Below are 72,089 nucleotides of genomic sequence, written 5' to 3'. Positions count from 1 at the left end.
CTTCCTTCTGCATTTGTGCTCTCAGTTTCTTGAATGTAAGAAGCTCGTACGATATTGATATTCCTCTCTTCGAAATATTCCGTCGCCCTGGGAACTCATACTAATAGAAACGAAAAAAGTAGGCATCAGACGAAAGTTTCCTACTCCACTAGCCCCGAAGCTGAGATGGTTCTCTGTAAGACCGACCAAATGCGCAACACGAGAGAATGCGAACCGAACACCACCGAATGCCGTTTGTTCACTCGCGCCTAGCGTTTACACCGGGGAGAATTCCTCTTCGCTTAGCACATCCGCGGTGTTTGGTGCACAACACAAATTCGTCGACATCCTCGGAAACCTTTGTTAGCGAACGTGATTATTTCTGTGCAAAGCCATACGTATACAGGGCGTTTCGATAAGAAGGCGCAAAACTTTAACAGGAGGTAAAGGACGCTCCACTGAACAATTTGACGTAGGGAACCTGGGGTGGGAGAAGCCAGCTTACGTAGATAATAGGAATAAAACCGCAGTACCGTGTGCTTTTTTTATTTACATTAGTTACAGTTAACTGCAAATACCATCACTGACACTATGAACGTACAATTTGTACTGTGTTCTACAAAAAGTGCTGAAACTGATGGCCATCAACCTCAATGCAAGGATGACATCGGCGAACAAGGTTCTGACACTCACTGACAAATACCCCTGGCGTGTTTCGAATCAGATCACAGTCAGCTACAATTCTGGCAACTACTTCCATCACCGTATCCACTCGGGTCTCATGCGCGAGTGACTTTAGATATCCCCATAGGAAATGATGAAGGTGTGGGGCGACGGGTGGAATTATATGTTGTGAAGATGTAGAATGTAAAGTAGAAAAGATGCATTTCCCGGCCGATTAACCATATGTGGGGCGGCGGGTGGAATTAATTGTTATAAAAATGTTCCTATTATTTATGCAGTCTTTTGCCGTTCTCAACACTGGCTCTTTAACTACAATATTGGCCACCAGAAAGTGATTAGCAAAACGTGAAGTAATTAGAATTCCTCTAGTGCCCACTTCATCTGAGAAATACACTTATAGCTACAGCTTATAGCTCTGAGGAATTAGGAGATTGCCCGCATCTCGTGGTCGTGCAGTAGCGTTCTCGCTTCCCACGCCCGGGTTCCCGGGTTCGATTCCCGGCGGGGTCAGGGATTTTCTCTGCCTCGTGATGGCTGGGTGTTGTGTGCTGTCCTTAGGTTAGTTAGGTTTAAGTAGTTCTAAGTTCTAGGGGACTTATGACCAAAGCAGTTGAGTCCCATAGTGCTCAGAGCCATTTGAACCAATTAGGAGACTGTCTGGGATTCATAATCAAAAACGGTTCTCTAAAAATGTTCACTATATTCTGAAAGTCACAGACCAAAAAGAATCCACACAATCCAACTAACAGAGCAGTTCAGAGTCTAATGCCCTGATGCAACTATAACTGTTCAAATTAAATGTTTAAGTGAATGCTCGCCATAATTTGATGATAATGTTCATCAAACGCCACGCTAAATAATGGTAGAATGTCTGTCCCGCGACGTCACGTGAAAATACGACATACGCAAACTGAAGATAGATCATTAAAGTCATCCCAGAATTAACACTTCACTCAAAAACGATTTCATGGTTACGCGTATCCCGAGTAACTTATTACGGCATCCGAGGCTGTTTATAGCAATGATACCGACGCGACGCGACTCCCGGCACAGGTGGTGTGCTATTCAGCGTCTGGAGAGAACTGGGGCCTTCCTTCTCTCGCGCAGCGTTCTTATGTATGAAGCCGCGGTGCGGACGGCTAAGGGAACGCCTGATCAGTTCCGCTCTCCCGACTAGCCGCTGGGCTAGTAATGCACCACTTTAAGTTATCGAATAAATCATCGCTTCCTTTGCTGATGGCCGATGAAGCTCACAATTTAAATGTGCAATCAGCACACTGGTAAGTAATCATAATAAAAGTTTGACGTGGCTAAGTCAAATATTTTGGGCGAGAGAATTAATTTAATTACCCTACACGCAGTAGACGAGCTCTGAACTTGCCCTTTGGAAATACGCTATCGCTATTGTTTTATAGTTATTCAGTTGAAACTTTTCACATCTTTATGATTATAGCGGATCTCCCTTCTACTTAAATTTAAACATCCTAGCCTTATTTATTCGCCTGCTTAATCTATCTTGCTTCCTTAATTGCTAAGACAAAAACCAGAAAATCATGAATTTCAACTAAAATTTTAATTTGTGAGATCCAGAATACTGTTTCTACTAAATTATTATGCAAAAGGAATCTAAATACAAATTTTTAAGTTTCTAGCTCTTTTGTGTTGCACCAACGATTTTTACAGAAAAACGTCCAAATTTCGAAAATGGTTAAAGTTATTGAACTGACATTCAACACATATTGATTTAGTATTACTCCTGACATGCTAGAAACGTTTCAGGTTAATTTCTTGATTTTTAGAGTATTGCGCAACATCTATGACGTCAGAGCTAGTTACAGCGGACTAGGCTGGCACACAATGGAAAGACTGATGAGAATGTTATAAGGCGTGAGTAGGCTGCTTCCCTACAAAGAGGTTTCAGGTTAGCTGACCTCGCAGACCATGGAATTCTGAAGTTTGATCAACTTAGCCAATTTTTTTATTATGCCAATTTTTTATTATGCCTCTCTGTAATTTTCTCGACTATTTATCAATGATTTAGAATGTAAATTTTTTGCCAAATATTCACAAGTAAAAGATAAAACGATTAATTACAAACGGTATGTCGATGACATTTTATTACTGATAGAAGGTGACACCAGTGAGGTCAACACATTCGCCCACGCTATAGGTAGCATGCATCCCCAAAATAACTTTTATCACTGAAATAGAAGAAGGTGGCGCCATTAACTACCTTGATCTCACTATTAAGAAAGTTAATAACAAACATAAGTTTTCGATTTTTAGGAAACCAACTTGTACAGACAGTATCATCAATGCCAGTTCATGCCATTCTCCCCGATACAAAAAAGCTTTCTTCACTTCCATGGTTCACCGGCTCCTCCGTCTACCTTTGGACGAAAACGAAATACGAAAGGAACTTAGCATTTTAAAGCACATCGCGGTAGCTAAAGGCTTTTCTATATATTACGTCAGGCGCCCCTACAGTAGGCTAAAGAAACCTTTGACAAACAGCAGGCACACACACACCCACACACAAAAGACAACCGGCAAAGATAGAATGAAAACCATTCCTATGATATTTAACGGCAAAATGCCCCTGCAATTAGAAAAATGTTTTATAAAGTCTGACATCAGCTGTGGATTTCAGGTGAATGATGTCCTAAAACTATGAATAAAACAAACTGAAGGGGAACTACGATAAATTTGATGGCTCTGGAGTATACAGGATTGACTGCAGTAACTGTGACAAATATTATATCCGTCAAACAGGCCGCTCTTTTAAATTAAAGTTTAAACAACACTCACAGCCACGAAACAAAACGGCTTTGGGACAGCATTGATCTGATACTGGCTATTCCATAGGGAGCATTGAGAGTTGCATGCATATTCTTCAGAGTGGAAGAAGGCCGTGCTCTTAATTTGTTAGAGGAGCTCGAAATTTATAAAGCAAATAATAGAGAACCAACTAAACTGCTTAACTGGCAAAATGACTCTGTGCCCAATGCCTACTTGGCGTTTTTTGACAATGTTTAACACTAACCACTGCACGCCTCTTTTATATATAGTGTGTTAAGTTCATCTAGTACTGAGTGCCTCACATATTTACTTCGTTTTCGTACGTTTCACGCATGGCTCTATTATTTTCTTGTCCCTTCTCTGTTCATTTCACAGACTGCATTAACTAGATAATGTGGGTCATGCACTGTTACGGTATTTTATCATTCTTTTCTTGCAACGGAGTGTCGCAGGGTACGGGGGGTCCTGTGCCGGTCACATTCCTCCAACCACCTGTGCGGATTTCTGGCGTCAGCGCCAACAGAGGGCGCTGGTTATGTGCAGCACTATGTTTTCTCTCATTTGTGGCTCCTTCAGCGATTTGTTTTATGGTTGTTTAATATTACCCGGTGCACTATCAACGGGGTTTAATATTTATGTCATTACTTATAATACTGGCACTAAAGCACATGTCAACCACTGTTTCTTAACTCTTCTTCGTTTTAACAATATTACTTTTGTCGTGTTCTTCTTTTTAGTGTTTTTTGTTACTGTTGTATCCCCTTTATTTTCGCTGTTGCAATTAATTATTGAAAACTAGTGTATGCCCACATTAGCGACATCTGGTGAACTGAGAAAACAAAAATGTTGTGGCTACTCCACGGCAACTTGTTTTAAACAGTAGTACTACTGATAACATGACTCGTGCATGTGATGTTATTTTTATGAATTTGACGATGCTGGTGCTGATTCCGCATTTAATATCTGACGATGCCACTATGGTTGCAGTACATTAGGACTGTGTTTATGAAACAGGTATGCCTCTTCCTATTTCATCATCATCCATCATCATCATCATCATCATCATCATCATCAGCCAATTCAATCATTAGATGATGTGGCCTCTTCGAGTCGTGGATTCAGGTAGGCTTTCAGCAGCCTTCTCCAAGTGGGACGGTCTTGGGCAGTTCTCTGCCAGGTGTTACCAGCGATCTTCTTGATGTCTTTGTCCCATCTGTCTGGTGGCCTTCCTCTAGGCCTCCGGTGCTCTCTCGGACTCCACTCCAGTACTAGCTTCGTCCATCTGTTGTCTTTTCTTCTTGCGACGTGGCCAGCCCACTGCCATTTCAAGGAACCTACTGTCTCTCTCTCTAAGATGTCATTAACCTTCGTCACAGACCGGATGTCATCTGCCCTTTCTTGTATAGCCCAGCATTGATCTCTCCATAGCTCTCTGTGCTGTCCTACGTTTCCCTTTTGTGAATGAGTTCAGTGTCCATGTCTCGCATCCGTACGTCATCACAGGAAGAATGCATCGATCAAATACTGCTTTCTTCAGATTTACTGGCATTTTTGATCTGAATACTTCTGAATTCTTCCCAAATGCTTGCCAACCAAGCTTGATGCGTCGATAGATTTCTGGTCTTATGTCTCCCTTCATATTTATAATCTGGCCAAGGTAGACATATTCACTGACCTCTTCTAGTAGACTGTCCTTGACTTTCACATCTCCAGCTGGGACCCATTTGTTGGATATTACTTTTGTTTTGGAAAGGTTCATGTTCAAGCCAACCAGCTGACATTCCGATGCAAGATCTGTAACTAAGTTTTGGAGCTCTGCGAAGTCTTTGGCCAGACTTCCTGTTTAAAGCGCACGAATGTAAATTTTATCAGTACTACTTTTCATTATGCTCTACGCATTGTTCTTAAGCTGTATACAGTTTGCGAATGTATTTATGTTTTTCCCATTTTTGTCGCAGATCTATGAAACAAAAGGATTGTGACCATAGACGTAAATTAAAGGAAACTTATTACATATACGGTCAGTGTTTTTCCGCAACGATGTCGCATTTTGCAAAACATACTTGATAGTGTGAGTACTACAGGTTGAGGGTTTTTTTAGTCCCACACATGGCTATTCCTGCTGTTCGAGCTTCAAAGGGTTCAAATGGCTCTGAACACTATGGGACTTAACATCTATGGTCATCAGTCCCCTAGAACTTAGAACTACTTAAACCTAACTAACCTAAGGACATCACACAACACCCAGCCATCACGAGGCAGAGAAAATCCCTGACCCCGCCGGGAATCGAACCCGGGAACCCGGGTGCGGGAAGCGAGAACGCTACCGCACGACCACGAGCTGCGGGCCTGCTGTTCGAAGTACCATCACGATCAAACGAGGCTTCGACAAAAAACAGCGCGATTTGGAGGAAATCTGGTAGATCAATCCATTGTTGTAGCAACCATTGACACAATGCAGCCCTTGGTGCAAAGTCAGCCACAAGCACTGCATCGTCTCGTTGTCGGTGGTATAGGTGCAATTATTGTTCGTGGAGTACTCGTGTAACGACAACTGCACATATAATAATTTTTTTCTTTATGAATTTAGATAAATTAATGTAAGCAATGTTTTGAATTTCTTTTTCTTTTCGTGTCATGTTAAAGAAACTGTAAGCAACTTTTGAAATGAATGTTATTATTTATGTTAGATTTCAAGCAATTTGATAATCAAAGGGAAGTGTATTTAATGTTAAAACTATTGTAAGATGTGAAAATTGTAATTTATACACTTGGTCCATACGTAGGTAATGCATTAGGATATGTGTAGTAGAAAACCTGTGGTGAATACCCTACCTGTAGGGGAGCGGGAAAAGGTGGAAGTAGGCGAGCGCGGGAAAACGCACACTGGCGCGGTTCGGCACAACGGGCTCAGTAGGACAGTCGGAGTTGGGCATCGGTCAGAGGAACATGTACCGTACCGAGGAGGCTATCCAGGAAAAGTGAATTCCATTGAGCCTCGGATGTGCCGATTCCGACGACTACTTGGCATGGCTATATTCTTAGGCACAAAATTGGAAAGATTACGACGCTAAGAAGAAGGAAAGTGCCGATGCAGTGAGAGCCTTAGCCGTGCTTGCATGTGTGCTGTGCTTCTCGCTATCTCGCTGCCCGCCATCCGTCGCACCGACGTGCACAGGTCAAACATTTATTTCATGAAACTTCCTGGCAGATTAAAACTGTGCGCCCGACCGAAACTCGAACTCGGGACCTTTGCCTTTCGCGGGCAAGTGCTCTACCAACTGAGCTACCGAAGCACGACTCACGCCCGGTCTCACAGCCTTACTTCTGCCAGTATCTCGTCTCCTACCTTACAAACTTTACAGAAGCTCTCCTGCGAACCTTGCAGAACTAGCACTGCGGAGAAAGGATATAGCTTCCAAACTTTGCTATAAAACGCAACATTACTACGTGTTATTATGCTTGTACATGCACCCACTTGTACAAGGAAAAACTCACTCAATGCCTAATTAGGCTGGCGACCGTATTATTAATCATTGGTAGTATCTACTGTGTGTACTTCTTGTCCATGCGAACGCGTAATTGTGCTTTACATTTGCTTGACTGCATCACTGTAGTTAGTTACTGAGTATAGGTCCGATCTTGCTTCCATTAGGTACACGCGGTCAACTTTTGTACTAAAATCCTTGTTTACAAGGTGAAGCCCGTGAACTTATTACAGTACAGGCTTTATAGAGCTAACGCACGTCCGACAGGGCGAAAGCGTTACACTCGCCACACGCTAATATGTGCAGCGCCCATTTCACGTGCAGTACGACCAGTATTTACAGTGGGGTCCGCAGCAACACGTTCCAGTACCACCTCTTCAGAATAGGTGTGATAGTGCTGCTCCTGTTGCCAGGTCCCTCGTTTCTTCTTTCCAGTGAACCAGTCTCCCGCATCCGTCGATAGAGAGAAATAAACAATCGTCGTAACGGATGATGCCTGTCAGGGAATCGTTCCCCGCACAACCGTTCAGCAACGAGAGCATTGCAACGTACTTCCCCATACACAAGATGCATGTCAGTGAGTTCCGCGAAACTGTACCGGTACTTCTCCATCGTATTGTACTGTAAGTATCTGAATAGCACTGAATAATGAATGGGTCTGTCGTTGATACATAACACGTTCTGTCATGACAAAATGTAAATACGATACAAGTGGACAAGTGAAATAAACAAAACCTGCATCATGGCTTCCTAGCAGTCAGGCTCATTCTTCTTGTTTCCTTGCAGGAAATGAAGAACCAACGTGTAAATTAACAGCACAATACGTCTAAACTTGTACGCACGTTCTGCCTTCATTAAACTGTCACACCCACGAACGCACTTTTGACACATCAATAACTCCATCATCGCGTCTCCTTCAACTGTCGATGAATTTCAATTGGTTTCACACCACGCAAGTTCAGAAAACGAATGCTGCATTCAACTTCTAAGGCCTCCGATTTTTTTTCTCCGGACTGGAAAGAGATAGAAACATGCGCATTGTTTTAAAATGAGGCCGCGTTCATTGTCAATACGTCCCAGAGATGGCAGCACGGTACGGCAGATGGAATTTTACCGCCAGCGGCGAGAATGAGAACTGTTTTAAATACTTAAAATGGCGACGTTTTCCTTACTTGAACAGCGTGCAATCATTCGTTTTCTGAATTTGCGTGGTGTGAAACCAATTGAAATTCATCGACAGTTGAAGGAGACGCGATGATGGAGTTATTGATGTGTCAAAAGTGCGTTCGTGGGTGTGACAGTTTAATGAAGGCAGAACATCGTGTGACAACAAACCAAAACAACCTCGGGCTCGCACAAGCCGGTCTGACGACATGATCGAGAAAGTGGAGAGAATTGTTTTGGGGGATCGCCGAATGACTGTTGAACAGATCGCCTCCAGAGTTGGCATTTCTGTGGGTTCTGTGCACACAATCCTGCATGACGACCTGAAAATGTGAATAGTGTCATCCAGGTGGGTGCCACGAATGCTGACGGACGACCACGTGGCTGCCCGTGTGGCATGTTGCCGAGCAATGTTGACGCGCAACGACAGCACGAATGGGACTTTCTTTTCGTCGGTTGTGACAATGGATGAGACGTGGATGCCATTTTTCAATCCAGAAACAAAGCGCCAGTCAGCTCAATGGAAGCACACAGATTCAGCGCCACCAAAAAAATTTCGGGTAACCGCCAGTGCTGAAAAAATGATGGTGTCCATGTCCATGATCTGGAACAGCGAGGGCGTAATCCTTACCCATTGCGTTCCAAAGGGCACTACGGTAACAGGTGCATCCTACGAAAATGTTTTGAAGAACAAATTGCTTCCTGCACTGCAACAAAAACGTCCGGGAAGGGCTGCGGGTGTGCTGTTTCACCAAGACAACGCACCCGCACATCGAGCTAACGTTACGCAACAGTTTCTTCGTGATAACTTTGAAGTGATTCCTCATGCTCCCTACTCACCTGACCTGGCTCCTAGTGACTTTTGGATTTTTCCAACAATGAAAGACACTCTCCGTGGCCGCACATTCACCAGCTGTGCTGCTATTGCCTCAGCGATTTTCCAGTGGTCAAAACAGACTGCTAAGGAAGCCTTCGCCGCTGGCGTCAGCGTTGTGAAAAATGTGTACGTCTGCAGGGCGATTACGTCGAGAAGTAACGCCAGTTTCATCGATTTCGGGTGAGTAGTTAATTAGAAAAGAAATCGGAGGCCTTAGAACTTGAATGCACCTTGTAAATAAGCTGGAAACCAGTAGTACTAGACAAAACGGTAGACAAGCTCTCCGATCCCAGGTTCTCGACCTCAAATTGTTCAGTGGAGCAACCTCTATGTCCTGTTACATTTCTGAACGCCCCTTCGGAAACACCCTGTTTATGTAAACCTGAATAAGGGTCACCAGGTTAGTATTGCACGTTAGAAAGGATTAAAACAATCACTTCTTCAGTACCTTTAATTTGCTGTAGCAATCCACCTACTTTGAGAAAGATTCAGAGATCCGCCAATCCACTGGGGTATGTACACCGTTAGGAGTTCGCCTACCACCTCCAACTGGTTTCTTCTAACTTCTGCAGATAATTTTCGTAACGGCGAAACAGGAATTCTGTTCAATTGGAATACAGATAACTTACTAAAAGTTTGCGCAGATATGAATACCATTTACTGCTTTTTGGAAAAATCAGCAACCCTCTTCCGTTCACAAAACGCCACCATCCATTAACTGCTTGGCTTCACAACCTCATCTGAGGTGTCTGCCTAATGGTCTGCACACACTCTAAAGGCGTGGGATTCTATCGCTAATTTCGGAATCTTTCAATAGTACAAGAAATAACTTGCTTCTTCACTACATCTGAGATACATTATGTAAACACCAGTTCCGCCCCATAGAGCACTTGGTTTTTAGCCCGCATGAGAAATGGCAACCCACTGATCAATTTGACGGGCGCCAAAATGCTCCACGAATCACCTCACATTATGCCCTGCACCTATTCAGTTTCAAGACATTGCCGCTCACGTTGACGCCTGCTCGCTGACATCAGGAAGGTATGTGTCGTTTAGCGAGCAAAACACGAGATCACCGAACCAGATTTGCGACTGCATTCTGCACTTCCTTGTTGATAGCACTCAACGCGTCGCTCTTAACAGAGAAAAATTGACTGGTGTAACGTTAATTTCAGGACTACCCGAATAAAGTGTTCAAAAATGTGTGTGAAATGTTATGGGACTTACCTGCTAAGGTCATCAGTCCCTAAGCTTACACACTACATAACCTAAATTATCCTAAGGACAAACACACACACCCATGCCCGAGGGAGGACTGGAACCTCCGTCGGGACCAGCCGCACAGTCCACGACTGCAGCGCTTTAGACCGCTCGGCTAATCCCGCGCGGCAATAAATTGTGATAGGGCCGTTACTGAAACGTCCTGGCAGATTAAAACTGTGTGCCCGACCGAGACTCGAACTCGGGACCATTGCCTTTCGTGGGCAAGTGCTCCACCATCTGAGCTACCGAAGCACGACTCACGCCCGGTACTCACAGCTTTACTTCTGCCAGTATCTCGTCTCCTACCTTCCAAACTTTACAGAAGCTCTCCTGCGAACCTTGCAGAACTAGCACTCCTGAAAGAAAGGATGCTGCGGAGACATGGCTTAGCCACAGCCTGGGGGATGTTTCCAGAATGAGATTTTCACTCTGCAGCACTCTCATTCTGGAAACATCGCCCAGGCTGTGGCTAAGCCATGTCTCCGCAGCATCCTTTCTTTCAGGAGTGCTAGTTCTGCAAGGTTCGCAGGAGAGCTTCTGTAAAGTTTGGAAGGTAGGAGACGAGATACTGGCAGAAGTAAAGCTGTGAGTACCGGGCGTGAGTCGTGCTTCGGTGGCTCAGATGGTAGAGCACTTGCCCGCGAAAGGCAAAGGTCACGAGTTCGAGTCTCGGTCGGGCACACAGTTTTAATCTGCCAGGAAGTTTCATATCAGCGCACACTCCGCTGCAGAGTGAAATTCTCATTCTGGAAACATTCCCCAGGCTGTGGGTAAGCCATGTCTCCGCAATATCCTTTCTTTCAGGAGTGCTAGTTCTGCAAGGTTCGCAGGAGAGCTTCTGTAAAGTTTGGAAGGTAGGAGACGAGATACTGGCAGAAGTAAAGCTGTGAGTACCGGGCGTGAGTCGTGCTTCGGTGGCTCAGATGGTAGAGCACTTGCCCGCGAAAGGCAAAGGTCACGAGTTCGAGTCTCGGTCGGGCACACAGTTTTAATCTGCCAGGAAGTTTCATATCAGCGCACACTCCGCTGCAGAGTGAAATTCTCATTCAGGACCGTTACTGTTTACAACCTACAGTGTGCCCGTAGCCAAACTTGCTCTGCTTGAGAGGGCATCTATGAAAACGTTTGTAAGGGAATGTGGAACAGCAATAACGAATAAACCATTGCAAGAAACACATTTTAATTTCCACATGAGAGGGATCAAATCTCGTAATCTTGGTGGTTACGCAGTAGGGATGGACCTGCGGATGATTCGATTTATGCCTGGGAGAAGCCGACGGCCGATTGTGCCACAAATTGCTGAAGAAGTTACTGTTGACATGGCTGAGAATGCTGAACCTAACATGGGATCTTCAAGCACTGCACCAGCTGCGTCACGACAGCCGAACTTTCCATAGACCACTGTTCGAATTATTCTGCGAATAGCTGCGAAAGCCATTTCGCAGTTGTTCGAACTTCACAAATTGGCGACATGCGGCAATGGTACATTTTATGGACTGATGAAGCTCAATTTACGCTCACTAGGATAGTGAACACTCATAAGTGTGGCAGTTGGGGATCGTGACGTCTCGCGAAAGTTCATGAGATTCCCCTCCATATGACCGCGTCACTGTTTGGTGTAATACGTGACTGATATGCTTTGCCAACATGTTATCCCTACTCTACAGGAGAGAGGTGATTTAAACTCAGCTGTTTTAATACACCAAGGATCTCCAGCTCACATTGCACTCGAGGACAATCAGTTACTCCGTAACACTTTTGGAGAAAACCTAATCATCACTCGCTCGTTGCAAACATCGCGGCGACCCATGTCACCCGATTTGAACCCGCGTAATTTCTGGCTATGGGGTTACCTGGAAGACAGTTTTGTCAACGGGACACTGACACACGTTGGAGGTTCAAGATGAGCGTAGCGAGGGAGCTGGCCAATATCGCGCCTGAGATATTTCGGGCAGCAGTAGCGCAATCTCTAGTGCTGTTACAAGCTGCGGCGTATGCAGATGGTAGTCACATCGAGCAACGTTTGTAATTTAAACGTAAAAATAGTACGCAATTAACAAATGGTGCACTCTCTACTGGAAATGAGGGCTTGTCAATTGTTTATTCGTTATTTCTCTTCCGTGCGTGGCCACAAATGTTACCGCAAAGTTTCACTGTCCTAAGATCTCCCAGTTTTAATGAGTCCCATCAGAAGCAGCGAAAGTTTAATTGTAATCATCCTCCATAAAGATGACGTAGTGGACCAGGTCGGAAGGTTCATGAAGCTCCTAGCGGATGATGCTATTGTCTACAAGAAGGTAGCAAAGCCGTAACACTGCAACAAGGAAAATGTACCTCATCCACGAAATAAGTTGACTATGTAACAATTGTTCGCCCGATTCTTGAGGGGTGCTCGGCGGTGTGGAGCCTTTACCAGATTATATCAGTAGAGGAAAATATAAAGACGAGCAGCGGCTTTTGTAGCGAGATCGTTTACTCGGCACGAGAACACTATGGACACTAGTTCTGCTTGGTCTCCAGGAGAGCTTCTGTGAAGTTTGTAAGGTACAGGGGAATTAAAGATGAGAGGGCCAGTCTTGAGTCGGGTTTGGGTAGCTCAGGTGGTAGAGCACTTGGCCGCGGAAGGCAAACGTTCCAGTCTTGGTCCGGCGCACAGTTTTAACCTGCAGGAAGTTTAGTAAGTTTCGCTACGGAGATGCTGAAGAAACCCCAGCAGTAGACGGTACAAGAGAGGCGTTCTGAGTCACGGAGTGACTTACTATCGAAGTTCCGAGAGAGTGCGTGCCGGGAAGAGTCGGCTGAAATATTACTTCCCCGCCTTATACGTCTTGTGAAATGACCTCAACGAGGAACTAATAAGGAGGTTTATCGACAATCTTGTTTCCCACGCACAGTTGTAAAATGGAAGAGGGGAATGGTGGATCAGATAGCGATACGAGAAGTACCCTCCACCACGCAGCGCCAGGCGGCGTGAGGAGTATAGGTGAGCAGAATGAACGTATCTCCATTGACCATTAGCTGCTCCCGCGATATGTGCTGCCTGATGTCAAGAAGTTTCAGAACTTTGGCTGCATTGCATATTGGAAAACACCGAACGGCAATGGAAAATTCTCATTCCTGAAATCAGCCTAGTCGGAGCCGACCACCGCCCATTTAGGAGGATTAGGCAGAGACCGACCTATTATCTTCAGGCCGAATAAAAAAAGGCTGTTCCCTCCGCCACTGAAAGCGACTCTGGCGACCACCACAGCAGAGAGGAATAGATCAGATAAACGTCCAATGAATGATATGTCACAACGTCAGAACGCGGAAAATTGTCAAAGTGATTCCAGGCGGTCATGATACTATCCACCGCTGACATGATTCATTTCAGTGCACTATTATGTCTTGCCCGGTTGTATTAAATCAGCTCAGTAACTCTGGTCCACGTGAAGAAATGACACAATGGCTGAAAGGAGCTACTGAGTTTGGACGTGCTCATGAGCACACCGTAAACGAACCCATTTGTTGGTGCGTCAGTTTGTCTGTCTCACGTATTTACAAGGACTGGTGCGCCAGTCACAGAAATGCACCAAGGTGTGAGAACAGTGGCCGTGAAAAGATCGTAACGGAGAAGGACAGGAAGCCAGTATCACCTTTAGTCAATGACGATCAGTTACGAACACTAGTTACAAACACAATGCTATCAGTGGATGCAGGTCTATCTCGTCAGAGAAGGAAACTATGCAACTGACATTGCAAGTCTGGTACCTCGGGAACCGGGGGACTGCTACGGTCGCAGGTTCGAATCCTGCCTCGGACGTAGATGTGTGTGATGTCCTTAGGTTAGTTATGTTTAAGTAGTTCTAAGTTATAGAGGACTTATGACCTCAGCAGTTGAGTCCCATAGTGCTCAGAGCCAATCCAGATAATAGCTCAGTGGAGCCGTTGTCCTACAGGTATCGATTTTGTTTGCTACTAGTACTGCATCTACAAATCTCCAAAGTGACCAGTGCAGTCTTTTAAGGGGATCATTAACATATTTTTCCGGGGATCTTACAATTACGTCTATGCTAGGTTAATGTCTTAAGTGCGTGGCCGAGGGTGCTTTCCCTCGATAATTGCGGCAGCTCTTCTAAGCTGCGAGACGCTTCTTCTGCCTAAGGGTTCAGCGTGAGAGAAGACAAGGGGTGTGGCTGGGGACCAGGTGTTGAGGGTGGGAGGTGTCAGTCGCAGGCGGCGGCCGGCCACGCCTACAACCCCCGCGACGCTCGGGGGCAGCTAGGCTAATAAATGAAGCCGTCTGCCCCAGGCGGTCTGCTCCGGTGCCACGTGGGGAGAGGGCGCTCCCTGTCTCCTTCACAACCAACAGCCCGCTTGTGTAGAAGCTGGCGAGGCATCTGCTGCACTATGAAAGTCCTTGTAGCATGTGTGGGTAAGGTGACAAGACGTTCGAAATAACCCCTGGTATATACGCAATAACCCTTTTAGAGCCTACGGTAGATCAATATTGTTGCTCCTGTTATGTTTTCAACTACAATTTGTTCTCGGCCCACATTTCCTACTTTCTTCAAATGTTCAAATGTGTGAGAAATCTTACGGGACTTAACTGCTAAGGTCATCAGTCCCTAAGCTTACACACTACGTAACGTAAATTATACTAAGGACCAACCCCCCCCCCCCCACACACACACACACGAGGAAGGACTCGAACCTCCGCCGGTACCAGCCGCACAGTCCATGACTGCAGCGCCTTTGACCGCTCGGCTAATCCCGTGCGGCTCACTTTCTTCCAGTTCTTAATTTCTTTCCTGTCCTGGCGGCCTCCTTCACCTATTGCTTCCTGGAAAGAGTTCTGTTTCTTTTTTGTGTCCATGTCCATTCTCACATTTTCGATCTCTCGTCCTACTTCCCTCAATCACGTGACTTTTTATTTGTAATCGTCTAGGAAGTCAAATATTTGTTCTCTTGTGTCATTAATCCTACATATGCAGCTACATTATTTTGATCTCATTACATGTTAACTTTTCAACTTTCAGATGTATTTCTGTATTACATCTTAACCTGTATTTTGGTACACTGCCACTTTGCGTTCTAGTATTGTTCTTAGGATTCTTCCAATTTTTAAAAAATTTTCTGAACTCAGCGTTCACACTCAGTCTGAGAGTTTCCACTGCATAGAGTATTTCTGGTCTGACCACTTTTTCATAATGTTTAAGTTTTCTGCTCCAGGATGACTTTTTTTTGGTATTATATATATTTCACGTTATGTGAAAGCCCCTCTCTATTTTCTGTATTCCTGTATTTATAGCTGTCTTTTCCTCCATGTTATTTGATATCCGCTGTCTTAGATATTTAAAAAAGTCTACTTCAGAAATTGTATTGTTATTTACTTGGAGGTTATGAGATGCATTACTGATGTTTATCATGAACTGTTTTTCGTGTAACGTTTATAATCCTGTTTCTGCTATTTGATGTTGTAGTTACTGTGCTCTTTCAGCTGAGTGCCATGTCAGTCTACAGTGATCGTGTTTGTCCTTCTTCCTAGTTGTACACACCGAGTATTTATTGTCTTACTCGACTCTCCAGCCACTTTCTCTGATGCACAGTGAAAAACTTGGGGGTGACAAGATGTCCCCTTGTCTTACTCCTCATTTTATTTCCAAATTTTCTGACGGCTGTCTTACAAATTTTACTTTTGATGTCTTTGTTAAAATTCCTTAAATCTATTTCTGTTGTTTTGTCGAGTAGGCCAAAGTCTTTGAAAATGGTGAGAAATGTATTTCTATCAACAGACCCATACGTCTTTTTAAAATCTCCGAATATTGTAAGTCCTAGCTCACGTTTAAGACTAGCAGCTGATAAATATCTTTGAATACATGAGTGTCACAAATGGTTGAATAAAATGTTATTATGCTGAATTCATTTACTGAAACACATTGATTAGTGCACATTGTAACATTAACGGAGCTTTTTGTCGCTGCTTGACGGAACATGAAAACAATATTAAATAGGAAACTCGTTCCTAGGGTTCTACAAAATATTGATTACTTAATAAGGGACCGGAGTTCGGCATCCTAGTCCGAAGAGAGCTGACGTCAACTGAATGCCGAAACAGCAGACAAAATGAGGTGTGACTTATACGAATATTTTTACAAAGACCGCAAAAAACGATGACGAACTGAGTGTTTACAAAGAAAACTATTTCGTGTCACGCTGAAACGAAGGTAACTAAAAACGAAAGTGTTTTACTTGTATATGAGCACTTTTAACGACAGATGTAAGCACTGCGTAAAAATACGAGTATATGCTGTTCAGTTGAAATCATTGGCAAAAGATGGCAGCTCAGTTTTTAATGAGAAAAAACAGTTTCCTTCCTCCCCTCCGTAAATTACGTTTCACTTACACAAATATTAGATTACAACTGTAAATTTATCTTCATTTTACGTCTGTTGCTAAATGAAACGGTACCCACTTAAAGAAATATTATTTTTGGACTAGATTAACCTTATCCATTGCGGATGTTCTAGAACCCGTACTTAATTGAATGTAAATACATAAAACTGCAACCAGTCAGTTTTTTTACTAGTTATTTAGTATCTGACGAACGGGTTCTCGAATCTTTTCAGTTTCATCTTCAGACGGTTTGCTGGAAGCTAAATGACTATTTCCAGCATCATGCTAGAAACAGTGATGCAACTTGCATAAAAGCATCTGAAGATTTCACTTAGTCGGCGTGATGTTGGAGTCGAGTGGAGAAACTCACGAGTGGCGTTACATGGAATGTAAATTAATATGAATAGGGAGAATAATGGAGACGATCAATAGAGGAAAGGTAACGTAATGAGAGAAAGAATATTGAATAGTGAAAATTGGCAGAGGTGAAAATAAAGCAGTAAACGAAGCAGGCAAAAAGGAATACAAATACGTCTCAAAAATGAGATCGACAGGAAGTGCAAAATGGCTACGCAGGGATGGCCAGAGGACAAATGCAAGGATGTAGAGGCTTATCTCACTAGGGGTAAGATAGATACTGCCTACAGGAAAATTAAAGAGACCTTTGGAGATAAGAGAACCACTTGTATGAACATCAAGACCTCAGATGGAAACCCAGTTCTAAGCAAAGAAGGGAAGGCAGAAAGGTGGAAGGAGTACATAGAGGGTCTATACAAGGACGATGTACTTGAGGACAATATTATGGAAATGGAAGAGGATGTAGATGAAGATGATATGGGAGATACGATACTGCGTGAAGAGTTTGACAGAGCACTGAAAGACCTGAGTCGAAACAAGGCCCCCGGAGTAGACAACATTCCATTGGAACTACTGACGGCCTTGGGAGAGCCAGTCCTGACGAAACTCTACCATCTGGTGAGCAAGATGTATGAAACAGGCTAAATACCATCAGACATCAAGAAGAATATAATAATTCCAATCCCAAAGAAAGCAGGTGTTGACAGATGTGAAAATTACCGAACAATCAGTTTAATAAGCCACAGCTGCAAAATACTAACACGAATTCTTTACAGACGAATGGAAAACTAGTAGAAGCTGACCTCGGGGAAGATCAGTTTGGATTCCGTCGAAATACTGGAACACGTGAGGTAATGCTGACCTTAGGACTTATCTTAGAAGAAAGATTAAGGAAAGGCAAACCTACGTTTCTAGCATTTGTAGACTTAAAGAAAGCTTTTGCCAATGTTGACTGGAATACTCTCTTTCAAATTCTAAAGGTGGCAGGGGTAAAATACAGGGAGCGAAAGGCAATTTACAATTTGTACAGAAACCAGATGGCAGTTATAAGAGTCGAGGGACATGAAAGGGAAGCAGTGGTTGGGAAGGGAGTAAGACAGGTTTGTAGCCTCTCCCCGATGTTATTCAATCTGTATATTCAGCAAGCATTAAAGGAAACAAAAGAAAAATTTGGAGTAGATATTAAAATCCATGGAGAAGAAATAAAAACTTTGAGGTTCGCCGATGACACTGTAATTCTGTGAGAGACAGCAAAGGACTCAGAAGAGCAGTTGAATGGAATGGATGGTGTCTTGAAGGGAGGATATAAGATGAACATCAACAAAAGCAAAACGAGGATAATGGAATGTAGTCGAATTAAGTCGGGTGAGGTTGAGGGTATTAGATTAGGAAATGAGACACTTAAAGTAGTAAAAGAGTTTTGCTATTTGGGGAGCAAAATAACTGATGACGGTCGAAGTAGAGAGGATATAAAATGTAGACTGGCAATGGCAAGGAAAGCGTTTCTTAAGAAGAGAAATTTGTGAACACCGAGTATAGATTCAAGCGCCAGGAAGTCATTTTTTGAAAGTATTTGTATGGAGTGTAGCCATGTATGGAAGCGAAACATGGACGGTAAATAGTTTGGACAAGAAGAGAATAGAAGCTTTCGAAATGTGGTGCTACAGAAGAATGCTGAAGATTAGAGGGGTAGATCACGTAACTAATGAGGAATTATTGAATAGGATTGGGGAGAAAAGAAGTTTGTGGCACAACTTGACCAGAAGAAGGGAGCGGTTGGTAGGACATGTTCTGAGGCATCAAGGGATCACCAATTTAGTATTGGAGGGCAGGGTGGAGGGTAAAAATCGTAGGGGGAGACCAAGAGATGAATACACTAAGCAGATTCAGAAGGATGTAGGTTGCAGTAGGTACTGGGAGATGAAGGTTGCACAGGATAGAGTAGCATGGAGAGCTGCATCAAACCAGTCTCAGGACTGAAGACAACAACAACAACAATGAAAAAAATCGTAAATTAGTTACAAACTACGGCGTGCACACGCTTTATGCAAGATGTAAACATCACTACAGATACTCGGATTTAGGTTATGACATGTTCGATATGCCTGCCATCATTGGCGATGACGTGACGCAAACGAACAGCAAAATTCTGCAAGACCCACTGAAGTGTCGGAATATTGATGCTGTCGATGACCTCCTAAACGGCTGCTTTCAGCTCAGCAGTGATTTTAGCGTTATTGCTGTACACTTTGTCTTTAATATAGCCCCACAAAAAGGAGTCGCATGTGTTCAGACCGGAGGATATGGCGGCCAATCGAAGCCCATGCCTGTGGTCTCTGGGTGCCCCAGAGCGAGAGTGCGGGCCCCGAAGTGCTCCTCCAGGACAATCAAACACTCTCCTGTTGCGATGGGACCGAACTCCGTCTTGCATGAACCACGTCGAAATCAGGGTTACTTTGGATAATGGGGATGAAATCATCTTCCAAAATCTTCACGTACCATTCGGTAGTCAAATGGTTCATATGGCTCTGAGCACTATGGGACATCTGAGGTCATCGGTCACCTAGAACTTACAGCTACTTAAAGCTAACTAACCTAAGGACATTACACACATCCATGCCCGAGGCAGGATTCGAACCTGCGACCGTAGCGGTCGCGCGGTACCAGACTGAAGCGCCTACAACCGCTGGGTCACAGCTGCCGGCCACTCGGTAGTCACCGTGCCATCAAGAAATATTGCACCGTTTATTCCGTGACTGGACATTACGCACCACACATCCGATGAGGGTCAAGAAATTTCTCGACCGCGAAATGAAGATTCTCGGTCCCCCAAATACGCCAGTTCTGCTTATTGACGAATCCCCCCTGATGAAAGTGGGCTTCGTCGCTAAACCAAACCATATTAACAGCCAAGTCCTCTTCGTCAGTTCTGTGGACAATAGTTTTAGCCTAACAACCGCTGTCCCATGAATCTGGAGCTTAATGCCTGATGGGTCTGAATTTTGTATGGGAAGAGCCGCAGGTCTTCATCAATCTGTCGCAGTGTCTCTCGGTCTATTCCCATCTGCTGTGCAGCTCGTCTGACCGTCTTGTCGATGTTTTCATGCGTTTTTACCCTTTTTGGACGACCGACATTACCAACACTGTCATCACGAACACAACCCGTTCTCTCAAACTTGAGAATCAAATTCTTGATCGTTACACACTTGACCGCTTGCCTTCAGCTTAAACTCGACCGCAAACATCCTTCGAGCAGCAGCTGGACTGTTATTGCTCGCATCGTGGCCATCACAAGCGCAATACTCTCAGACACGCTGTACCCTGACATTTTCACGTACAAATAGGCGACAGGGCGCGTGCTCATGCGCATACTAATTTCCATCATGCCCCGTGGCCAGCGGTGCAGTTTGAATGTCCTAACGCAAACAGTTCCGAAGTTATGACTATTTTATTTCGTATAGTTCAATAATCGTACCTTTATTGTAGAGGCAGTCAGAGTGCAGAAGACTCCGTACAACGTCGAATGGAGACGTCGGCAAACGCACCCGGATACCGTCACTAAAAAGCCCAAAACGCGTGTAATACACTAAAGGCCATTAAAATTGCTACACCAAGAAGAAATGAAGATGATAAACGGGTATTCATTGGACAAATATATTATACTAGAACTGACATGTGATTACATTTTCAAGCAATTTGGGTGCATAGATCCTGAGAAATCAGTACCCACAACAACCACCTCTGGCCGTAATAACGGCCTTGATACGCCTGAACTCAGTCAAACAGAGCATGGATGGCACGTTCAGGTACAGCTGCCCATGCAGCTTCAACACGATACGACAGTGAAAGGTCTCTGTTGGATTCCTTTCATGTTAATTTCTTAAATCTGTTGTCATTTACGGCATAAATTCCTCTTCTAAATTTACTGTGGCGTTTCTGACTATCTGGGAGGAGACTGAGTAGTGGAACGTGTTACTTTTACACATAAACAAGAACGATCTGTCACACTACTACACTTTAAAACACAGTTTATATGTAATTCATGTCACACAGTCTCACACGGAACCTACATCCGCTTTCTTTTATACACTGTGTATGATAAGATACTGTCATCCCCCTTCCCTTCTGTGTGAGAGGATGAATGAGCAAATGTATTTGTAGTTGCATACTTGAGGGTAGCAGACAAGCCTATCTGCTAGAGAACAGTAGGACCAACGTCGGAACAGGTAGCTACGCTTTCTAAAAGCAAAGAGGTTTCTATCCTTAGTATGGTCCTGTCCGTCCCTTGTCATGTTGGTATAGGAAGCTGCCTCTCTGGCCGCTTCTGTTTGTATTTGTGAGCCACCCTCAGGAAGGGACCAGGTCAGTCGGTCCGTGTCGAGCGTCTGAAGTGGTAAGATCTCCGGTTAAGCGCGTGTCTGCTAAGTCTGTAGGACAATGGATTTCTTAAGTTCAGCCTAACTGAAAATTTAATCACCTTTATTTCAGGTTTAGCTCTAAAATATCTAATGTTATCTGAAATTGAAACGCAGTGTAATTCTCGTGTGAAGTTCAGAATATCTTCCAGTAGTTGCTTTGTCACTACTTTGTGAGTAAAGTGGAACCACGTGTTGATCACTAACCAACTAGCATCATCAATCTTCAATGCGAATGTGCGTGAGATTATAACGTCTCGTCTTGACAATATTTTTCAATATAGCAACTTTTCTTTATGTTCAACCCACGTGGGGTGTACTTTGTGAGACCAGTACCACGTGCTTATACAATTGTTTGATCCATCAGGTTAATAGTAAGACGTTAGTAACCAGTTCGAGGTTTTTCTTTTGTAAATTGCTTTTCGATCTAATTTATTTTAATTATCAAAATTATTGTGGAGTTACACTCTTTGTGTAAACCAAGTTGACCACGTGAAGCATGTGGTGTAATGATCAAAGTAGCCCTCAGCTATTCTTTTCGGGAAGATTTCACAGAGTTAGTATGAATTTAGTATACCAGTGTGTGGTAATTACATGACGGAGAGGATTGTGCTACGAACGTAACTTCTTTGGGTGAAAATTGAATCGGTTGGTTGTGGTTAATTTCTTCTTGCATATGTTTCAACGTTATTCGTGTGTTATTTTATGAATGCAGTGTTGTATGCAGTCTCCCAATCTTGGCTCCATATTTGATGTGTTCCGTATGATTACAAAGTCACATTTTCACAATCCTAAATAAGGCACCAGCTTAGTTATGACTCACGTTTAATATGCTGAAATTTCAATGATCAATGTTAAAATAAATTTCCAAATATAAACTGATTTATTTCTTTTTATTTAAATTCTCTTTGCATTACTGCGCAACTGTTTCACCAGGTATCCAGTCTAGCTTACCAAATTCCCAACCAGACTAACATTAATTATAATCTTTTAATAGTCATACGACAACCGGTGATTATATATATATACTATATCACCGGTTGTCGTATGACTATTAAAAGATTATAATTAATGTTAGTCTGGTTGGGAATTTGGTAAGGTAGACTGGATACCTGGTGAAACAGTTGCGCAGTAATGCAAGGTTAACTTCCTCAGATAGCTCATAGCCTTTAACCCGCTTTTATTGTCTATCAGCACCGCTTTCATAGCAAATTAAAGCAACAACATTACAACAGTTCATCGAGAGTTGTGATTGGTGTATTGTGACGAGCCAGTTGCTCGGACATAATGACCAGACGTTTTCAAATGGTGAGATATTTGGAGAAAGTGCTAGCCAGGGCAGCAGTCGAACATTTTTTGTATCCAGAAAGGCCCTTGCAGGACCTGCAACATGCGGTCGTGCATTATCCTGCTGAAATGTAGGGTTTCGCAAGGATCGAATGTAGGGTAGAGCCACAGGTCGTAACACATCTGGAACGTAACGTCCACTGTTCAAAGTGCCGTAAATGCGAACAAGAGGTGACCGAGACGTGTAACCAATGGCACCCCATACCATCACACCGGGTGATACGCCAGTATGCCGATGACGAACACACGCTTCCAATGTGCGTTCACCGCCATGTCGCCAAACACGGATGCGACCATCATGATGCTGTAAACACAACCTGGATTCATCCGAAATATATTACGTTTTGCCTTTCGTGCACCCAGGTTCGTCGTTGAGTACACCATCGCAGGCGCTCATGTCTGTGATGCACCGTCCTGAACCCACCGATTCGATATTCTGCTAACAGTCACTGGATCTCGACCAACGCGAGCAGCTATGTCGCGATGGGATAAACCGCAATCGTGATAGGCTACAATCCGATCTTTATCAAAGACGGAGACGTGATGGTACGGATTTCTCTTCCTTACACGAGGTATCACAGTAACATCTCAACAGGCAACGCTGGTCAACTGCTGTCTGTGTATGAGAAATCGGTTGGAAACGTTCCTCATGTCAGCACGTTGTAGGTGTCGCCACTGGCGTCAACCTTTGTGTGAATGCTCTGGAAAGCTAATCATTTGCATATCACAGAATCTTCTTCCGGTGCGTTAAATTTCGCGTCTGTAGCACGTCATCTTCGTGGTGTAGTAATGTAAATGCCGACTAGGTAGAAGAAACGGGAAAAGGCAGAAGCAGATGAAAACAAGGAAGATGGACAAAAGGACAGTAGTTCCCCATCCCTCGTGCGACGTGTTATCAAAATTGGCTTGCGGTGAAATTCTTGACGAACTGATACAACTGGGAAAAATATGGATACGGCTCCAGAAGAGCATGCTTGAACATGAATGTAGGTACTGTGGTGTCACCGCCAGACACCACACTTGCTAGGTGGTAGCTTTAAATCGGCCGCGGTCCATTAGTACATGTCGGACCCGCGTGTCGCCACTGTCAGTGATCGCAGACCGAGCGCCACCACACGGCAGGTCTAGAGAGACTTACTAGGACTCGCCCCAGTTGTACGACGACTTTGCTAGCGACTACACTGACGAAGCCTTTCTCTCATTTGCCGAGAGATAGTTAGAATAGCCTTCAGCTAAGTCCATGGCTACGACCTAGCAAGGCGCCATTAACCATATCTGAGAGTCTCACTTGTATTATCAAGAGCGATATACCACAAGGATGAATTAAAGTTAAGTATTAAAGAAGCTACGTACTTTTCTTTATAGCATTCATAACGTATCTTGTTTCAGACCTCACGCAAGCCGGCGTGAGTTAACGCGTGCATTTCGGCTACTTCCGAGTGGCGTGGCTGTCTTGCAACGCCACAACAGGTACCAGCCAAGCCTGCAGGTCGCGCTGTTGAATTTTACCACGAACGTCACCTGTGCGATATGCGCAGTATGTTGCAAGAGTCAGTAGTGGTAACAACAGTGATCTCTGTAGTTAGTAGTGCGTTATGTCGGAGCTAAGTGAATTCGAACGTTAGCAAATTGTTGGTGCTCCTATGATGGGAGCTTTCGTAACCAAGGTAGTCTCGGTGTTTCAAGAGGCGTCGCATCGAAGTTTTATACAACGTGCAGGGAAAACGGGAAATCGTCATCCGCTAAGTCACAACGCGGGCGAAAGTGTGTGTTGAGGGATCGTGGCAGACGAAGATTGAAGAGGATTGTGGCGGAAAGTAAGAGGACGACAGATGAAAAAGTTTCTGCAGAATCGAATGTCGCAGTCGTGAACACACTCAGCGCCAGAACAACGCGAAGGGAGCTCCATGAGGAGATAATTGCAGGACAAGCTGGGATTCAAAACCACTCGTCAGGGATGCAAACACATAAATGCCGTGCAGGAGCCATAGAACATGGACTATGGAGCAATGGAAGAAAGCCACTTGGTCGGATGAGTCCTTTTTCTCACTGTTTCCAAGTTCCGGCGGAGTATATGTCCCAAGAGTGAAACATGGGGCGTAGTTTGTGACGATTTTGGCAGCCATATCATGATATTCGTTGGGCCCCATGGTTAATCTGCAATTTCGCATTACGGCGCGTTACTGATCAGGTCGCAGGTCGAGCTCATGGTACAGTGTTTGTCCCGCGATATCTATACCGTGTTCCAAGACCACAGGGCCCGTATTCACACATCTCGTATCGTCCAGGACTGCTTCTGTGGCAAGGAGAATGAATTGTCGCATCTCCCCTGGCCAACACAGTTACCGCAACTCAATATTACCGAGCCCAAGCCGGCCGGTGTAGCCGTGCGGTTCTAGGCGCTTCAGTCTGGACCCGCGTGACCGCTACGGTCGCAGGTTCGAATCCTGCCTCGGGCGTGGATATGTGTGATGTCCTTAGGTTAGTTAGGTTTAAGTAGTTCTAAGTTCTAGGGCACTTGTGACCACATATGGTTAGTCCCATAGTGCTCAGAGCCATTTGAACCAACCATTACCCAGCCTTCGTTGTCTACTTTGGAGAGAAGGGTGTGTGATATACACCTCCATCGTCGGTACCTCTATTTGTTACTAGTTTCCAGGAAGTATGCACCAAGATTCCCTTGAAAATCATACAGAATCTAAGTTTATCCATTCTGAGAAGACTGGAAACTGGATCGCATCGAAGTCGGTCAGTGAAAAAATTGCACGAAGTCTGCGTTCCAAAATATCCCAAAGGTGTTCTACAGGATTCAAGTCAGGACTCCGTGCAGGCCAGTCCATCCATTACAGGAATCTTATTGTCGTGTAACCACTCCGCCACAGGCCGTACATTATGAACAGGTACTCGATCGTGTTGAAAGATGCAATCGCCATCCCCGAAAACAGCTTCCAGCCTCCTCGGAATCGATAAATACAGATCCTGTATGATTTTCAAGGGAATCTTGGTGCACTTTTCCTACGCCATATTAGGCATAATAATGTGTTGCATTTTTAGTGTTCCCATATTTTTGTGTACACCCTTTAAGTTTATAGGATGCGAAGCGTGACTAGTGCAATAGTGAGTACGCACCTTGGTGACGGCCAGTTGCAACAGTCGTCGAAACGTCGGTATGTGTAACAACGCTGTCCGCAAGAAGCGAAAAATTTTATTGAAACCCTTCAAAATAGCTAGTCCAGTAAAAAATATATGTACGTTATGTGATCAGAAGTATCCCAAAACCTGGAATTCAATATGGTGTTGGCTCACCCTTAGCCTTAATGACAGCTTCCACCTCGAGGCATACGTTCAACCAGATGCTGCAACGTTTCTTAGGGAATGGCAGCCCATTTTCCACGGAGTGCTGCATTGAGGAGAGCTAATGATGTTGGTCAGTGAAGCCTGGCACAAAGTTGGCATTCCAAAATATCCCAAACGTGTTCTGTAGGATTCAGGTTAGGACACTGGGCAGGTCAATCCATTACAGCGATGTTATTGTCGTGTAACTACTCCGCAATAGGCCATGCAATATGAACAGGTGCTCGATTGTGTTGAAAGATGCAATCGACATCCCCGAATTGCTCTTCAACAGTGGGAAACAAGAATGTGCTTAAAACATCGATGTAGGCCTGTGCTGTGATACTGCCACGCAAAACAAGGGGTGCAAGCCCCCTCTATGAAAAACACGACCATACCGTAACACCACCGCCTTCGAATTTTACTGTTGCCACTACACACGCTCGCAGATGACGTTCACCGGGCATTCGCCATACCCACACCCTGCCATCGGATCGCCATGTTGTGTACCGTGATTCGTCAATCCACACAACGTTTTTCCACTGTTCAGTCGTCCAATGTATACGCTCCTTACCCCAAGCGAGGCGTATTTTTTTTGTTTTGGTTTTAGGGCGCAAAACTGCTATGGTCATTAGCGCCCGGTCTGTGACTTATGAAAAGGTAAAAAAACGAAAATGGAAACCAGCAGCAATGGGCACGAAACTCAAAAAATTGGAGAAACTAAAAGCAGATGGAAAGCTTAAAAAACCACTACAGAAAGGGGTTGGTTGTCCCCAAAAAGAGCTTCAAATGACTGACGTCATCTCACTGGCATTAATAAACTCGAGAACGCGATCGGCTGAGCGCGTGTCATCTGCTAAAATGGACGATATTTCAGGTGACAGCTGTAGACGGACGCGTAACGGAAGCGAGGCGTCGTTTGGCATTTACCAGCGTGATGTGTGGCTTATGAGCAGCCGCTCAATCCCCAAATCCAAGTTTTCTCACCTGCCGCCTAGCTGTGATAGTACTTGTAGCGAATCCTGCTGCAGTTTGGAATTCCTGTGTGATGGTCTGGATAGATGGTCTGCCAATTAAACATTTCGACCCTCTTCAACTGTCGGCGGTCTCTGTCAATAGAAAAGGTCGGCCTGATAATATGGATGCCTGGCCCAACGACTCACCGTGCTTTTGTTCACTGCTAAGTCACCGTAGACACTCTACAAGCGCCTATGAATATCTGTGATCCTCTGGTTTTCCGCCAAAAGAAACTGGATGACAGCTCTCTGCTGGGAACGTACCTCCTTTACTGGCGCCATTTTCAAGGCTAGGTATAGCGCCACCACCTATCGGAACTTCACGAAACTATAGGGGCTGAAGCTGGAATATTCCACGATGTTCCACAATAAATTCCGCATTTCTTTTATTGTAAATTGACACAGAAAAAATAAGTATGGCATTACTTGTTGAACACCTCTCGTAGTAACCTCGCGTAGTGCCTCGAGAAAACAGCGTCGTTTTCCCTCCAGGGATTCCCATTTGAGCTGAAGAAGTACCTCCGTAATACACTCTGTGATCAAAACTATCCGGACACCTGGCTCAAAATCACTTGAAAGTTCGTGGCGCCCTCTGTCGGTTATGCTGGAATTCAATATGGTGTTGGCCCACCCTTAGCCTTGATGACAGTTTCAACTTTCGCAAGCATACATTCAATCAGGTGCTGGAAGGTTTCTTGGGGAATTGCAGCCCATTCTTCACGGAGTGCTGCACTGAGGAGAGGTATCGGTGTCGGTCGATTAGGCCTGGCACGAACTCGGCATTCCAAACATCCCAAAGGTGTCTATAGGATTCAGGTCAGGACTCTAGTCCATTACAGGGATGTTGTCGTGTAACCACTCCGCCACAGGCCGTGCATTGTGAACAAGTGCTCGATCGTGTTGAAAGATCCAATCGCCATCCCTGAACTGCTCTTCAGCACTGGGAAGCAAGAAGGTGCTTAAAACTTCAATGTAGGCCTATGCTGTGATAGTGCCACGCAAAATTTCAAGGGCTGCAAGACCCTCCATGAAAAACACGACCACACCGTAACACCACCGCCTCCGAATTTTACTGTTGGCACTACACACGCTGGCAGATGACGTTCACACGGTATTCGCCATAGCCGCACCCTGCTATCGGATCGCCACAGTGTGTACCGTGATTCGTTACTCCACAGAACATTTTACCACTGTTCAATCGTCCAATGCTTATGCTCATCACACTAAGCGAGGCGTCGTTTGGCATTTACCGGCGTGATGTGCGACTTATGAGCAGCCTCCTGCAGAACTGTCACAGTACTTGCAGTGGATCCTGATGCAGTTTGGAATGGTCTGGATAGATGTCTGCCTATTACACATTACGACCCTCTTCAACTGTCGGCGGTCTCTGTCAGTCAACAGACGAGGTCGGCCTGTACGCTTTTGCGCTGTACGTGTCCCTTCACTGGCACATCAGGAACATTTTTTTTTTTTTGTGGTTTTAGGGCGCAAAACTGCTATGGTCATTAGCGCCCGGTCCGGGACTTAAGAAACAGTAAAAAACCTAAAATAGAAACCAGCAGCAGTGGGAACGAAAGTCATAAAATTGGAGAAACTAAAAGCAGAAGGAAGGCTTAAATATCCGGTACAGAAAGGGGTTGGGTATCCTAAAAAAAAAGAACTTCAAATGACTGACGTCATTTCACTGACACGAATGAACTCTAGAACGCGATCGGCCGATCGCGTGTCATCTGCTAAAATTGACGATATATCAGGCGACAGCTGTAGACAGGCGCGTAACGGATTAAAATAGGGACACTCAAAAGGTGTCTTACCGTCCACAGCTGAGAGCAGTGGGGACAGAGTGGGGGAGGATCGCCGCTTAAAAGGTGTCGATGGCTAAAAGGACAGTGCCCTATCCGGAGTCTAGTTAAAATTACCTTCCCCCGACGCCGCGCTCCGGAGGAAGAGGTCCAAGCACAAGGAAGAGTTTTCACGTCCCGCAACTTATTTTGGAGAAGTGTCGACCAGTGCGCGTGCCATAAATGAACAACATGACGACATAAAACGCTCCGTAGATCGGCGACGGGAATCGATGGAATAGCTGGCCGAAGAAGAGAGACTGCAGCCTTGGCTGCAATATCGGCCGCCTCATTTCCGCAGATACCAACGTGTCCCGGGAGCCAGAGGAACGCCACCGAGACGCCCCCCAGGTGGAGCAAGCGCAGACAGTCCTGAATCCGGTGGACCAGAGGGTGCACAGGGTAAAGAGCTTGGAGACTGAGGAGAGAGCTGAGAGAATCGGAGCAGATAACGTACTGTATCCGCTGATGGCGGCGGATGTAGTGGACAGCCTGGAGAACAGCGTAAAGCTCCGCAGTATAGACGGAACACTGGTCGGGAAGCCGAAAGTGATGTGGGGTGTCGCCAACAACATAGGCACTCCCTACACCTAACGATGTGTTCGAGCCGTCGGTGTAAATAAATGTGGCGTCCGTCATTTGTGCACATAGAGCAGCAAATGCCCGACGATAAACAAGTGAAGGGGTACCATCCTTCGGAAATCGACAAAGGTCTCGGAGCAGGCAGATCCGGGGACGGAGCCAAGGCGGTGCTGTACCCCAAGTTGTCAAGAAGGTTTTAGGAAAGCGGAAGGAAAGAGAATGGAGCAGTTGACGGAAGCGGACTCCCCGTGGTAGTAGGGAGGAGGGGCGGCCTGCATACCCTACATCAAAGGAGGCGTCGAAAAAATGTCATGGGCTGGATTAGCAGGCATGGAAGACAGATGGCTAGCATAACGACTCAGAAGGACATCAGGAACAGTTGACCTAGGGATGTTTAGGAGTGTGGAAATCTCGCGTCCAGACGTATGACACAAGTGACACCCAATCGCCGTCCGTGAGTTCCCCGTTCTCCTATTTCAAGATGTATGATGAGTACCGAGGTCGGTGATATGGAGTACCTGGTAGTACGTCATAGCAGAATGCACCTTATATGAAAAACGCAAGTTTTTGGGTTCGCACAGAAAATGTCTCACTATTTGAGATAGAGAGTGAAACTTACCAATCAGCCATCCCCGCCATTTGATAGCTACAAGGGGTCTAATCATAGGTAAGGGGCCTCGGCTGTGTGTGGCATTTCTGAGACTCGGCACACACCACCTCGACGAATTTAGACCATTAGGAAGGCTTCAGGCAGTGTTACTTGGTATTGACGTCTTGTCTTCTAATGTTGATTAATTTATTGCGCGGTGTGCCCGTAACTACCAGGCACAGAAAAGTGAAATGTGTTGAGTAGTCACTTACTTTTGCTGAGCAAGAGACGCTTACACTTGTAGCTGTTGGTGTGCTCTTACCTGAAACAAACAGAGGATGTGTCAGATATTCGGCAATCATTAATAGCAGGATGAAATAACACTAACTTAAATCTGTACGTTCTGCTGGCCCGGTAGTAAACACACATCCCTGATGGTAACTTGACAAAGTGGTCGAAACGTCTGACTATACAACAACGAGACGACGCTGTCGTATACCAGGACGACGTTTAAATAAAGACGACAAACGGAGCTTACCAGTGTAGCAGCAGTGAAAATAGTGAATCGAACTCTGCTTTTTTCCAACCGCAAAAAAATGGAACTGTCGTGTGGCTAGGGCCTCCCGTCGGGTAGACCGTTCGCCTGGTGCAGGTCTTTCAATTTGACGCCACTTCGGCGACCTGCGCGTTGATGGGGATGAAATGATGATGATTAGGACAACACAACACCCAGTCCCTGAGCGGAGAAAATTTCCGACCCAGCCGGGAATCGAACCCGGGCCCTTAGGATTGACAGTCTGTCACGCTGACCACTCAGCTACCGGGGCGGACGCAAATCTTATGTGACTACGTCATCGCAGACATGTGACATTCGAGTGTTCCATTGACTGTGGCAACAGTACGATGCGTCAAAGAAGCAGCAAGCTGCTTAGAGAGTCTGCCTGGTCGATCACATCTTGTATTTTTATCGAACTGTTTGTTACCAGCGTGTGCGATTAACGAATCAGTGTGCAGGGCATAATACGCGTAGCTGAAAGCGTTTCAATAATTTATTCTAATTTGCCACGTTCTGTAGCATTTCAAATATTTTTTAGTCTGGTGTGTGTGTGTGTGTGTGTGTGTGTGTGTGTGTGTGTGTGTGTGTGTGTGTTTTCTGCTTGTCTTCCCGTCCAGTTGTCTTCACCGTTACAATCGAAGAAAGGTCTACCAAAGTTGAATGGTATGTTATAGGACAGAATTCTTGTATATACACTTTCCGGTATTGTAGCTACAGGGTGTTTCAAAAATGACCGGTATATTTAAAACGGCAATACAAACTAAACGAGCAGCGATAGAAATACACCATTTCTTGCAATATGCTTGGGACAACAGTACATTTTCAGGCAGACAAACTTTCGAAATTACAGTAGTTACAATTTTCAACAACAGATGGTGCTGCGGTCTGGGAAACTATAGTACGATATTTTCCACATATCCACCATGCGTAGCAATAATATGGCGTAGTCTCTGAATGAAATTACCCGAAACCTTTGACAACGTGTCTGGCGGAATGGCTTCACATGCAGATGAAATGTACTGCTTCAGCTGTTCGATTGTTTCTGGATTCTGGCGGTACACCTGGTCTTTCAAGTGTCCCCATAGAAAGAAGTCACAGGGGTTCATGTCTGGCGAATAGGGAGGCCAATCCACGCCGCCTCCTGTATGTTTCGGATAGCCCAAAGCAATCACACGATCATCGAAATATTCGTTCAGGAAATTAAAGACGTCGGCCGTGCGATGTGGCCGGGCACCATCTTGCATAAACCACGAGGTGTTCGCAGTGTCGTCTAAGGCAGTTTGTACCGCCACAAATTCACGAAGAATGTCCAGATAGCGAGATGCAGTAATCGTTTCGGATCTGAAAAATGGGCCAATGATTCCTTTGGAAGAAATGGCTGCCCAGACCAGTACTTTTTGAGGATGCAGGGACGATGGGACTGCAACATGGGGCTTTTCGGTTCCCCATATGCGCCAGTTCTGTTTATTGACGAAGCCGTCCAGGTAAAAATAAGCTTCGTCAGTAAACCAAATGCTGCCCACATGCATATCGCCGTCATCAATCCTGTGCACTATATCGTTAGCGAATGTCTCTCGTGCAGCATCGGTAGCGGCGCTGAGGGGTTGCCGCGTTTGAATTTTGTATGGATAGAGGTGTAAACTCTGGCGCACGAGACGATACGTGGACGTTGGCGTCATTTGGAGCGCAGCTGCAACACGGCGAACGGAAACCCGAGGCCGCTGTCGGATCACCTGCTGCACTAGCTGCACGTTGCCCTCTGTGGTTGCCGTACGCGGTCGCCCTACCTTTCCAGCACGTTCATCCGTCACGTTCCCAGTCCGCTGAAATTTTTCAAACAGATCCTTTATTGTATCGCTTTTCGGTCCTTTGGTTACATTAAACCTCTGTTGAAAACTTCGTCTTGTTGCAACAACACTGTGTTCTAGGCGGTGGAATTCCAACACCAGAAAAATCCTCTGTTCTAAGGAATAAACCATGTTGTCCACAGCACACTTGCACGTTGTGAACAGCACACGCTTACAGCAGAAAGACGACGTACAGAATGGCGCACCCACAGACTGCGTTGTCTTCTATATCTTTCACATCACTTGCAGAGCCATCTGTTGTTGAAAATTGTAACTACCGTAATTTCGAAAGTTTGTCCGCCTGAAAATGTACTGTTGTCCCAAGCATATTGCAACAAACGGTGTATTTCTATCGCTGCTCGTTTAGTTTTTATTGCCGTTTCAAATATACCGGTCATTTTTGAAACACCCTGTATTTCGCCACACACGAACGCAACATAGAAGACTCGTTCAATAAATAACGGTTCACAACTTTGTCACAACATATTCATTCTAAAGAGTTAGAATTTGTTAGCAACCTGCTTCAAAATTTCTTTAACATTTACTATTTTTCTATATAGTCTACATCTCCCTATGCGGTCTTACGCAAACGTTGTAGAAGAGTGTGTATTTCCACGGTTTACTTGTCGGGTCAGTTTCGGACAAAATCCCAAACTCTGAATGACTACCTCCAGCATCGTCGTCGGGGTCTATAACTCTCGTGAACTGGCAACCTCTGTTAAATAAGTTCATGATTTTGCCCGAACAAACGAGAATACTTGACCATCCATCAACCTATTGGGGCTCTGTGATCAGGGAAGCACTTGAAAGTAGGCTATCTGAAAACAACTATAAGACAAGTACCAGCTGTGTCTTTAGCAATACACGGTTGAGTGCACTTTATCAAGGAAGGCCACAGAGGAAGAGTTCTCGCAGTTTATCGCCTGCAGCCAGGCATGGTGCTGCAAGTATACCCTGTGGGTGTAAAAGAGGGGACCTCGGCAGTTCACGACAGTCATTCTTAGCCCTTGATGACAATGATGGAGGCAATCTCGAAAGCTTGCGATTGAAATCCTGGTTTCGCAGGACAGAGCGGGTCAGGTTGTGGAAAGGGGCAAAGGTCAATTACTGCTAGTTATACAAGAACACACACAACTTTATTGCTCAAACCAATGCAAAGTTTTCTCTTTAAAACAACAAAGATCAATTCACGGCTGAGGGCCCAAGTAACTTCTCCAGAATAAGTTTGAATGATTCCTTCTAAAACACTAGGATTCAGAGACACGGCTGAACGCCTTACTTAAGTAAAATTGCAATATCTTCTCGACTGAATGGCGAAGTAATATTTCATATCAGCTAAGAAAATTCATTAAAACCCAAGCATTTACAAATCTCGGCTAAAGGCCGTATTAAGGAAAATTCAAATTAATTCTTGAGCTGAAAGCCCAGTAAAAAAAATTTTTAACGTAATAAAAGAGAGGCTATAAGGATAACATTTTACACAGTAGAACAGAAAACTTGAAGTATCTTGTCGGTTGAAGGCCCAAATAATTACTCAAAAATAATTAAAGACAACTTTAAGATCAACATTTACAGCACACGTCTGAAGGCCGTTTCAAGAATTCAAGATAATTAAAGAGAAGGCTTACGAACAAGGATTTACATATTAAAGCCACCGATTCTGAAACAAACGCGGCTGAAGGCCTAAATACAGAGCAACTATAATTTTAAATAAAACGCGGCTGAAGGCCTAAATACAGAGCAACAATAATTTTAAATAAAACGTGGCTGAAGGCCTAAATACAGAGCAACAATAATTTTAAATAAAACGCGGCTGAAGGCCATATACTAAACATAAAACAGACAATATTAATACACGACTGAAGGCCTGGTACAGTAATTACGACCAATAAAATGACAATTACAAACAACAAACAGTGGTGCTCAGAAGTGTTCGAAGGGTCGGCCTCGGGAGGAAGCTAACAACATTTTAGGTGAGACAGGCAGCCAAGCTTAACACTGAACGATCGGGTGGCAACGCGACCTAGGGGCGGCTGAAGAACCAACCAACAACCTAATCAATTCCATCTATTCCCTTTCACCCGACACACTAGCTGCTCTATTTCAACCGACCGACTTACTAATCCAGGACGCAGACAGCATTCATCTGCTCAGTGGAAATGACAGAAGCTACACACGGTTCCACGTAAACGCACTTGCACAAGAACTCTAACAATCGTAAAAGCAGTCACTGTGGGACAATATGGACGAATGAATTCGACGGACAGAGTTTCCGCAAGCGGTCGGCGACCAAATACATGTCGTCCGACCGAACGACCAAATCATGTCGTTCCCACTCAAGTTGCGTGTGTCCACAACGGTGGGGCGAGTCTTTGCTGTCCGAAGGTGACTGCAGCTCCAACCCGGCTCAACTCGATGTCCGTTCGGAATTCGGTTGGTTGGTTGTTTGAGGTTTAAGGGACCAAACAGCAAGGTCATCAGTCCCTTGATTCAAATATGCCCCATTCCGCTAATGGCACATCTCAGTAAAGTCAGAACAATAAACCGGAAAAAGGTAAAAACGTAAAAGGGCAGTCATGTTGTCATTGGTAAAACAAAATGAGGGAAGTCGGCAAGAGAACGAACCCAACACTATGCTGAAGCAGCATAGGCAAGACCACCTGTGACGTAAAAGGTACAACTGCTAGAATGTAGAAAGTACGGATGGGAATAGAAAGACTAACCAAGCCTTAAAAAAAATGGTAAAAACAGAGTCAAAGGGAAATAAAAGAGGATTTCGGTCAGGGAGGTGAATCGGGAATCTCCGAACACTGCTTACAGTGGGAGACACCCGAACACTCACCGCCCTGCCCCAGCACCAGAGAGAGATTAAGAACCTTAAAACTGAGAATAAAAACCACTTTCCCGGAGGAAACCGAGAACCAGAGAGACCATCCGGGAATCGTCAGCCAACATCAAAGGTAAAGTGTTGGGGAGCCTATACTAAGCACGCAGAGCCAAAAGAAGGGGGCATTCAACCAAAATGTGGGCCACCGACTGGAAGGCACCACAACCACATAGTGGGGGTGGCTCATGACGCAAAAGAAAACCACGGGTCACCCTGGTATGGCCAATGCGGAGACGACACAGTGTGGTCGAGTCCTTTCGGGAGAGGCGAAAGGAAGAACGCCACGGGCCTGGTGTCACCTTAATTGCACGATCGGAATTCGGAGACGCGACGACCCGAGCACACTTCTCGTACCCATCCACGCAGAGGGAACCCTTGCCCATTGGGCACTCGATATCTCCGCACAAGGAAGGAACCGACCCGGCAAGACGACCAAGTAACGAGACCCAGAAACGGTCAAAAGGCCAAATACGTCGCCCAATGACACGACCAATCGAACGACCAAACAACGGTCGTCACACTCCAATCTCCTTCCGTCGCACAGCTCTTACGAGGTGCATTCAAGTTCTAAGGCCTCCGATTTTTTTTCTCCGGACTGGAAAGAGAGAGAAACGGGCGCATTGTTTTAAAATGAGGCCGCGTTCATTGTCAATACGTCCCAGAGATGGCAGCACCGTACGGCAGATGGAATTTTACTGCCAGCGGCGAGAATGAGAACTGTTTTAAATACTTACAATGGCGACGTTTTCCTTACTTGAACAGCGTGCAATCATTCGTTTTCTGAATTTGCGTGGTGTGAAACCAATTGAAATTCATCGACAGTTGAAGGAGACATGTGGTGATGGAGTTATGGATGTGTCGAAAGTGCGTTCGTGGGTGCGACAGTTTAATGAAGGCAGACATCGTGTGACAACAAACCGAAACAACCTCGGGCTCGCACAAGCCGGTCTGACGACACGATCGAGAAAGTGGAGAGAATTGTTTTGGGGGATCGCGGAATGACTGTCGAACAGATCGCCTCCGCAGTTGGCATTTCTGTGGATTCTGTGTACACAATCCTGCATGACGATCTGAAAATACGAAAAGTGTCATCCAGGTGGGTGCCACGAATGCTGACAGACGACCACAGTGCTGCCTGTGTGGCACGTTGCCCAGCAATGTTGACGCGCAACGACAGCACGAATGGGACTTTCTTTTCGTCAGTTGTGACAATGGATGAGACGTGGATGCCATTTTTCAATCCAGAAACAAAGCGCCAGTCAGCTCAATGGAAGCACACAGATTCACCGCCACCAAAAAAATTTCGGATAAGCGCCAGTGCTGAAAAAATGATGGTGTACACGTTCTGGGACAGCGAGGGCATAATCCTTACCCATTGCGTTCCAAAGGGCACTACGGTAACAGGTGCATCCTACGAAAATGTTTTGAAGAACAAATTCCTTCCAGCACTGGAACAAAAACATCCGGGAAGGGCTGCGCGTGTGCTGTTTCACCGAGACAACGCACCCGCACATCGAGCTAACGTTACGCAACAGTTTCTTCGTGATAACAACTTTGAAGTGATTCCTCATGCTCCCTACTCACCTGACCTGGCTCCTAGTGACTTTTGGCTTTTTCCAACAATGAAAGACACTCTTCGTGGCCGCACATTCACCAGCCGTGCTGCTATTGCCTCAGCGATTTTCCAGTGGTCAAAAGAGACTGCTAAGGAAGCCTTCGCCGCTGCCATGGAATCATGGCGCCAGCGTGTGACAAATGTGTACGTCTGCAGGGCGATTACGTCGAGAAGTAACGCCAGTTTCATCGATTTCGGGTGAGTAGTTAATTAGAAAAAAATTCGGAGGCCTTAGAACCTGAATGCACCTCGTATGTGTCGCCAGCGGTCGGCGAGCACAGGCTGTCCGCACCTCGGCGCCGCTCCGTCCCCGACTTCACTGCCACTGCTGCGTCCCGACTGAACTCCAGACACACAAAGACCGGGAAATTCTATCGGTCGCTCGAGACATGGTACGACTGTGCACTTATCGATAAGTACTGCTGCTGTCACTCACGGGCAGGTAAGGCAGGAAGTTAGTGGCGCCAGTTGTAATGGTACTTTAATTACGTAACCATTACGGCACCTCACCTCAACCTCTCGATACCAGCAATATTCTACTGTGTTTCTGTGAAACAGTTAACATATTTTTGTGATAACATTCAGATTTGATTTCATTAATGTAGAGGTACTTCGATACATCGATATGTATATATTGGAATCCTTGAAAAAAGAGACAGCATTGGTCGTATATTTTTTTCTATTGCAAAATCGATTTTCTGTCACTGAGTGACCATCTTCAGTGCTATATTGTATAACAAATTGGGATGCACTGTTGTCACTAAGCTTACGGCAATTGAGTCTATGTGATTGCCGTAAGCTTAGTGACAACAGTGCATCCCAATTTGTTATACAATATAGCACTGAAGATGATCACTCAGTGACAGAAAATCGATTTTGCAATAGAAAAAAATATACATCCAATGCTGTCTCTTTTTTCAAATATACCTGTTACCTGGTCGTAGTGCACAAGACAACATGGAGTCGCCAATCAATATTGGAATCCTATTATTATGTGTATTCTTTCTTTTGTCACTATTATCTTTGACGTACTTGCAACCCTGATTTTTGGGCGCGTGAGCGGTTATTACAGAGTCAAGCTTTAGTCGTCATGTTAAAAAGACGCAAATTGTAGTCATTTTATGAAATGTGAACATTGAGAAAGATACTTTCAAGTATGTTTTATATTGTGAGGTGATGTTTTGGAACGAGTTACGTGATATTGCAACAAAAGTAATAAAGAAGCGTAACAAATTCGGAGTGCTGGTTACTTTTTTACATCACCATTGTCCTAACTTGCAATGGTTTAATCTTCAAGAATGGTTTATGAAACACATCTATAAAACTTTTGAATATCGCAGAATAACACCTAGGCCTCTCTGCATCCGAGGTTGAAATTTCGACGATTGAGCAATGAGTTCACAACGAGACTGGCGTGGGAAACACGGAAAGGTGAATACCTAGTTTATCCATTATTTAAAGAAATGACTTTAATAACTGTGCTCTAATGACACCTGCCACATAATATAACTTTGTTGTTGCCCAGAAAATGCAATATTTAGCAGCGTGAGCAACACTACAATCATAATTTTTTACCTTTGTTGCGGTAGGATTGTTAGACAGTAAATGGAATAAGAAAACCAGGCGGCAGTACGGTAAGAGAAGGTGACAAACAATAAACGGAATGAACACGAGCCGCGCACGGTTCAGCGATTTTATCCCAACTTGACGCGGCAAGTAGACAACTTTTTGTGCAAGAACCCCGTCGAGGTAAAATTTCGTAGCCATATGTATTCCCTTTTGGTAAAATCCCGTGTCGTATTCTCACAGCCATGTCTGCACTGTATGAAGTACATTCTCACCGTCTTCGAAGTATGTCCCACTCGGAGAATCGTTAAGCTGCACAAGGTATGGAAGTCTGAGGCCACCAGGTTTTGGCTACAGGTGGATGACGGAATGGAGTCAGATCCAATTCGGCGATGCGTTCCTGGGTTCTGGCTCTTGTGTGTAGGCGTGCATTCTCGTTTTGGATCAATATTTTTTTCGATTCTTGTCAGGCCGAAACACGTCGGAGATGGTTCTCGAGTTTGTTCAGTGTGTTCACACATGGCTCTGAATTACTGGTTGCCACTTTTGCCAACAGACTCACGAAAACATCATTGTCCCAAAGGCTGTCATCGAGACCTCTGGTGGCTGCGAATTTTTCCACTCCAGTGTGTCTTTTTGGGCCCGACTCAGAATGATGCATCCGTGTTTCCATCACCTGTAGCGATCCGCGACAGAAAGGCCTCTCCACTGGCCTCAAACCGCTCCAATAGCTCGAATGAAAAGCCTTTTCTTCGAATCGGGTGGTCTGTTGTGAGCATCGGTGGAACCCGTCTTGAGCAGACTTTTGAATATCCAAGAGTCCCAGCCATCGAACTTGCTCACCGACAGTTGCAGAGCCAACTTTCTAATTGCGATGTGCCGGTCTTTACCAACTGCGCCTTCCACCACGTCCGCAGCAGTGGCTCTGACAGGACGTCCCACACGTGGCCCATCATGTGAAACGTCCCCTTAGAACAGTTATACATGACTGTGCTTATAACTGACACACAATATTTTTAGTGCAACGCAATCTTTCAAAAATCCCTGAAAAATAATTGCCCTGACTAACATTAACCTATACCTTTCACAAGTCACTTACCTCACAAAAATCTTCGTTACTCAAGCTACTGCAATACAGTGAGCGCCACTACTGCCAGCTAAATAAAAGATTCAAACTACTGAAGGCACTAACTACTGATAGGCATAGTTAGCAAATGAAAGATTTTGATAGAGAACAAACTATGTATTTACCTTAATAGTGTTCAAAAGTCATAATATATATAGCAGTTCATGACACCCATTCTTACAAATGTGTTGTTTCTGATGGACACACGTCCAGATCATCCGCTCTCAAAACTCCGCCATTTCTCTCCCCACATCCACCACTGCTGGCGGCTCACCTCCAACTGCGCAACGCTACGCGCTGTTAACATCCAGCTGCCCAACGCTACAATGGCAGACAACAATGCAAACTAGCCACAGACTGCACGCAGCACAACCAGTGATTTTCATACAGAGCGCTACGTAACGTTGCCAATAAGAAAACAAACAGCCTACTTACACATGGAGCCCAGTTCCTGCACTCCCCGACGCTTCAACTCTCTCTACCCGTACCCGAACAGTCCTCCAGTCAACTGGATCACTGCCATACACTACACACAAACCGTTTCTCCTTCGGCGACCACTAATTCAATTACAACACGTTGCCCGTAATGAACATCTCGCGTACACGTCATTTTGGTGATTCATTACGGCTTTGGAATCTGCCGGAACTGTTCGAAAGTTCGCACAGAGCAGAAGAAGTTTCCCATTTGAAGCATCTAAAACGGCGCTTTTATATTGTGCTTAATTTGCAGAAACTGCAGGCCCCGGTACTCTGATGCTCCAGGTGAAGTTTTTAAGCTCAGACCTCTTAAAACGTTATTTTAACGCTTCTTTTTCGTCAAGAGGCAACGATATATACATATATCGATTCCGTCCCCCGTTGGTGTTCCGTTCCTTTTTCCGCCAAATTTTATGGGAGTTTCGGGATGCTGTTGTTTTTTACACTGATGGCTCTAAATCTGCTGATCATGTTGGGTATGCCTTCACGTCCTCTGTTGGAACGGAAAGTCATCTGCTGCCACCTACATGTGGGGTGTTTACTGCGGAATTGATGGCAATTTCCCAGGCCCTTACCTTTATTAAACAGTCCCAACACAACCGCGTTTTGTTATGTGCGGACTCGATGAGTGGCCTTGCTATTGACCGGTGTTTTTCGAGCCATCTCTTGGTCTCTGCCATCCATGACCATCTCGCTGATATTCACCGTGCTGCTTGTTCCATTGACTTCCTTTGGGTCCCTGGCCATGTGGGTATCCCGGGTATATATATATATATATATATATATATACCACATGAGGTGGCTCTACCTGCTTTTGTTCTTCGTTTGTTGATTGTTGTCCTCGGTGTCGACGTACTGCGTTGCTACACTGCCTGAAAAAATGGGTTGTGGATTCCAACACTGACTACTGCAAATTGTGTAGCCGACAGGTGCACAATTGTGTTTCATAGTACTTTAATTTCACTATTCACAACCCCCCCCCTCCCTCCCCCCCAATAATACACAGTTATGTGGCCAGCGATTATTGTTTTACTTGCGATAAGCCTCACAAATACTTTGCAGGTGAGCCGCGCGAGATTAGCCGTGCGGTCTAAGGCGCTGCAGTCATGGACTGTGCGGCTGGTCCCGGCGGAGGTTCGAGTCCTCCCTCGGGCATGGATGTGTGTGCTTGTCCTTAGGATAATTTAGGTTAAGTAGTGTGTAAGCTTCGGGACTGATGACCTTAGCAGTTAAGTCCCCTAGGATTTCACACACATTTTTGAACTTTGCAGGTGAAACCCCACATACTGCTACAATAGTTGAACATCTATGAGCAGTAAAAGCCTAACCACCGAGTTCTTGAAGAAAATACAGGTACGTATGGAGCAGACACTGTCACTGTATTTACATACAGTAACGGTGTGGCATACCGTGTATATACACCTCTTGACGAAAAAGAAGCGTTAAAATAACTTTTTAAGAGGTCTAAGCATAAAAACACCTTGAACGTCACAGTACCGGAGCCTCCTTTTTTTGCAAATCAGGCACAAGATAAAAGCGCCCTTTTAGGTGCTTCAGATGGGATACTACTTCTGCTCTACGCGAACTTTCGAACAATTTCGACGTATTCCAAAGCCGTAATGAACCACCAAATATGGCGTCTACGCGAGATGCTCGTTACGGGCAACGTGTTTTACTTGAACTCGTGGTCGCCGAAGAAGAAACCGTTTCTGTGTACTGTATGGCGATGACGCAGTTGACTGGAGGACTGTTTGGCTATGGGTAGAGAGAGTTGAAGCGTCACGAAGTGCAGAAACCGTATCTATACGTGGATGTAAAAATACTTTTGGGCAGTAATTATTCCACTACCCTTGTATCATTCAAAATTTTTGTTTACGTAATAACTTAACACAGAGACATTACCAACACTATTCCTAGCCACACACTCAGCATGCATTGAATGATAGATTACAATGTAATGAATATCCTTAGCTCCATACAGGGGTTGATGTAAGTCGCCGGGGACAGTTGAAAATGTGTGCCCCGACCGGGACTCGAACCCGGGATCTCCTCCTTACATGCCAGACGCTCTATCCATTTTTAAAAAATTTTGTTCGTTGTTGGTCGTTGTGTTTGATCGTTGCGGACGTCACATGACATCCGTTCAAGTTTGTGGATCCTTCCACTCAGTTTTATTATTACAGGGGTCAAGCGCCCTTTTAGGTGCTTCAGATGGGATACTACTTCTGCTCTGCGCGAAGTTTCGAACAATTTCGACGTATTCCAAAGCCGTAATGAATACCGAACACGCTGAGCTACCGTGCCGGCAATGTACAGGTGGCCTCCCGTGAGATCCACATTCGCAACTTATTGTCCCGCACTATATTATCAGTGCCCATTACCGATCATAATTACTCGCGGCTTTACTGCCGATTCTCGTATGCGGGAGACCCGCACCGCCTTACTACGCAAGGTCCTAGTGGAGGTGGTTTGCCATTGCCGTCCTCAGACCGTAATGGGTGTAAGATGGTGTCTGTTCTTCCGGACTTGTTCGAAAGAATAAGATCTTCATATATAGAAAGATAGACTGTTTAGTGGATTACATCGTGTTATTTACATAGATTCACTAATTACTGTTGTTAATAACAATGAAAACTGTTTCCAATAAAGAGTGTATATTCACGGTCAGATTCTCCTCCTGTTCTTTTTGTGAAAATTTCTCACTACAAACAATGAACACATTAGTAGTTATACTCAAAATCAGCCACATCAATACATCGAAGAACCACTGGACATCCATTCAAAAAAATTGACAGCAAGAAGCTCTACTACTCCCAGAAATCGAATTTGATGAGTGTAAAGGAGACTATAAATTCTGAATTGCTGTCTGCACAATGAATTTATGGATTTTCCAAAATTTTCTCGTTGTTGTTGTGGTCTTCAGTCCTGAGACTGGTTTGATGCAGCTCTCCATGCTACTCTATCCTGTGCAAGCTTCTTCATCTCCCAGTACCTACTGCAACCTACATCCTTCTGAATCTGCTTAGTGTATTGATCTCTTGGTCTCCCTCTACGATTTTTACCCTCCACGCTGCCCTCCAATGCTAAATTTGTGATCCCTCGATGCCTCAGAACATGTCCTACCAACCGATCCCTTCTTCTAGTCAAGTTGTGCCACAAAGTCCTCTATTCAATACCTCCTCATTAGTTACGTGATCTACCCACCTTATCTTCAGCATTCTTCTGTAGCACCACATTTCGAAAGCTTCTATTCTCTTCTTGTCCAAACTAGTTATCGTCCATGTCTCACTTCCATACATGGCTACACTCCATACAAATACTTTCAGAAACGACTTCCTGACACCTAAATCTATATTCGATGTGAACAAATTTCTCTTCTTGAGAAACGCTTTCCTTGCCATTGCCAGTCTACATTTTATATCCTCTTTACTTCGACCATCATCGGTTATTTTACTCCCTAAATAGCAAAACTCCTTTACTACTTTTAGTGTCTCATTTCCTAATCTAATTCCCTCAGCATCACCCGACTTAATTTGACTACATTCCATTATCCTCGTTTTGCTTTTGTTGATGTTCATCTTATATCCTCCTTTCAAGACACTGTCCATTCCGTTCAACTGCTCTTCCAAGTCCTTTGCTGTCTCTGACAGAATTACAATGTCATCGGCGAACCTCAAAGTTTTTACTTCTTCTCCATGAATTTTAATACCTATTCAGAATTTTTCTTTTGTTTCCTTTACTGCTTGCTCAATATACAGATTGAATAACATCGGGGAGAGGCTACAACCCTGTCTCACTCCTTTCCCAACCACTGCTTCCCTTTCATGCCTCTCGACTCTTATAACTGCCATCTGGTTTCTGTACAAATTGTAAATAGCCTTTCGCTCCCTGTATTTTACCCCTGCCACCTTCAGAATTTGAAAGAGAGTATTCCAGTCAACATTGTCAAAAGCTTTCTCTAAGTCTACAAATGCTAGAAACGTAGGTTTGCCTTTTCTTAATCTTTCTTCCAAGATAAGTCGTAAGGTCAGTATTGCCTCACGTGTTCCAACATTTCTACGGAATCCAAACTGATCTTCCCCGAGGTTGGCTTCTACCAGTTTTTCTATTCGTCTGTAAAGAATTCGCGTTAGTATTTTGCAGCTGTGACTTATTAAACTGATAGTTCGGTAACTTTCACATCTGTCAACACCTGCTTTCTTTGGGATTGGAATTATTATATTCTTCTTAAAGTCCGAGGGTATTTCGCCTGTCTCATACATCGTGCTCACCAAATGGTAGAGTTTTGTCATGACTGGCTCTCCTGAGGCCATCAGTAGTTCTAATGGAATGTTGTCTACTCCCGGGGCCTTGTTTTGACTCAGGTCTTTCAGTGCTCTGTCAAACTCTTCACGCAGTATCTTATCTCCCATTTCATCTTCATCTACATCCTCTTCCATTTCCATAATATTGTCCTCAAGTACATCGCCCTTGTATAAACCCTCTATATACTCCTTCCACCTTTCTGCTTTCCCTTCTTTGCTTAGAACTGGGTTTCCATCTGAGCTCTTGATGTTCATACAAGTGGTTCTCTTCTCTCCAAAGGTCTCTTTAATTTTCCTGTAGGCAGTATCTATCTTACCCCTAGTGAGACAAGCCTCTACATCCTTACATTTGTCCTCTAGCCATCCCTGCTTAGCCATTTTGCACTTCCTGTCGATTTCATTTTTGAGACGTTTATATTCCTTTTTGCCTGCTTCATTTACTGCATTTTTATATTTTCTCCTTTCATCAATGAAATTCAATATTTCTTCTGTTACCCAAGGATTTCTAGTAACTATCGTGAATCTCTCAAATGCTTTTTTTAGTGTACATTCCTGTTGGACCTGAACCATAGCCACATACTTACGATATGGAGGAAAAAACGGTGTTAAGCCGTAATATTGACTGAAAATAGTCTCCATGTTACTATCAACGGACGTTTCATGCAAACGAAAACATATTCCACTAAATGGACTACATTTGTCTGACAGTTTGACAAGTGATGCTATCGCTATATCGCTATATGTGTGAATTATGACGTCATCCAACATAAACACTTTGAATGGTTCACTGCGTGTATGTGAAAAACTGCATCATGGAGGCGTTGTAACTCCAAATAGATCTGAAAAATGATGCTAATTAGTATGTTATTACTCGGCTGCGAAATTTCATTACGGCAAGTTACATGGAGGAGATACCCCCACAGCTTTTAGTTACCAACAGCATTTCAGTATTCGCCCGCTTTACAGGAATTACCCGTCCACAGACTGAAGTACGGTTTTTCAGAATGGCTATAAAAATTTCCGCCGGCCGTCGTGGCCGAGCGGTTCTAGGTGCTTCAGTCTGGAACCGCGATGTTGCTACGGTCGCAGGTTCGATGATGATGATGTTGATGTTTGGTTTGTGGGGAGCTCAACTGCGCGGTTATCAGCGCCCGTACAAATTCGCAACCTTTGCCCAGTCCAATCCCGCCTCTTTAATGAATGCTGATGAAAGGACGAGGACAACACCAACAGCCAGTCATCTCGAGGCAGTTGAAAAATCCCTGACCCCGCCGGGAATCGAACCCGGGTCCCCGTGGTCGGGAAGCGAGAACGTGACCGCAGGTTCGACTCCCGCCTCGGGCATGGATGTGTGTGATGTCCTTAGGTTAGTTAGGTTAGACTGATGACCTTACATGTTAAGTCCCATAGTGCTCAGAGCCATAAAGATCTCCCGCTGACATATCAGATTCACTTGGTTCAGTGTAATCTATAGGAATGTTCCAACCAGACATGAGTCACGCAAAATGAATCTACCAGAAGATCCTCTTTGCAGAAAGTATCAGAGGATACTCTTGCACTGAGATATATTTGTTACGAGTAAAATTTTTAGTCATGGACGAGGAAGGAATTCGCTTGCATTACCAGATCGAACGTCACCGTCAACGACGCAAATGTTCCCAGGGACCAAATACCAGTCATATGTTCGGTACATGGTCTCTCTTGGTTTGCACTGACGAGAGTATACAAGTTCGAATTCAATGAGGACCACCTACGTTATTTGCGTGGTAATGGTCTTCACTGGACCAAAATGAATTTCTTAACCCCAAAGAAGGAACATTTTTTTCTTTTTAGCTGTTTAAACATGAAAAAATTCAGTTTCTAGACCTGAAATTAAAAGAACGAAAAGGAAAACAGAAACACGGAAAACATAAGAAATTTCATGTTTTTCATGTTAGTTAATTTTGTTTTCACTAGCCGTCAACGACAATTAAAAATTACCGTACTGGTTTGAAAAAAGTGAAATAAAAGCGATAGCTTTTGCTATAACGCCACAAATAAAGTTTCATATGTTAACCATATGGTGAAGTACTCTACTTTTTAAGAGCTATGATTTGCCAAAATCTCGTTTCGATATCTGGTTTACGAGATATGAATATTTCATTCTTGCTCATGTGTGATCAGACCTGTTCGTGGTACTTAAAATTTATTTTCTCGAGACTCCCAAATTTAAACAAAAATTGAATATGTTACCTACATTTCACACACAGCAATATGTGGTCTAATATGCACAATTGCCAAATTTATAGCGAGCCCCATTTTTAATTGCAATGCTTTCGAATTCCGTGCTTATATGTGAACTATCACAATATCTATGACAGTTAACGAAATGATGGGCACCACCCATTAAGTGGGCCCGCCCGGTTAGCCGTGCAGTCTAACGCACGTCTTTCCAGGCGAGAAGGAGCGCCTGGTCCCCGGCGCGAATCCGCCCGGTGGACTTGTGTCGATGGTTGGTTGGTTGTTTGAGGTTGAAGGGACCAAACAGCAAGGTCATCAGTCCCTTGTTTCAAATAGGCTCCATTGCGCTAATGGGACTTCGCAGTAAAGTCAGAAAAATAAAACGGAAAGAGGTAAAAACGGAAAGAGGTAAAAACGGAAAAGGACAGTCAAGTTGTCATTGGTAAAAGCAAAATGAGGGAAGTCGGCAAGAGAACGAACCAAACACTATGCTGAAGCAGCATAGGCAAGACCACCTGTGACGTAAAAGGTACAACTGCTAGAATGTAGAAAGGGCGTATGGGAATAGAGAGACTAACCAAGCCTTAAAAAAGGGGTAAAAACAGAGTAAAAGGGGAAGAAAAGAGGATTTCGGTCAGGGAGGGGAATCGGGAATTTCCGAACACTGCTTACAGTGGGAGACACCCAAACACTCACCGTCCTGCCCCAACACCAGAGAGAGATTAAAAACCTTAAAACTGAGAATAAAAACCACTTTCCCGGAGGAAACCGAGAACCAGAGAGACCATCCGGGAATCGTCAGCCAACATCAAAGGTAAAGTGTTGGGGAGCCTATACTTAGCACGCAGAGCCAAAAGAAGGGGGCATTCAACCAAAATGTGGGCCACTGACTGGAAGGCTCCACAACCACATAGTGGGGGTGGCTCATCACGCAAAAGGAAACCATGGGTCAGCCTGGTATGGCCAATGCGGAGACGACACAGTGTGGTCGAGTCCTTTCGGGAGAGGCGAAAGGAAGAACGCCACGGGCCTGGTGTCACCTTAATTGCACGAAGTTTATTAGACAGGGGAGTAGCCTCCCAAGAAGCGGCCCATGACTGTGCGAAGAGGGATTTGATGTGAAGCCGTAAATCCGCTGCAGGAGGGGTTACAGAAAACGGGGCGTAAGTGACTGCTCCCCTAGCCAAACGATCAGCGAGCTCATTACCCGGGATACCCACATGGCCAGGGACCCAAAGGAAGTCAATGGAACAAGCAGCACGGTGAATATCAGCGAGATGGTCATGGATGGCAGAGACCAAGGGATGGCGCGAAAAACACCGGTCAATAGCAAGAAGGCCACTCATCGAGTCCGTACATAACAAAACGCGGTTGTGTTGGGACTGTTTAAATAAAGGTAAGGACCTGGGAAATTGCCATCAATTCCGCAGTAAACACCCCACATGTAGGTGGCAGCAGATGATGTTCCATTCCGACAGAGTACGTGAAGGCATACCCCACATGATCAGCTGATTTAGAGCCATCAGTGTAGAAAACAACAGCATCCCGAAACTCCCACAAAATTAGGCGGAAAAAGGAACGGAACACCACCGGGGGAATGGAAACTTTCGGTCCTCGCCGGAGGTCCATCCGAATTCGAGGCCGAGGAACTAACCAAGGAGGGGTAGAGGGGAGGGAGCGAGGAAGACAGGACAAAGAAGGAAGCTGAAAATCACGGCAAAGAGACGCAAGGCGCAGCCCAACAGGTAAACCCGCCCGAGGGCGGGAGTCGGGTGGGCGACGTCCATGGTCTGGGAACAGGATAGAGTAGGAAGGATAAGTGGGAGAGGAACGGATACTGAGTGCATAAGACACCAGAAGCTGGGACCGCCGAACAGAAAGGGGGGGGGGGATCCCAGGAGACTATCAACAGGGCTAGTAGGGAAGGCACCGGTGGCCAAACGGATACCGCGATGGTGGACTGGATCCAGCAAGTGCAGTGTGGAAGGAGCAGCCGAACCATAAACTTGACAACCATAGTCCAAGCGAGACAGAACTAGAGCACGATAAAGACGGAGGAGGAGGGAACGGTCCGCACCCCAAGAGGAGTGGGCAAGGAAGCGAAGGGCATTGAGTTTACGGAAACATCCTACCTTCAGGAGTCTGATATGGGGCAGCCAAGTGAGCTTGTTGTCGAAAAGAAGACCGAAGAACGAAACTGTGGGACCACAGGCAATCTTTGTGCAGCGAGATAGAGCTCTGGATCAGGGTGGATCGTAGTACGGCGACAGAAGTGGACCACTCGCGATTTTAAAGGAGAGAACTGAAACCCATGTGAGAGGGTCCATGCAGAGGCACGCCGTATAGCTACCTGGAGCTGCCTTTCTGCAGATGCCATCGAGGAGGAACTAACCCAAATGCAGAAATCATCCACATACAGGGCAGGGGCGACCAAGGGACCGACAGAGGCCACAAGTCCATCGATAGCAATGAGGAAAAGAAGGACACTCAAGACAGAACCCTGTGGGATGCCCGTCTCCTGGGTCCGTGGAGAACTAAAAGCAGTACCAACTCGGACTCTGAATGACCGATGGAGCAGAACTGGCGGATAAAAATCGGGAGTGGGCCCCGAAGACCCCACTGATGAAGAGTAAGTAAGATATGATGGCGCCAGGCCGTGTCATAGGCCTTGTGAAGGTCAAAAAACACTGCAACCAAATGGCGAAGCTGGGAAAAAGCCTGCCGGACTGCGGATTCCAAGCGCAGTAAATGATCGATTGGAGACCGTCCCTCTCGAAAGCCACACTGGTAAGGGGAAAATAGATCCCGAGATTCGAGGACCCAATTGAGCCGACGGGCAATCATCCGTTCAAGTAACTTACAAACAACATTGGTCAAACTAATTGGCCGATAGCTGTCAACAGATAGGGGGTTCTTACCAGGCTTAAGGACAGGAACCACAATGCTATCCCTCCACTGAGAAGGGAAGGCACCCTGGAGCCAGATACGGTTAAACACCCGAAGAAGATGTTGCCGTTGTGGAGCACTGAGATGTTGAAGCAGTTGGTTATGAATGGAATCTGGGCCAGGGGCCGTATTATGAGAAGAAGATAGAGCAGAAAGAAATTCCCATTCTGTAAAAGGTTCGTTGTAAGATTCTGACTCACAAGGGGTGAAACATAAGGTGGAAGCTTCAGCCCGCTGTTTTTGATGAAGGAAAGCAGCTGGATAGGAGGCCGACGCTGATGCCACTGCAAAATGGGTCGCTAGATGTTCTGCAAGAACTAATGGGTCCGTACAAATGCCATCCGGGAGATGAAGGCCGGCGAGGGTGAACTGCCGATGGCAACCTTGGAGAGAGCGAAGTGTAGCCCATACCCGTGACAGAGGGACAGTAGAACCAAGGGAAGAAACGAATCGTTCCCAACATATCCGCTTGCTCTGTTTGATTAAATAACGGGCTTTAGCGCGAAGGCGTTTAAAGGCAGTAAGGCTGGCTACGGATGGGTGCCTCTTAAAGTGTTGCAAAGCTCGACGGCGATCACGGATGGCAATGGCAATAGCCGTACTCCACCACGGGACTTGCCGGCGACGAAATAGTCCAGATGAGCGCGGGACAGCAAGGCTAGCAGCACGAACAATCGCGTCAGACACGTCATGTAGGACGTCATCAATACAACCCGACAAAGAGGGAGAAAACGCGACCTGTGCAGTGTATAGAGGCCAATCGGCACGTTGGAAAGACCAACGAGGCAACCTGTCCATCGGGGAGCGGGAAGGGAGCGTGATAATCAACGGGAAATGGTCACTATCACAAAGGTCGTCGTGTGGCGACCAGTGTAATGAAGGGAGGAGAGAGGGAGAAGAAAGAGAAAGATCAATGGCAGAAAAGGTACCATGACCGGCACTGAAATGAGTAGGGGAGCCATCTTTAAGAAGGCACAGGTCGTGGTCTGCAATAAATTGGTCTATAAGAAGACCTCGTCTAGATGGAAAGGTACTGCCCCACAAAGGATGACGAGCATTAAAATCCCCGAGGAGGAGAAAGGGAGGAGGGAGTTGCTGAAGAAGGGCGGTTAAGGTAGCAGGTGTAAGAGTCCTGTCAGGAGGGAGATAAAGATTGCAAACTGTGATTGCAGAGTCGAAGTGGACCCGAACAGCAACCGCTTCCAATGTAGTTTGAAGAGGAATCCACGTGCTAGCAATGTCTGTACGGACCAATGTACAAACACCACCAGAAGCCCGCAGGGGTCCGACCCGATTTCGACAGAAAACACGGAAACCACGGAGGGTCGGTGAGTCAGCATCAGTAAAATGAGATTCCTGGAGAACCACACAAGCTGCAGAGTAGGACGAAAGAAGGGATTTCAATTCCGGAAGGTGGCGATAGTATCCATTACAATTCCATTGGAGAACCACAGAACGAGGGTTTAAATGGGGGCTGAACACTGTAAAGCCAGTCATACCGCCGGATCCCCACCCGTCACCAACAAGGAGGGGGCGACGTCCATGAACGACAGGTCAGAATCCGGTTGTGAAGTCGGGGAAGGGAACTCCGGTGACACCAGAGGCTCTTTGTCCCGGGACTTATGTTTCTTCTTCCGTTCAGGCTGAGATCGAGGAGGGCTGTGTGGCATGAAGGAGCCAGCTGCAGCAAGATCAGGAACAGAAAGAGACCGGGCGACCTGGGGGCCGACAGACCGCGGCTCTCGCGGTCGTCGCGCGGCAGCAGACCTTTGGCCTGGAAGGTGCCGGGAAGGGGCATCCCGGGAGAGGCGCCCTTGACCGGCAGACGCCGAAGGAGTGGGACACTTCTCCGGCTGGGGAGGGGGAGCAGCGCCCATAGGAGAAGGTGTGGGAGCCGCAGGGGTGGGGGGGGGGGGGAGGAGAGGGGTCCGGGATGGGGGTAAGGAAGGGGGAGGAAGGGGTGAAGATGTAACCAAGGCGTAACTAGATGTCACGGACACAGGGTGGAGTCTTGCATATTTCTTATGGGCCTCTGTGTAGGTTAAACGATCGAGGGACTTATACTCCTGTATCTTTTTTTCCTTCTTATATACTGGGCAATCTGGTGAAAGTGGAGAATGACTACCATGACAATTTACACAGACAGGAGGGGGAACACAGGGGCTCCCCTCATGGAGTGGACGTCCACAGTCACCACAAAGAGGGGCCTGTGAACAGCGGGAAGACATGTGTCCAAAACGCAAGCACTTAAAACACCTCATAGGAGGTGTGATGTACGGCATCACATCACAACGATAGACCATAATCTTAACTTTCTCAGGGAGGGTATCCCCTTCAAAGGCCAGGATAAAAGCACCAGTATCAATACGATTGTCTTTAGGACCCTTCTGAACACGCCGAACAAAGTGAACACCCCGCCGTCCGAGATTGTCCCGAAGTTCCTCATCAGTTTGAAGGATGAGGTCCCTGTGAAAAATCACACCTTGTACCATATTTAGAGACTGGTGGGGGGTAATGGACACAGGAATTGTGCCAAGATGGGTACAGGCACGAAGGGCCGCAGATTGGGCAGCTGAAGCAGTTTTTACCAGCAACGAACCCGACCGCATCTTGCTCAGGGAGTCCACTTCGCCAAACTTGTCTTCAATGTGTTCCACAAAGAATAAAGGTTTGGTATTGGTGAAAGTATCTCCATCAGTCCTGGTGCAAACTAGGTAACGGGGGAAAGGTTTTGCCCCTAGCCAACGGGCCTGACCCTCTTCCCAGGGGGTAGCCACGGAAGGGAAGGCCGAAGGGGCAAGAGAAGCAGCACTTAAGGAATCAGTTCCACGCAGAGAGACGGCCGCAGAAGAACGGCCAGAGTTCTGGACCCGTATGCGTTTCATTTGCATAGCGTCCGCCCTGATACCTCCCACTCCGATCAGGGGCTCTCCTCACAGGCGCCACCCAGCTGCCCCATTGCCGGGAGTTCCGATGCTCCAGGATGACGAGCAACCACTCCAAGGCATGCATGAGGAGGTCACAGCTCAGGTATCAGAAGTGTGATCCCTGTGTGTTCAGGGGGCTCAACCAGAAGGGTACATAGCGACCCCACCACACGGGCTGGCTACCGTGCTGGCTATGCACCCTAGCATCAGGCAACAATGTGAAAGAAAAGGTGAAATGTACTAGGAGGGCGCACGTCGGAGACACTAGGTAAGGTGCTCTTCCCCAAATGGCTCACACTACGGAGAAGAAATTTTGTAATGGAGGTCGAACCCCAGAGGGGAACCAAGGAATGCCAAAAGGAGGAGAGAATTAGACAACAAAGCTGAATTAGAAAACCAACAGAACCAGGAGGATAGCGGGGCCAACATAAGCAAGGACACCAAGAGAGGGAGAGGAGAGGGCGAGGGGAAAGGAGCAAAGAGGGGAAAGGAGGGGAAGGGAAAGGAAATGCAGCCCTGGAGAGAAAGAAGGCTGCAATGGCTCGGGGCCTCGTGCTCGCCATGCACGTATCCACAAAAGAGTTGTGGACCCCCTGGGGGGGACTTGTGTCGAGGTCCGGTGAGCCGGCTAGTCTGTGGATGGTTTTTAGGCGGTTTTCCATCTGCCTCGGCGAATGCCGGCTGGTTCCACTTATTGCGGCTCAGCTACACTATGTCGGCGATTGCTGCGCAAACATGTTCTCCACGTACGCCTGCACCACCATTACTCTACCACGCAAACATAGGGGTTACACTCGTCTGGAGTGAGACGTTCCCTGAGGGGGTCCACCGGGGGCCGAACCGCACAATAACCCTGGGTTTGGTGTGGGGCGGCGGAGGGGTTAAGTGGACTGCGGTAGTCGTCGTGGGGTTGTGGACCACTGCGGCTGCGATGGGGACGGAGCCTCTCCGTCGTTTCTAGGTCCCCGGTTAACATAACCCATTAAGTGGACATGTAAAGCTACAAGTAATGTAGAAATTAAATTTTTTTACCGAATAGGTTCTGTAAAATCTTTCGAGAAATATAGCAGGGCATGTGCCTCGATTTTGTCAGGACAGAGCCTCGCGTGACCTGGCATGCTCTGCGTGACGTCTCTCAAACGCGCCGTGCGTTGTCTATAGTTGGTGATGGTGGTTGTGCTATTCGAAAGTAGTAGCCCGTGTGCCAGCACTGAGTTTCAGCTCTGTCTCTGAACACTAAAGTAACACCATAGGCCTACTACCCACCCATTACAGTCGTTTACACTTCCACTTAACACACAATTCTCGCAAATCACGTAGGGAAATATGCCATTAGGCGTGAAGGAAGAGAAGCCTTTTCAAGCGGGGGCTAAGTCTTGTAATACATTTCTTCATCGCTGCATATTCAATGTCTTCTCCTCAGACCGGGTGTCAGTCACTATTTTGAAGTGAGTTGCAGCGAGGCATATATTCACATACTAAGATAAAAATCCTTTACTTAGCTGATTGTAAAGATGTTGGCTTCGTTGTCTTATTTGGCGCACAACAACATCTGCAGGTTGGCCTAGTATTTACAAAATTAACTGATTAGACGATTGCGAAAATCTAATGATTCTCAGATAACTGAAAGATATAAAAGTTGCTGAACTTTTAAACGTTTGTATTCTGAAAATTCATAATGATACAATTTGAGTTAACAATTCGTACAATACGTCTGCTTTCTGCAGCCTCAAAAAACGACTTTATTCCCACCAAGTCCCCGCACGATAAAGAAGAACAGAGATACTATATACAAAGCAAAGAGTTTACATCTGGGTCACAGACAATCGCTGGTAGAGATATACCACAATTTAACAGTCCCGACTCTCCGTCTCTTACTTGTTATCGCCTACAGCGATAGCGACGCCCCGAGTGGCCAACAAGAGACACTTCTGAACAAGATATCGGATGGGTGGAATACTAACGTTTATATTGATTTGTAGCGTAGTAAATGTATATGGCGCAATAAGAATCGACAATAACTAAAAAATGTTTATGTCATGTTTATCATTATTTCATTTCCTAAGGACCCTGGGAGTTAACAATACATTACACGATAGTTTACTTACGATTCTCTTGTAACGTAAAGAGATTTACTGAATGTCTTTTTCCTTTAATAACAAAAAATGCTAGTAAATACCAGAAGACGTGTTCCTTTGCAGGAAGACGTAGTATATCTAATCAACAAAGCGGAGTTTTGTTCGGTACACTTCGCCAAATCAGTGACTTAACCGTAGAAATCCTACATGGAACGTGATACCTACACTATTTAACGTACCAAATAAGCCACCACATATGCTGCTCAAGGGAAAATCACACAGATGTGATAATAAAACATCGAAAGCAATAAAACTCTTTCCCAACACAGAACAAGTCAGTTCTATAATAGTTGCTAAATCTTGGCCACAAAGTCGAGAACTTTCAATACATTCGGTTCTGAAGCAAAAGTAATTGCCTTTACAAAAATATTCGTGTTTTAGGAAGTTCTAGTGAAGCGTAAAAACGGGCGAATCACTAGACTCCATAAAAAACCTAGCGTTTCAAGGAAAGTGCCTATGACAGTAACAATGAGGAACGGAAATATATGCTTCTCACACATGAAATACACTACGTGCTCAGAAGTAACCGAACGCCCCCATAAACATACGCTATTCATATTAGGTGCATCACCGACCTCAGCGTTCAGACATCTTTAGAGAGCAGAATGGGGCGCTCCAAGGAACTCTCAGATTTCTAACGTGGTCGGGTGATTGGGTGTCACTTGTGTCATACGTCCATATGCGAGATTTCCACACTCCTAAACATCCATGGGTAAACCTTTTCCGATGTGATAGTGAAGTGGAAACGTGAAGGGACACATGCAGCACGAAAGCGTACAGGCCGACCTTTTCTACTGACAGAGACCGCCGACAATTGAAGAGGGTCGTAATGCGTTATACGCAGACATCCATCCAGACCATCACACAGAAATTCCAAACTGCAGCAGGATTCGCTACAAGTACTATCACAGCTAGGCGGGAGGTGAGAAAACTTGGATTTGGTGATTGAGCGGCTGCTCATAAGCCACATATCGCGCCGGTAAATGCCAAACGACGCCTCGCTTCCGTTACGCGTCCATCTACAGCTGTCGCCTGAAATATCGTCCATTTTAGCAGATGACACGCGCTCAGCCGATCGCGTTCTCGAGTTTATTAATGCCAGTCAGATGACGTCAGTCATTTGAAGCTCTTTTTGGGGACAACCAACCCCTTTCTGTAGTGGTTTTTTAAGCTTTCCATCTGCTTTTAGTTTCTCCAATTTTTTGAGTTTCGTGCCCATTGCTGCTGGTTCCCATTTTCGTTTTTTACCTTTTCATAAGTCACAGACCGGGCGCTAATGACCATAGCAGTTTTGCGCCCTAAAACCAAAACAAAAAAAGACGCCTCGCTTGGGGTAAGGAGCGTATACATTGGACGACTGAACAGTGGAAAAACGTTGTGTGGACTGACGAATCACGGTACACAACATGGCGATCCGATGGAAGGGTGTGGGTATGGCGAATGCGCGGTGAACGTCATCTGCGAGCGTGTGTAGTGCCAACAGTAAAATTCGAAGGCGGTGCTGTTAGGTGTGGTCGTGTTTTCCATTTATGGGGCTTGCACCCCTTGTTGTTTTGCGTGGCACTATCACAGCACAGGCCTACATTGATGTTTTAAGCACCTTCCTGATTCCCACTGTTGAATAGCAATTCGGGGATGGCGATTGCATCTTCCAACACGATCGAGCGCCTGTTCATAAAGCACGGCCTGTGACGGTGTGGTTACACGACAATAACGTCCCTGTAATGGAATGGCCTGCACAGAGTCCTGACCTGAATCCTATAGAACATGTTTGGGGTGTTTTGGAACGCCGACTTCGTGCCAGGCCTGTCCGACCGACATCGATACCTCCTCAGTGCAGCACTCCGTGAAGAATGGGCTGCCATTCCCCTAGAAACCTTCCATCACCAGATTGAACGTATGCCTGCGAGAGTGGAAGCTGTCATCAAGGCTAAGGGTGGGCCAACACTATATTGAATTCCAGCATTACCGACGGAGGGCGCCACGAACTTGTAAGTCATTTTCAGCCATGTGTCCGAGTACTTTTGATCACATAGTGAACGTGTTTAGATTCTCTTGCTTTTAGCGGAGTAAGCTGCAAAGATACACCTACTGGAAAGGATTTCTTCACGAATAAGTCGCAGTTTATGTCTTTGTATTAATGTGATACGGGTATTTTTAGATGTATTTCATTATAATTCATGTCTCTCGGTCATATAAGAACGCACAGAACGCAAAAATTTAAAAATTGTTTTGTTAAGTAGAAAATGAAAAACAAACGTTGTGCTTAGGGCACATATGACTGCTGTCTCACCGCTTGGCGAGCTACAGCTGTGGAACGGTATCAACTTTGGTATCAGAGAGTGTCTTGACTGTATGAATTATACTGTGGAAATACAACACTAGACTGGCAAAGAAGCATGTTTTACTGAAGCCTGACATTCAGTGAGGTAAGATGGCGGATTTAGTAAACTGGTCAACGGTACTACTACGATTTTCTGAAACTAAATAACGTTCTAAGCTTTACGAGGTGGTCTAAAGAAGTGCTGCAGTTCAGCAGATATTTGGGTGCTAAATGCACTGAACACACACATTGCACAACAGTGTTAAGAGGAGAACGAGGTACAAATACACATTTAAAACATACTGCAGTTTCCGTAAGAATAGTCATGTAGTCATAAAGATACTTGTTATCAACGACGAACAGCACGTTCTACTTTAGGGAGCACTTTCATAACGAGCGTATTGATAGACGCGGACGGGTATCCAACCCGGTGCCACGCGACCAGTAACCAAAGGAAGGACTGTGCCGGTTTTTGTTCATTTGCATATAGTTGGTGGGTAGGTGACACAGACTTTTACATTAAGTTAGCCTTGACGGTACAAGCTAGTTATCTTTAAAAGACACTGGTAACAACCTAGCCAGATAAAATTTTTCACATCAGCCTGAAGGGCTCATATAAAATAAATTAAGACGGATATACAACAAATTCCCAAAGCAAAACGCCAGAAAGGCTGATTTTAAGGAACAGCAAACAACAACCAATAAGGTCATATGAAGGTAGTATCTGTTCCCGAAAGAACAGATACCATTGATGACCGTGCAACTTCTCTAGAACGAAATAATTAAATCGACACCCTAGCTGCAAAACAGGTGTTGATATACATCAGTGGGGATATGTTGAAAATGGGTGCCCCGATTGGGACTCGAACCCGCTATACCCAACTCGTACGGGACTTGGTAGATTAATCTGCCACACTGTGCGATTTGCAGGTGGGGGATGGGGGGGAGATTCCCCCCCCCCCCCCGCCCCCTCTGCATCAGACCATCCCGTCCTCTGGTTTTAGATTATGCATCCCAACCTGGGATGTTTATTTCCCACGCACTGGAGTAAAACTTTACACATAATTTAAATTTGTGGAGGCGAACACTGAAAGTTTTTAATAAGTCTTACTATTAATACTATTAATATGTTTCAGTTTTCTGTCATCAGAATAAGTACAACTCTCCACAAATGTACCTCTACTTTTTGAATTCCTCTTGTATATCTGTACCCGTATGTAGATTTTGTAAATAAGCTTTAGCTATAATGTACTTTTAAAGATATAACAAGGGATGGCTTTTCTGATAGTGCATACGCGTCAATAGTGAGTTTCGGCATTAACATCTATTTTGTCACTTAAAATCCGTCTTGATTGCAAATTTTTTATTCATACGACCGGTTTCGGTTCATTCAGAACGATCTTCAGAGCTGATATTTCAGTTACAGGAGTAACCCGTCCAAATCCAGCAACTTTCACATGCTACGTAGCATGTATTATGGTACGTAGCACGTGAAAGTTGCTGGATTTGGACGGGTTACTCCTGTAACTGAAATATCAGATCTGAAGATGGTTCTGAATGAACCGAAACCGGTCATACGAATAAAAAATTTGCAATCAAGACGGATTTTAAGTAACATCATAAAATCACTGATTGCTGTTATCCCATAAGACATTATGTCTGTTTTTGCAAAATAACATCTGTTTATAAATAGCTGCTTATCCATGCGTAACGCCACGGTCCAAGCTAGTAACATATATAATTGTATTAACCCCCTAAGACATTCCCCTCCCCCCCCCCCCCACTGGTAAAAGCACAAATCGCACACTGATCTGCCACGAGCAATGCGTATGATGGGCGAACATCTATTAGGTGCGCTACGAATGTAGTGGTGTGGACATGTTGGGAATGTGGGCTCACGGGGAGCGTGTAAGGGTAACTCCCTGCAGTCGCACTATCCTCTGTGCCCTTGGTGGCTCAGATGGCTAGAGCATCTGCCATGTAAGCAGCAGATCCCGGGTTCGAGTCCCGGTCGGGGAAAACACATTTTCAACATGTCCCCAATGATGTATATCAACGCTTGTTTGCAGCTAGGGTGTCGATTTAATTATTTCAAACCAATAACGCCTGAATGGCTGATTTAAACACACGCTATTTGACAAAAAGGTATTGCACCGAATAATTAATAAGACACTTTGAACAGAAGCAAACGATTTGACGAAGGAATAGAAGTAGCATGTAGATTTTAAAATTTCCACAGATAATTACAGTTGGCAATAAAATAACTGAAGATTTGGTTCTTAACTCTAAATTAGTGCAAGCTGCTTCACATTTCGCTCTCACACGACTTGGCCGGTACACTACTGCGTGGGAGTGTTCACAAGTCTATAACTGATTAAAACATTCGATTAACAGCCGGTACTGACAAATACAACAATAAGAGAAATGAGAACTTAAACTGAATTACGCTGGCCCCACGTCAATACGTTGGCACCGCAAAGAAACATTTTGTTACTGAAATACAGGGCTATTACAAATGATTGAAGCGATTTCATAAATTCACTGTAGCTCCATTCATTGACATATGGTCACGACACACTACAGATACGTAGAAAAACTCATAAAGTTTTGTTCGGCTGAAGCCGCAATTCAAGTTTCTGCCGCGAGAGCGCAGTGAGACAAAATGACGACAGGAGCCGAGAATGCGTGTGTCGTGCTTGAAATGCACTCACATCAGCCAGTCATAACAGTGCAACGACACTTCAGGACGAAGTTCAACAAAGATCCACCAACAGCTAACTCCATTCGGCGATGGTATGCGCAGTTTAAAGCTTCTGGATGCCTCTGTAAGGGGAAATCAACGGGTCGGCCTGCAGTGAGCGAAGAAACGGTTGAACGCGTGCGGGCAAGTTTCACGCGTAGCCCGCGGAAGTCGACGAATAAATCAAGCAGGAAGCTAAACGTACCACAGCCGACGGTTTGGAAAATCTTACGGAAAAGGCTAAAGCAGAAGCCTTACCATTTACAATTGCTACAAGCCCTGACACCCGATGACAAAGTCAAACGCTTTGAATTTTCGGCGCGGTTGCAACAGCTCATGGAACAGGATGCGTTCAGTGCGAAACTTTTTTTCAGTGATGAAGCAACATTTTTTCGTTATGGTGAAGTGAACAGACACAATGTGCGAATCTGGGCGGTAGAGAATCCTCACGCACTCGTGCAGCAAATTCGCAATTCACCAAAAGTTAACGTGTTTTGTGCAATCTCACGGTTTAAAGTTTACGGGCGCTTTTTCTTCTGCGAAAAAAACGTTACAGGACACGTGTATCTGGACATGCTGGAAAATTGGCTCATGCCACGATTGGAGACCGACAGCGCCGACTTCATCTTTCAACAGGATGGTGCTCCACCACATTTCCATCATGATGTTCGGCATTTCTTAAACAGGAGATTGGAAAACCGGTGGATCGGTCGTGGTGGAGATCATGATCAGCAATTCATGTGATGGTCTCCACACTCTCCCGACTTAACCCCATGCGATTTCTTTCTGTGGGGTTATGTGAAAGATTCAGTGTTTAAATCTCCTCTACCAAGAAACGTGTCAGAACTGCGAACTCGCATCAACGATGCTTTCGAACTCATTGATGGGGACGTGCTGCGCCGAGTGTGGGAGGAACTTGATTATCGGCTTGATGTCTGCCGAATCACTAAAGGAGCACATATCGAACATTTGTGAATGCCTAAAAAAATTTTTGAGTTTTTGTATGTGTGTGCAAAGCATTGTGAAAATATCTGAAATAATAAAGTTACTGTAGAGCTGTGAAATCGCTTCAATCATTTGTAATAACCCTGTACAAGTTCGCGGCCCCAGCCGCCAATTAAACACACGTGAGGTACCAACACACCAGACAAATCTTACACAGCAAACGCTTTCTCCGTGACGTTGTTAAAGAAACAGAGCATAAAATATCTTGATATATGGAGCGGCAGATTGAGCCGACACAGAGATCAGGACAATAAGCACAGCCAGGCAATTAAAATTGCGTAAGGACTAGCTAGAAGGGCTGGGGATAGCGGATCAATCTTTAAGGAGGTGGCACACATATTCTTAGTAGTCTGCAGAAACAAATAATTATGCTCACCATAGCTGTAAGTTGCTGATTTCAGTTCTGGTCTAGCAAAACCGGACTGGATAGCCTCTAACGAATCCCGCCTGTGCGTCCAACACAAACTTCCGTACTTCCATAATTCCTTACGCGTTGCAAGTAGCGCGTTGCGCCGTGCCAACAGCCCGTGCTGAAACCTTCAAAAGCAGCGACACGCGGCGTACTCGTCTCTCTCCGGCAATGCCGGGCGTGTTTACTTCCTAACACAGGCCACTACTTCCCGCTAAAAGCACACACCGTTCAACCTACACGTGGCAAGCCAATCGAAAAGTGCTTGCATGACCGTTCGCATTGGCAGCGAAGGCGCGACTCTCTACTACACACCAAAGACTCTCCCCGTGCGCTCACTAACCTCTCTGACCAAGATCACTAGACGTTAATAGGAAAGATAAACTTTCCGCTCGCTGATGGTGATTAGCGATCCGGCTCACATACTATTCGAAGAAAAGCCGAAATTGATGACAAACTAGTTAAAAACATACCATTAAGCAACGTCTGTAAATACTATATTTATCAAGCTCCTGAAAATATTCATAACGTTAGTAGGCGATGAAAACCTCGTAACCCCATTGTCTTAAATTTTGCATCTGAAGCGGAAATGGTTTCTTAAAATATAACATAATGTGATACAGGAAGTTGCTACAAGCGTAACTGTATACTAGAAGCCTAGTTATTGACAGATAAGAGAAATCCACGGATTTAAAAATCTCTCTTTGATTATAGAGTTACTGGTTACTGGAATCACGTCTTTTCACAGTCAGATGGAGTTACGAGGGTTTTCATTGCCTACCATCGATAAACCATTTATCACTGCTGGTACTTCAGTTAAAACCAAAGTATAATATAGTTGAAGTACCGCGGTAATGCAGTGGCGGAAGTTGACAATTTGTGACGGACCAGAATTCAAATTGGATGTCATCAACTCGCGCGCTCGATTATATTAATGTAAGTGAGTGCGGTCTGTTCCATGTGATATGTTCGAAATGCCAGTCTAGTAATATTTAGCAAAACGTAAACTTCAGCATTTCTCTAAGGACATGGTATATATATATATATATATATATATATATATATATATATATATATATATATACATATATATATATATATATATATATATATGAAACGGCCGTCGAACGTGTACCTCACCCCTCATGGTAATGTACATGTGCGTCAGTGAAAAAGACCAATAAAAATGTGTTAGCATGTCGACGTAATGTGCTGTTCCAGTCTCTTCCGTACCTAAGGTCCATCACCGTTCCCTTTGGATCCCTACGTAACTCGGTGCTCTCCGATACACACGATCGAACAGCGGAGGAGTGGTACACAAGCGTCAACTTTAGGTTACAATATCTCCGGATGTAATTTACATTTTACAATGCAACAAACGGCACTGATTACGTATTTGTTTATATGTTCAGATGGGCTAACAAAATTAACGGGGTTCCATTTTAAAAAAAACGTAGGTTTGTGTTAAAAAGCATACTTCCGTGCATTCTTTTATGGTTTGTATTAACCAATTACACTAGCTCCTCTCCTCACGTTCGGTCTGTGGAATCGATTCGTCAGTATTTGATGTGCTTTACGAAATATATCCAAGCGGTAATGTTAGGTGACTCACCCTGTATATATAATCATGAAATAATTAATTTTATTTCACGTAATTTTTATATCAACTTTTTTTGCGTTAACGAAGATGTCAGTACCCGCTGGTATCCTTAAGATTCACAATGTGTCTTGGCCTGATAACAATCTTACTCCCCCCGCCTCCCCCAGACCCTTCCCTTCCTCGCCCCCTCCCCCCTACCCACTCAGTGCTTCCGACTCGATCATGCCTTATGAGTTGATTTGAATAGCATCTAATTGAACAGGTTATTAAGTTTTTCATTTTCCTGATACAGCTAACACATAAAAAGACGACAGCAGGAGAAAAGTAGATAAACAAAACCGGTGCTAACTTCGTATTAAGAAGTGATCTTATCTGTCACACCAAGCGAAAATGAGGATAAATTCCTGAAATGCGCTGTGTCAAGCATTAGAAAAGATGTTATTGAAGCTAGTTCATTAAAACTTTTAGCCATTATGGATGTCGGACATTGCGACTGTGATAAATGAAGGTTTTCAAAAATGACTGCAAACAGACGCCTCTGGTGACGCTAGAACTTCTTTTAACCGTTGCCGGTTTCAAGCTGCCTCGCGACTCATCCTCTGTTAGTACAGTTGTTAATAACAGATCATACAGATGTGCAGACTGTTTTCCGAAGTTGCTGTTCTCCTGGAGTAATCATATGGAATCAAACGACACTGCAGCCCCTCCCGCGAGGCTATTCATGTTTAATAAAGCTGTAACATCAGTCGCTACCACTATGAAAAGCACTGATTGCAGTCATTTCTGAAAAAAGTTACTTTGTAACGTGGCTATAATTTTGCACATTACCAGCACTCATCTACATACTTTGCCATGATTTACAACCGGAATTAGGTATCATTTGATAGGTTGTACGTCGTAAATATGAATATTTAAAGAGGACTGATATTGTCAAGTACACCTTGTAAATAGTTGTTAACACTTATTGCATGAAAGGTGCCGGAGGGTCTTTATTGCCGGCCGCGGTGGTCTAGCGGTTCTGGCGCTGCAGTCCGGAACCGCGGGACTGCTACGGTCGCAGGTTCGAATCCTGCCTCGGGCATGGGTGTGTGTGATGTCCTTAGGTTAGTTAGGTAGTTCTAAGTCTAGGGGACTGATGACCTCAGCTGTTAAGTCCCATAGTGCTCAGAGCCATTTGAACCATTTTGAACCAAATCTTCCTTTTCGCGTTCAGTATTTTCCGTTGCGCACATTCATTTTACACCCGCCTGGAGTAGCATCTTGGAACTTTACCACTTACTGCCATCCGTCACCCCAGATTCCTTATGGAATCGAAGCCCCATGTATAAAACATCCATTTCGGTGTAGGTGATTTGCGCTCAGTCTTAAGGAAGTCTAGTTTTTCACGCATCTCAATGTTTACGATGCCATATCTCCTGAACTATGCATCTTACAACGATATAATTTTGCGGGTACATGCTGTGTTATCCGAAGATAATGTCTGCAAACTCTGCTGTGGATAGGATTAGTAGTAAAGAAGTAATAAATTTAAACGTGATGCTTCATGGTGAAATTTTATTGCATAACTGTGAAAATGTGAGTTTCCAAATTTTGTGAAAAAAGAGAGGGAAGGTAGGATCGTCACCGAATAAAAATACACTCCTGGAAATTGAAATAAGAACACCGTGAATTCATTGTTCCAGGAAGGGGAAACTTTATTGACACATTCCTGGGGTCAGATACATCACATGATCACACTGACAGAACCACAGGCACATAGACACAGGCAACAGAGCATGCACAATGTCGGCACTAGTACAGTGTATATCCACCTTTCGCAGCAATGCAGGCTGCTATTCTCCCATGGAGACGATCGTAGAGATGCTGGATGTAGTCCTATGGAACGGCTTGCCATGCCATTTCCACCTGGCGCCTCAGTTGGACCAGCGTTCGTGCTGGACGTGCAGACCGCGTGAGACGACGCTTCATCCAGTCCCAAACATGCTCAATGGGGGACAGATCCGGAGATCTTGCTGGCCAGGGTAGTTGACTTACACCTTCTAGAGCACGTTGGGTGGCACGGGATACATGCGGACGTGCATTGTCCTGTTGGAACAGCAAGTTCCCTTGCCGGTCTAGGAATGGTAGAACGATGGGTTCGATGACGGTTTGGATGTACCGTGCACTATTCAGTGTCCCCTCGACGATCACCAGTGGTGTACGGCCAGTGTAGGAGATCGCTCCCCACACCATGATGCCGGGTGTTGGCCCTGTGTGCCTCGGTCGTATGCAGTCCTGATTGTGGCGCTCACCTGCACGGCGCCAAACACGCATACGACCATCATTGGCACCAAGGCAGAAGCGACTCTCATCGCTGAAGACGACACGTCTCCATTCGTCCCTCCATTCACGCCTGTCGCGACACCACTGGAGGCGGGCTGCACGATGTTGGGGCGTGAGCGGAAGACGGCCTAACGGTGTGCGGGACCGTAGCCCAGCTTCATGGAGACGGTTGCGAATGGTCCTCGCCGATACCCCAGGAGCAACAGTGTCCCTAATTTGCTGGGAAGTGGCGGTGCGGTCCCCTACGGCACTGCGTAGGATCCTACGGTCTTGGCGTGCATCCGTGCGTCGCTGCGGTCCGGTCCCAGGTCGACGGGCACGTGCACCTTCCGCCGACCACTGGCGACAACATCGATGTACTGTGGAGACCTCACGCCCCACGTGTTGAGCAATTCGGCGGTACGTCCACCCGGCCTCCCGCATGCCCACTATACGCCATCGCTCAAAGTCCGTCAACTGCACATACGGTTCACGTCCACGCTGTCGCGGCATGCTACCAGTGTTAAAGACTGCGATGGAGCTCCGTATGCCACGGCAAACTGGCTGACACTGACGGCGGCGGTGCACAAATGCTGCGCAGCTAGCGCCATTCGACGGCCAACACCGCGGTTCCTGGTGTGTCCGCTGTGCCGTGCGTGTGATCATTGCTTGTACAGCCCTCTCGCAGTGTCCGGAGCAAGTATGGTGGGCCTGACACACCGGTGTCAATGTGTTCTTTTTTCCATTTCCAGGAGTGTATATAAAATCTTTCAAATTATGGGAAAAGGTTTTAGGAAGTCGGTAAGTGCTCTCAGTCTCGAATACTGGGTGAATACAATCTGGGTAATTTGCGCGCTGTGAGTTACTGTACTTCAAGGCACATTCACAGTTTTTGCGAGGGCGTGATGAGAAGTAATGCCTCCGAATTTTTAATGTGGCAACACTTAAAGCTTTTCAAACAAACAGAAACTCCTACATCTTTGTTGTTCATGTCTACGTATTTATTTCGCAACATAGTCACCCTGGTAACGAACGCAATTCTCCCGAAAATAAATCAGTTTGTTGACACCGTCAACAACCGACCAGTATGTTCCAAAATTTTCTCGAATATTCTGCTAAGCAGGCTTACACCATATGCAGATGAAATTGTGGGGGAATACCAAGCCGGTTTTCGGAGGAACAGATCAACTATAGACCAAATATTCACCCTGCGTCAAATTTTGGAAAAGAAATGGGAATACAATAAACCAGTCCATAATCTTTTCATAGATTTTACAAAAGCATATGATTCAGTATTGCAGTCAAAATTGTACAGAATTCTTTTGGATCTTGGAATACCAAAGAAGTATGTTAGACTTATAGAAGCGAGTTTGAAAAACTCAAAAGCTAGAGTACGCGTGGGGAAATTGGAGTCAGAAGAATTTGTAATAAAGAACGGACTTAAGCAGGGAGATGCCCTGTCTCCGCTACTTTTTAATTTAGTCCTAGAATATACAGTACTAATGGCAGCAGATAATTCTGAGGGTGTGGAGTTAAATGGAAATATTAAGATATTAGGGTATGCAGATGATCTAAACATCATTAGCGATAGGAAAGAATCTGTAACAGCAAATGCGAATGCGTTAATCAAGGCTAGTGAAGATGTAGGTCTAAGGATAAGTGAAGACAAAACTAAATACCTGGTTACTACTAGAATGCCAACAGCAGTAGATTAGGAAATGTTAAGAGTTGGAGACATGCAGTTTGAAAAAGTGAACACATTAAGTATCTAGGCGTGGGCATCACTTCGAGAAATGAGATTGAATCCGAACCGAAGAAGAGATTACGGGCGGGAAATGCGTGCTATTTCTCACTGAATAGATTACTTTCATTACGGGTATTGTCTAGGAATTTAAAGATTAGAATATACAAAACTATTATTCTACCAGTTATGCAGTGTGGGTGTGAGACTTGGTCTCTCACTGTGCAAAACGAAAAGCCGTTCCGAGTATTTGGAAACAAAATTTTGAGGAAAATTTTCGTAGCAAAGAGGGATGACATTAGCGGTGAGTGGCGAAAACTGCATAACGAAGAGATTCACGAACTCTATTCAAGCCCTGAAATAATCAGTATTATTAAATCACGTAGGCTGTGATGGGCGGGTCACGTAGCTCGACTGGATGAGGGCAGGGCAGCGCGCAGAGTACTGGTAGGGCACTTAGAGGGAAAACGACCTGTGGGGAGACCGAGGCGTAGGTGGGAGGACAATGTGAAGGCTGATTTGGGGACCCTAGGTATTGAAGGTGACTGGAATGAAATAGCCCAAGACAGGGACAAATGGGGAAAATACGTTGCTGCGGTAATGGACTCTCGAGTCCGGTATGACCAGTGAGTACGTAAGTAAGTAAGTAAGACACCGTCACTGTAGCATGTTTATCTTTGTTGACAGAGGCACAGCGTCATCTCTGCTTCTAGCACTTCATCACTACCAAAGTGAAGTCCTCGAAGCTGTTGTTTACGTTTTGGAGACATGAAAATAGAATGGGGCCAAATCAGGACTGTACGTAGGATGGTCGGTGGCAGTGAAGCCAAGGCGTCGGATTGTTGCCAATGTCGCAGCGCTCGTGTGTGGTCTGGCATTATCGTGCTGAAGGAGAGGCAGCTTCATGTGTGGACGAACTCTTGGAATTCGAACTCCATTACAGTACGTTGTCACGAGCCGAAATAGTTACATTAGGCACCACCATGTTACGTGTTACAATTCGGAGCTCTCTAGCGGCAGAGAGCTCCAAACATGTAGACGTGAAGAACATAGATGTAGAATGTTAATAACGTTCGTCTTATTTAAAAAGGTTTAGGGGTTTTCACATAAAAAATATGAGGTACTACTTTTCAGCACGCCCTCGTAACTTTAATACTTGACATGATGTATTAAACCTATAACGTAAGGAAGCTTTTGACAATGTTGACTGGAATACCCTCTTTCAAATTCTGAAGGTGGCAGGGGTAAAATACAGGGACCGAAAGGCTATTCACAATTTGTACAGAAACCAGATGGCAGTTATAAAAGTCGAGGGGCATGAAAGGGAAGCAGTGGTTGGGAAGGGAGTAAGACAGGGCTGTAGCCTCTCCCAGATGTCATTCAATCTGTATATTGAGCAAGCAGTAAAGGAAACAAAAGAAAAATTTGGAGTAGGTATTAAAATCCATGGAGAAGAAATAAAAACTTTTGAGGTTCGCCGATGACATTGTAATTCTTTCAGAGACAGCAAAGAACTTGGAAGAGCAGTTGAACGGAATGGACAGTGTCATGAAAGGAGGGTATAAGATGAACATCAACAAAAGCAAAACGAGGATAATGGAATGTAGCCGAATGAAGTCGGGTGATGCTGAGGGTATTAGATTGGGAAATGAGACACTTAAAGTAGTAAAGGAGTTGCTATTTGGGGAGCAAAATAACTGATTATGGTCAAAGTAGAGACGATATAAAATGTAGACTGGCAATGGCAAGGAAAGCGTTTCCGAAGAAGAGAAATTTGTTAATATCGAGTATAGATTTAAGTGTCAGGAAGTCGTTTCTGAAATTATTTGTATGGAGTGAAACATGGACGATAAATAGGTTTGGACAATCAGAGAATAGAAGCTTTCGAAATGTGGTGCTACAGAAGGATACTGTAGATTAGATGGGTAGATCACATAACTAATGAGGAGGTATAGAACAGAATTGGGGAGAAGAGGAGTTTGTGGCACAACTTGACTAGAAGGAGGGATCGGTTGGTAGGACATGTTCTGAGGCATCAAGGTATCACCAGTTTAGTATTGGAGGGGAGCGTGGAGGGTAACAATCGTAGAGGGACACCAAGAAATGAATACACTAAGCAGATTCAGAAGGATGTAGGTTGCAGTAGGTACTGGCAGATGAAGAAGCTTGCATAGGACAGAGTAGCATGGAGAGGTGCATCAAACCAGTCTCAGGACTGAAGACCACAACAACAACTTAAGATTACAGTCCACCTCTTAATAACTAAATGATGGCAGCGTTTGGAATTTTTAAGTTTGGTCAGTAGATAGATAAAATGTTGGAAATAAACTTTTAGATTCCCCTGGAAGTAAACTGGGGTTGCAAGAACGGTTTATGTGTTTGGTACTGTTACTTTGACTTGACGTAATTCCTTTGGCCCCTATGGGGGCATAGGGCATCCAGGAGAACTCGCCATCCGTCTCTGTCTTTGGCCATTTGCCTCAATTCTGCCCAGGTCTTGCCAACTCTTTTTGCTTCCCCTTCCACGGTCCTCTTCCATGTGCCCCTTGGTCTGCCTTCCTGCCTCTCTCAACGTCCTTACATTCCAAAAACCGATACGGGTTTTCCTTTTCAGGCCAAAGGTCATATCCTTAAGATCCATCCGGCTGTTTCTCCTTTTAGTTTCTGTGATATGTGTTTTTTGGTGGTGCGGGTTATCAGCCCACAGCCCCTGAGTGTCCTGGTGGGGCTGCCACCTCATGGCCTGGACACCTGCCAAGGTTCTATTTCAGGGCCTTACCTCTTAGATAGCTCGTCTTCACCACGACTACAGAACGCTATCCATCCCTTCGCAGTAAGGCCTATGTGCATCAAAGTTGTTCTGGTTTCCAAGGATCTTCTGCTGTCCACATTAGGGGACTGTGTCTGCTGCCACAAAATCACAAGGAGGAAAAGGAAATGAAGGGAATGTATAGGATGGGACAGAACAGAATAGGATAGGACAGGACACTAGACGGGACGTTGTGAGACACACTTTGTCTGGATCCCCTATGGAGACCTGTCCGGCTTGGGAGGCCCTGCCGGTAGTTACACCACCGCCGGCATAGCCCTCCACTTCATTGGATCACACAAACCCCCTCGCCCACACGGACAGTGTTTCGTTAAGGCGGTGTCTCCTGAGGGGGGTTTGGTACTGTAGATTATTGAAAACATTATTGACACAGTGGTAGAATTTCAAAAAGAGATTGTTCATGACGAATGACGTTGTGGTAAAAATCGGAGACCGTGATTGTAAGAGAGACGTTCGCAGTGTGTAAATGTGTGTGTGTGTGTGTGTGTGTGTGTGTGTGTGTGTTTGGTAATTCGGGGAACAGATTCTCTTCTACCAACACGTTTTTGTAAACTGTGGCATCCAAAAATTAACTCTCCGAGTCGCTTTAATTACGGCACGTGATGAGTAGTTAAACGTTCTGTAAACGGAATCACGGGAGTGTGCTCGCAGGAAAGGAAGCCCGCTAACACTGCGCGAGTGTAAAATCACGTCGGAGTAAAAAAGAGGGGCAAAAAAGAAGGTGGGAGGCAAAAAAAAGAGGGAACAAAAGGCTGATAAAATTAGAAATTACGACCGGCTAAGCTGGGTGATCATTGAGCAGGTGGGCGAGATGAGAATGAGGATGGGGGAGGTGAGGCAGTGGTGGGAGTGAATCGCCGGCAATTAACCCGTAACAAGGCGTAGGCGGGGGCGTGTTGTGCGTCCGTGCGTGGGTGTGTGTGCGTGTGTGGGCGAGCAGTCGCGCGCGGCGTGTACTGGGCGGCGCCGGCAGGTAGCGGGGTAATTTAGCCCTAACAAGAGCGAACGCGGCATTCCGCCATTAGCACCCGCTAAATAACCCCATTATCGGCCGCGTTGCCCCGGCAACGAGGGCGCGCACCTTGATAAATTAGCCGGCAGTGACGCCGGGCCGGGAGCGCGCTAGTTAAGTTTCTCCCCAGTCTGGCCGCTGCGTTGCCGGGGTGGGGAATATCTCAGCGACCAGTCCCGCGATATTTACCTGGCTGAGAAGTCTGATTACACATTATCCACATCACCAGCGCAATTACCAGGAACCTCAACATACTGGACAGTATAAGGAAAGAGCCTCAACATACTGGACGGTATAAGGAAATGCGTCTGTGCTGTGCAGTTGTGGGAAGTTTTGCTGGAATCTTTCATATATACATTTTTGGCAATGGATAAATGTTGCACCATCAGCTACCAAACTGATACTTCAATATTCCCCAGTCTGCGGGATTTGTTGATTAAAATTACATTATTATGCACGTTTCAGTATTTTCTCTTCAAAAAACAATCGAAAGGGTCAGGTATAGGACAATAACACAAGTAAATCTGATATGGTGTCCCATTTATCTTGACCACCCTAAATAACTCTTTGTCTAGATGCAAATTGTGGTGTCACCGCCAGACACCACACTTGCTAGGTGGTAGCCTTTAAATCGGCCGCGGTCCGGTAATATACGTCGGACCCGCGTGTCGCCACTGTCAGTGATTGCAGACCGAGCGCCGCCACACGGTAGGTCTAGAGAGACGTCCTAGCACTCGCCCCAGTTGTACAGCCGACTTTGTTAGTGAAGCTACACTGACAAATACGCTCTCATTTGCCGAGACGATAGTTAGCATAGCCTTCAACTAGGTCATTTGCTACGACCTAGCAAGGCGCCATTATCATTTGCTATTTATCTTGTGATGCATGTACCGTCAGACCGATGTTCACCAATTATGGATTAAAGTTAAGTATTCCAGCAGCAACGTACCTTATTGGCTATATTAATTACATTGTCCTGTTCCAGACCTCACGCCAGTCTGCGTGACCTTAAACGCGTGCATTTCGGTCTCCTCTAGCAACACGGTGTTGGATCTTCTGCCAACACATCACAAATTACAAAATGTTTCAAGCAAAAGTTCTTTAGCCGTCAGGGGATATTAATCAGCATGATTACCCTCACTGTAGCCTTGTTTTTTTTTACAAAGATATGAACAGCGGTGTGACTTTTTTAAATGTATTCTTTATTCGGTAATTCATTTCCTCTCATAAAGACCTATTCGAAAATGTATCACAGTGTACCATTCACTGAAACACAACGTAATTAATTACATAACGCAACACTGACGTTGACGCTCCCAGCGGTTAGTGCAGGTACTTGGGGTAATGGAACACATGCACGTGCTGACGTTGACAGAGGACAAATGTAAACGTAAGCAGAATGCACACCCG

Source organism: Schistocerca cancellata, chromosome 12 (genome assembly GCF_023864275.1).
Source record: "Schistocerca cancellata isolate TAMUIC-IGC-003103 chromosome 12, iqSchCanc2.1, whole genome shotgun sequence".
NCBI classification, from domain to species: Eukaryota; Metazoa; Arthropoda; class Insecta; order Orthoptera; family Acrididae; genus Schistocerca; species Schistocerca cancellata.
This window is presented reverse-complemented; position numbering follows the sequence as displayed.